At 49.3% G+C, this 50,701-nt stretch overlaps 2 protein-coding genes across 5 annotated transcripts; one reads left to right on the top strand and one right to left on the bottom strand.

Moving 5' to 3' along the window:
• Window positions 1-10,931: 10,931 nt before the first annotated feature.
• On the top strand, window positions 10,932-24,059 carry Clu (clusterin). Of its 4 annotated transcripts, none has more exons than XM_057786495.1 (9): window positions 10,932-11,085; window positions 13,926-14,055; window positions 15,872-16,020; window positions 17,476-17,646; window positions 18,224-18,638; window positions 19,430-19,534; window positions 22,335-22,564; window positions 23,368-23,543; window positions 23,826-24,059. In XM_057786495.1, exons 2-9 carry the CDS (start codon window positions 13,962-13,964, stop codon window positions 23,833-23,835), a joined length of 1,350 nt encoding a protein of 449 aa, XP_057642478.1. In that variant the 5' UTR covers window positions 10,932-11,085; window positions 13,926-13,961; the 3' UTR covers window positions 23,836-24,059. The 4 variants fall into 4 exon arrangements, with proteins under 4 accessions (XP_057642478.1, XP_057642481.1, XP_057642479.1 ...); XM_057786496.1 differs by having other exon boundaries at window positions 10,972-11,085; window positions 13,923-14,055; XM_057786497.1 differs by lacking the exon at window positions 10,932-11,085 and adding an exon at window positions 12,319-12,337.
• Window positions 24,060-30,099: 6,040 nt separating this feature from the next.
• On the bottom strand, window positions 30,100-50,428 carry LOC130885248 (L-gulonolactone oxidase). Its single transcript, XM_057786684.1, has 13 exons — window positions 50,339-50,428; window positions 48,897-49,037; window positions 45,414-45,515; window positions 44,242-44,367; window positions 42,635-42,729; window positions 41,192-41,282; window positions 38,654-38,839; window positions 36,852-36,959; window positions 34,405-34,481; window positions 32,746-32,895; window positions 32,425-32,589; window positions 30,668-30,758; window positions 30,100-30,228 (listed from the first exon to the last, which is right to left on the bottom strand). The coding sequence occupies exons 1-13, from the start codon at window positions 50,426-50,428 to the stop codon at window positions 30,100-30,102; spliced, it is 1,551 nt and encodes a 516-aa protein (XP_057642667.1).
• Window positions 50,429-50,701: the final 273 nt, after the last annotated feature.

Below are 50,701 nucleotides of genomic sequence, written 5' to 3'. Positions count from 1 at the left end.
TTTCAGATCTACACTCCTTGCTTCAAGCCTCTGCTTCCAGGTAGCCTCTCAGTCCTGATCAACTACAGTTGACACCTCTTGGTTGCTATGTCTCTCTGCCACTGTCAAGCTCAGTAATGTTGAACTCTGCATGGCCCCGAGCACTCCCAAATCCGGCTACATGTGGCGGGGGATCACTGATGCAAAGGGTACTAGAGAGGAAAAGCTATTTCAGATCCCGATTGACTCTTGTCATAAAGCCCCCTGGGTGTGTCATTTTGCATTAACTGGGCATGTTAACCACACATTTACCAGTCACCTACTAACTTCCAAAATTGCTCTAAGTTCTAGGAAAAGGTGGGGAACACATCACCTCTCAGCAAGGTATGAAGAGCCAGCAATTCAGCAACAGCGCAGAGATGTGGCGGATAGGATAGAAAGAGCAGGGGCTCCAGCGTGAGGACGACCTAACCTGATCTCTTCTCATGGCTGAAGAAGGGAGACTAGAGAAGGCAACATTGAGATTAATATATAAAGAAAGCCAACTGGTGAAGGAGAGCCCTTCACTCTGCCCCCCCTACCCCCCCCCCAGGCCTCTCTGACACAGACTTCAGAGAAATGGTGTTATGTAAATGACCTCCTGGCCCAGCCTTTCTTTCTTTCTTTCTTTCTTTCTTTCTTTCTTTCTTTCTTTCTTTCTTTCTTTCTTCCTTCCTTCCTTCCTTCCTTCCTTCCTTCCTTCCTTCCTTCCTTCCTTCCTTTCTCTCCTTTTTAAAGCTCTGTTTCTATTTCTAACATGTACCCTGGTCCAGTTCTTTACTGCCCTGAGACTCACAGCCACCCCTGTAACATTCTGACAGCTGTAGCTCTGATGTCCACTCCAGCCCCCACACATCTTCCTCATTTAAGGCTGGAGGAAAGCAGCGAAGGCCAGGGGTAGAGAGAGACACTGCTGCTCACCCGACAGCCTAGAGAGGGGCACAGCTCGGTCACCTGCACTCTGCTTGGCCTTGCCCTGGGAAGTCGACAGTTTGACTACACCAGCAGAAACTCAGGCTACCTGAAGTGTGGAGGCCAGGACACTAAGTCTGCCACGCCAGTCTGGGTTTCTGAGAATCACTACATCAGGGGACTTCTTCGGAAATGCCAAGTAGACAATCGTCTCCATCAAAAGAAACTTCATCTCAGGGGTGGCCTGTTCGTGAACTTGTTTGACCCTCTCTGTATTATTTGCTTTCCTTGTGGCTGTGATGAAATAGTGACAAAATGGACGAAGGAAAAAAAGAGTTTATTTGGGCTGCTGGGTTGAGCATGCGGTCTAGCCCAGACAGGAAAGTTGATGGCTTCTCCAGATGTGGTCACAGGAAGGTGAGGTGGCTGGTCACATTGTGTCCACAATCAAGAAGCTGGGAGAGCTGGGCGCTGTGTTTAGTTCACTTTCTATCTCTTTTCTTCCCTTTTTATTCAGTTTTTATACCCCCAGACAGGCTTTCTCTGTGTAGCCCTGGCTGTTCTGAAATTCCCTGTATAGACCAGGCTGGCCTCAAACTCAGAGATTCTCCTGCCTCTGCTTCCTGAATGCTGGGGTTAAAGGCGTGCACCACCACTGTCTGACTTTCTTCCCTTCTTAGTCCATCCAGGATTCCAGGCCCTGGGATGGTGCCACCCACATTCGGGGTGGCTCTTCTCATCTCAGTTAAACCTCTCTGGAGACACCTTCATCGACACCGACAGATGTTCGTTTCCTGGATGATTCTAGGTCCTGTCAAGTTGTCAAAATTAACCGTCTCTGCGGTCCTGTGAAGTAAACACCACCATTATCTCTGTTATTCAGATAAAGAGACTGAACATGGAAGGTAAAGCGGTCTATTGAGCTTGGCGGTCAGTGGGAATGGTGGGATTTGAACCTGGGCAGGTTAAATACCTGGTGAAGTACCATGAGCAGTGCTTAGAAATTTGTAGACAGAATGAGTTTTAAAAGGAGACCTCCATTTCATCCATGTTTTATGTAGCTGGTGGGGAAAGGGCCTCACCCTTGTGTGAAGGAATGGGACACCACTCCCAGCGCCTTTCTGGGTCTGAGAATATGCTCATTCTGGCCATTATTCTGATCATGCAAGAACATCAATCATCGGTCCTGAGAACTGTCACTTCTGGTTGCAGATGGAGCCTGGGTGAGCCCAGAAGAGCAAGGGTCAGCCCTGCGGATACAGAAGGTATTCAAAGGCCCCACAGGACTCTGGGGAGGAGTGAGGAGGAGCTAGCACACAGCAGGGGCTGAAGATCTGACTGGTTTAGGGTGAGAGGAGACCTAGTAGGAGCAGAACCTGGGCACAAAGTAGGAGGAGAGCCCACAAGGTCCAATAGAATCCACACCAGCCTTTGGGTGACCACTTTCCTCTGCAAGTTCAGGCACTTTCTACCCACAAGCAGAGGGGTGGGCCTGGGTCAGATTGAACATCTCTCACTGAAGGGCAAGGCTACAAGGCCTTGGGAGAGGGCAAAAGCTTGGAGGTCAGAGCAGAGGCCTGGGTAGCAGTATTTAGAGAGGGGTGAGGAGACCCTTCGGTATCATTCTCACCTCCAGTTGTGGTGGGCAGTGGACGACTGCACACACACAGGCCATACCTGGGTTGAAAGTCAAAGGAAATGGCTAAAGGCAGAGATCCTTTCCAGGAAGAAGTATGACCACTGATGGTTGACGCGCCAGGGATTGACGAAGACGGAGAGCCCAGTGTTCCTGAGAAGTGTTGCCAAAGCACCGTTTTCAAGTCCTCCAGGGCATTCCATGGACAGCACCAGTTCTCCTTGACTTGAGGCAAAAGTCCTTCCTCACTCCTCTTGCCAGCCTCGCTGTTCCTCCTCCGCCTCTGGTTCACCTACTTCCCCACTGCCTGCTGCTCTCTCGCACACCTCCTACCAAGGGATGAGGCCGCTGGCACAAAATCTCCACTTTTCCTGCTACCTTGCACAAAAGCCTCAGTGCTTAGAAGTCTCCCCCTCCTCCTGATTGCCAAACAGAGCAGTCTTTCCACACCTACAGCCTCTTCAGCCTTGGGCAGTGAGCACCATCAATGGCTGTTCCTCAGAGTTCTGCAGAGAATCGGAACCAGTAGGACACACATTTAGCTATCCCCCTTTCATGGGAATAGGTCCCCAGGCGCTCAGTAGACACCTGAAAGCATAGACAGCACAGACCATAGATAGATACACACTGTGTTTGTTCCTATACATAGACCTATGGTAAAGTTTAACTCATAAGGTAGACATAGTAAAAGACTAATAATAAGTACAATAAAAAGGGCCAATTATTAAAAATACTGTGTTTAAAGTTATGTGAGAGTTGTCAGTTTCTCTCAAGATACCTGATCGTGCGGTGTGTGAACTAACTGGTGTGTAAGATTCATACCACAGATGTATGAGGCTGTTGGGATCAATTAAGTCCTGGCCTTCAGCTGCTCTTCCTTGCTAGAGCCTTCTAATTGAAGTTACTAGAAGCTGTGCTTTGCCTAGAGGATCAGAGGATGGGATTTTCACCTGTTGGCCGTTGACTGCAGGGTATTTAAGCCTCCATGGTGCTATTAAAGAAGGGCTTTTGTACCAGCGATTGGAGGTCCGTGTGTTGGTCTGTCTCTGTGTATGTTTCCTCAACCTCCCAGCCCTTCGCCTGAAGCTCATGAACTGGGTTCTAGTGCATAGAGCGCAGACGGGGGGGCTGGGGGGGGGGAGCGCGGCATGAGGCAAAGGCCTAAGAGTGTAAAAATGTCATAATTATCACTAGTCTATCAACTAAAAGTAAATAATAACAATAGTAGTTTAAGTTTCTTGCAGACATATTCTGCACCTAAACAGAAAAAGAGAATATAAAAATGTGAATATCTCCAAAATAAAGTATAAATTGAAAGCAATTATCTCTTTTTTAGCTAGGAAACATCATTTTTAGATTCATGCAAATGATTTCAAATATGCAAAAACTGAAAAAGTTTTAAAGGAAAGCTCTACGTAATTAAAGCAATGTATTCCACACACATAAAGAACCCAATTAGATGAACAGACTAGGAAGTTTGATAAAGATCGCATGGATAGGGTCATGTGATGGTTCATCCCAGTTGTCAGCATGATGAGATCTAGAATCACTGGGGAGACAGGCATCTGGGTATGCTTGCAGGGAATTTTCTTAATTAGGTCACTTGAAGAGGGAAAACCTCCCCACTGTGGGTGGCATCATCCCCTAGGCAGGACTGAGCATTGGCTTTCATAGCTCTCTGCTTCATGACTTTGGAGACAATGTGACCAGTTGCTTTAAACTCCTGTGGCTGTGACTTCCCAGCCATAATATATGGCGCCCTCCGACTGTGAGCCAAAACAAGCCTTGCTCCCTTTAGCTGCTTTCATCAGAGTATTTTACCATAGCATGTGGAAAAGCAGCAAAGACAATTTCTCTGATAATAATGCTACATACTAGGTTACTAATCTAGAATAAAATGAAGCTAGACCACTACTTTGCCCTCCCCACACTCATACATACAGAGTCATTTGCACGCATTCCATTTTGTTTAGATATACAGATATAAAGATAACACAAGGGAAGCTAAATGAAAACAAGAAGGATAGTGGTCTATCTTTGAGCTGAAGGAAGAACTTCTCAAACAAGACAGGAAAACCAAAGACTAAAGAAAAAGATAAATTTACTCCACAATCAAAGGAAAAATACAAAGAAATGACAGCTTGTTAGAAAGAGGGGTTAAGAACCCTTGCTGTTCTTCCTGAGGATCCACGTTTGGGTCCTAGCATTCATGTCACTCCAGGGCATCTGACACCCTCTTCCACCTCTGTGGGTCCATGACGCATACACAAATACATTCAGACATGTCAATAAACATAAAAATAAATTTAAAAGAAAGGAAAGCTGGAACACACAAGGGATTACTTTCCTTTTTTCTTTGATTACTTAAAAACTATTATAATTGATTGAAAAACACAAACAATTTGTTAACATAAACATACAATATGGATAGCCAAGACACAGAAAAAGAAAGTTTTACTTCAAAACAAAGAGTTGAAATCCATAAATATACAAAGATATTGTGACAGATAATGCCTGCCTCTCTGTCTCTGCCTGTCTGTCATCTGTCTCCCTATCTCTGTCTCTGCATCTCTCTCTTTCTTTTCTGAGGCAGGGTCTCATTTAAAATCCCAAACTGGTCTGAACTTGCTGTGTATCCCAGGCAGGCTTCCCTCAAATTCATGATATTCAAGAGTAGGTATCACTACTTTTGGTGGAAGATGTTATCTTTCAACTTATCAAACTAGCACATTCAAAGGACAACATTTATCATGGTGATCATGTGAGAAGGGATATTCTTAGAGAAGCTAAGTCCCAGAAATCCTTGAGGGGAAGTCAACAGATCATGTATCTGAGCATTAAGAATGAACCCTCTCCAGTAGGTGAAGTGCTTGTTGTCCAAGCAAAAGGAGCAGAATTTGTATGCCCAGAAACCACATCAGGACATGTCAATGCCCATCTGAGACCTCAGTGCTCCTACATGCTGTGGGACAATAGTCTGTGCCCTGTCACTTGTATTTTAAATAAACACTGATTGGCCAGTAGCCAGGCAGGAAGTATAGGCGGGGCAACCAGGCAGGAAGTAGAGGTGGGGCAAAGAGAACAGGAGAATCCTGGGGAAGGAGTCAGTTGGCAGTTGTTGTCCAGACACAGAGGACGCAAGATGTGACTATCTTGCTGAAAAAGGTACCAAACCACGTGGCTAACAGATAAGAATTATGGGCTAATATAAGTTATGAGTTAATAAGAAGCCTGAGCTAATAGGCCAATCAGTTTATAATTAATGTAGGCCTCTGTGTGTTTATTTGGGACTAAATGGATGTGGTATCTGGTGGGACAGAAACCTCTGTCAACACCTATAGAGAGATGGGAGGGTGGCTAATCTGGTACACAGCAGGGAACAAGAGATTCTGCCTCAAACAGGTTGTTCTCTGATCTCCACACATGTGCCATGGAACATACAAAGCAACCCATATACATATACATGAACATGCACACCCTTCACATATAGAGATTTAAGAAAAAAAGAATAATCTGTCTGCTTCATCTATCAATATCTTAACCTTGTTGGGAGCAGTAAAGGCATCAATAAATTCAGAGGCATGTGGAAGGTCATGATTTATGACACGGCTTAGATAGGCAAGTCAGCTTAAGAGAATGATGGAATAAAACATATTTAGTTTTACTATGGGATGCTGTGAAGCTGCCCAGAAATATGGGTTAGATCTTCCCATGTATTGATTTAAAGTGCTGTCTATAATTTTCATTAGGTAGATGAGAGCAAGTTGCATATGATTTAATTAGTGGTTTTTTTTTTGTTTTGTTTTGTTTTGTTTTTTTCGAGACAGGGTTTCTCTGTGGTTTTGGAGCCTGTCCTGGAACTAGCTCTTGTAGACCAGGCTGGTCTCGAACTCACAGAAATCTGCCTGCCTCTGCCTCCTGAGTGCTGGGATTAAAGGCGTGTGCCACCGCCCGGCTTTAAAAGCTGTGTATGTATGTGTACCACATGTGTGCAGTACCTGAGGAGGCCAGAAGAGGGAGTGAGATCACCTGGAACTGGAGTTAGAGGCTGTTGTGAGGGCTGGAAACTGAACTTAGGTCCTCTGCAAGAGCAGCAAGAGTTTGCTGTTAACTGCTGAGCCATCGCCTCGGTGTCTTTAATATTAATTTTTTTTAAATTTATTTATTTATTATGTATATAATATTCCATCTGTGTGTATGCCCGCAGGCCAGAAGAGGGCACCAGACCTCATTACAGATGGTTGTGAGCCACCATGTGGTTGCTGGGAATTGAACTCAGGACCTTTGGAAGAGCAGACAATGCTCTTAACCTCTGAGCCATCTCTCCAGCCCTTTAATATTAATTTTTATAGGAAGATAAAAAAGACAGCAATCTATTTTTAGTTTTAGTTATTTTAGTTATGTATTTGCAAACACACACATGCACATGTGTGCATAAAAATAAACATCTACTACTTTAGAAACATGAAGTTCAAAGAGGAGTTAATAATAAGACAGATAAAGAAAGGGAGACTGGTTACTGACTGTGCATTCATCTTTTCCTTTAAATCTTTGAGGGGACGTGGAGCCAGCAGTGTCTGTATCTTTGTGTCCTCCAAGCTTGGCCCAAAAGTCAGTTTACATCAGTGTGAGAAGCACAGTATTATGTATTTTGTATATTATACAAAAGTGAACAGAGACGGGGCCGGGAAATCACGAAGAGAAAGTGTTTCCTGTGTTTAGTCTACAGCCACACATAAAGGCAATGGAGCATGATTGGGGCAGGGATGTAGAGGGTGAGGTGTTGAAGGGAACCTCGGGCAGGTCAGATACATTTTGGGTTTTCAGGTGTTTGACGAGTTGGCTTGTGGAAAAAAAGGACACGACCGCCTATTGTCTTAGAAATAAGCTGTAGGAGGCCACTGTGTGGAGGAAATTGCAGGGGCTTCAGCCAGAGCAAGCAGAGACCTGCTAGGGGTCCTCTGAGTCCTCTTCCGCATGCTGCTGTAAAGGGAATAACACCACACACTATCAAATGCAGCAAAGCAGAAGCCAACAGTTTGCAAACTGTGTTTCTAAACTGTGGCTGCTTTTACTTGGATGCCTACATATATCATATATGTATTAATATATTAATATAAAATTTTATATGTACTAATATGTTAACACAAATAGATTTCTGATTTTGTTACCCATAATGTCACCTTGCGCCTGTTAGTTATTGACTTAATGTACCCTTAAACTATTACTGCCCAGAGAGTGATTCTGGGTGTGGGTCACGGGACTCTGCTCTTGTCCATTTCTGCTTTGTTTTGTTGATAACTGAAGTCGTCCCGATGCACGCCCAGTTCACTGAGCTGGCTAATGGCAGGGTTGTGGGTGTGTAGGAAGGCACCAAGTAAAAACGTCACACGCAAAGACATTTGGGCAGCAGGAGATGCTGAGCAAAGCTGAAAGAGAAAGATCACCGCAAAGCTCTTTACTCACGCCAGCAATCTTCCGCCACAACCACAGAGAAAAGAAACAAATGCCTGGGTCACAGCCCACAATGCGAGCATAGTGGGGAACAGCAACCCCAGCCGACAGCCCATGAACTCGGTGAATCAGTCTGTGACTCAGCATCTAGCTCAAGGCCAATGAGAAATATTTAGAACAAGGAAGTGTGTGGTCCTTTTCTGCTCTGCATGGTCATGTCTGTTACTCCTGGCACCGGCAGGCCCAGAGCTGGGCTTCAAGAGTGGCAAGGTCAGAAGGTCAAAGCTTGGAAGGGTCTGCAAACGATGACAAGTACGGGGCCTCCCACTCCAGGCCTCTGAGGGAAGCAGACTGAGTTGCTTTCAACCATCAGATGGCCTTTGGGAAACATAAGTGGGATTTCTTTGTGTGGTTCTGAGGCCAGAACTGAGCTTAGGGTCAGCCCTTACAGGGGCCAATGGGCTTCAGCCAAGGTGCCCTAAGTATCAATGGCTTTCCTAAAGAACAAACTGTTTGTAAGGGAGGTAGCCTGTTCTGAGGTCGGAGACATCAAATAGAAGCATAGGGAGTGGGGTGGGGGAGAGGCACCTGGTCGGGATGCTGAATAGGAAGAGAAGCTTGTGTGAGGGTCGAACAAGTTGTCTTCTGCAATTTTCCTAGGATCCTGAAAATCCAGGTCTGGGGAGATGAAGGGACCCCCGGTCCTGTGTCAAAAGTAGCCAATACTCATAACCTCAGAGCTAGGGAGGTAGAGGCAGGAGGGTCCTAAGACTCCCTGGGCAGCTGCTGGCCTAGCCTACCTGGCGAGTTCCATGCCAGCGACAGATCCTGTCTAAAGCACAAACAACAGTTGGACGGCACCTGAGAAGGGACACCCGAGGTTGTCCCGTGGTCTCACGTATGCACATGTATGCATCTGCACACACGAGTATGTCCATAAACACACGGACACACCCACAAATCAAGTGGAGCATTCCAGATTTGGGCCAGTTTTCTCAAAGTTGAATTTCAAACCATGTGTACTTGGGAACTGGAGAAAAGCGACCACCCGCAATCATGACCGGAGGAATCCTTATCATCGCCCTCTCCGTGGGTCCCCTACGTCAGCTGATCAAGGCAGATCTTCCCGTCTGACCTCCAAAGAACACTCCTTACAGGCATAGGTATTGTAGTCTGTGCCAGCTACATCCAACAGAGAGGGGGTTGCAGAACAAAAAAGTTACAAGGTCACCAGTGTCCATGGAAAATGTAGCTAGTACTGATAATTCTTCTTTTTTTTTCTTTATAAGGAACACAAAGAGAAGTTTCTGGTGGAGAAAAAAATTCCCCAAGTTTCTGTTGGCTCTGTTCTTTGGATAGTTATCTTTTCAGACTTGGCATTGGGTCAGGTTAGACGAAAGGAAGCCTTAGAGAGGACCCATTTCAGGTTCATCCTTCCCAGACGGAAGAAAAGAAGACCTGAGGGCAATGTGGTTCATCCAAAGATACCAGGTGCCTCGAGGCACAATTGGGACCGTGGCCAGCCCTAGCCCCCACTTCTACCGAAACCTAGACAGTTCCTGTAGGCTGCCTTCTGGGAAAGGTTCAGAGAAGCATAGCCTCTGGCCTTGGGCAAATGGAAATCTGGCCTCCTGGCTGTTCTTTTACAGACATGAAAGGGACACGTAGGCCCTGACCACACACCTCTCCTTCAAGACCTTTCTCTTTTACACGGTTTTGAAGGCCTGTCTCCCAAACCGCGTGCCGCACTGGTTCCTCACTGACTTGAGAGGAATACCAGACTCTTGCCCCATCTGTTGACACACACATGTTCCAGGGCCCAGAGTGGGAAGCTTGGCTCCTCCTCCAAGAAGTAGCAACATGGTAGAGGTTTCTAGGCTGTTCCTACTTTCCAGAGATCCCTGTAACAGATGTTCTTGCTCTCAGCAGAAAACAGCTGGGGAACCTCTGGGCACCTCTGGATGCAGACCCAACTACTGAACCAGCAGGACCCAGTAGAGAAAGTCCATGGTAGATAGGGTCCTTCTTCAGAAACCAATGTGAACGACAAGCCATTTTTTATGAGTGCATATATTAATTATACATAGTAATAAGCTTAATAATGACACGTATTATAATGTAATGAATGCATTTTGACCTTAGTAACATCTTCTCATTTACTCTTTCTTGTTCTCTTTCCCCTCCCATAGTCTCTTCTCTTTTCTTCCTCTCCCTTGTGAGTTTCATTAGGGCTGCTGATAGGAGCATGGAGAAGAAAGCTATTCATAGAACCACGGGCACCTTGCCAGCGGCTGGACCACTGCAGAAAGTGGGATAGTGCACTTGAAAACAGGTATGGGGTTCATAGGCCCAGGGCCAGCGAAGACCACCCTGCTTGACTGGGTCCCATGGACGTGGGAACAATGCTGAAGTTCTAGGGATCCCAGAGACAGGGGAGGGCTTCTGGGTCCCTGGTGTATGATTTGCTCATTCTTCACCCATTTCTGTTTCTTCCGTCTGTCTACCAAGGGACCGGCAGCCCATTGGGAGGGCTTAGGGAGCCAAGTACCCTAAGTGTGTACTCTTCTCTAGCAAAAAGTCTGTGTCATCTTCAGTGTTTCTGATACTCTCCCATTTAAATGGGAGAAAAGAAAGAAAGGGCGGTTAATGGGTTAATGATGGACTGCAGTAGGGTGGGTGTCGGGTGGTGGAATCCTGCGCCTGTTTGGTGATGTAACTCCTCTTCCCCTAAAGCTCTTCTGTTAGGGCCTGGCTATGAGGCCTTCTGCAGCACGCAGGGAAGAGGGTAGTCACCAATCTAGGTGACTTCTGGCACTGGCAGGGCCATTTGTGATACCCATGCGCCCCCCGGTGCCACCCGCAGAGTGCTGCACCTCCCACCCCCACCGACAGACTTCCAGAAAGCTCCTGGTGCATTCCCCAGCATTCTCTGGGCGTGAGTCATGCAGGTTTGCAGCCAGCCCCGAAGGGGGTGTACTTGAGCCGAGCACTATAAATAGGACGCTTCCCTGGTTCTCACCACCAGCGTCACCAGGAGGAGCGCACCGGAGCGACGCCGCAGACCGGTGAGACGTCCCCACCTTTCCCATCCTAGGGCTGAAACCATACTGGGAGGGATGGGAGGATAGGGGCAACGTCCAGGTAGAGAGATGGCGCAGCCGTGGGGAAGTGGGAGGAGGCCAGAGTCCTATCACCAGACTGCCGAGCCTGGTCGAACTGTACGGGGACTGCTCGCCGGTTCAGACTCGGGAGTCCCGGTGTTCATAAGCCCGGATCACAATTTCAAGGTTCATTAGTCCGGATCACAATTTCAAGGCTGTTCAACAGGACGCATGCAAAGATCTTCCTTTTGCAAAGATGGGGAAACTGAGGGTTGAAGCCTGCGTTGCGTTGCGTTGCGCTGCGCTGCGCTATGGAAGGCGCAGGGGCGCAAGTGGCTGCGCGCTGCGTGCAGGTGCGGATCTTGGTGGTGTCTGATGCCTTACATGCATGAGTCACCGTGTTAGCACCTCCCTTGCAGCTCCCGGGACAGCGCATAATAAATAAGATGTGTATTTAAGGACACACTTCAGCCATCCAGTCCTGCTTAACACCGGGCTGAATGCACCCAGTACTTCAGAGAAACGCTCCACCAGGACCTGAGACGCCTGATCCCACCGGATCATTTTATAGATGGTAATCTGAGGCCTGGAGAGGATTAGAGGTTCAGCCTCCAACCTTATACTAATGATAACAGACGCCTGCTGGCTTTCCAGAATTTCTGGACCCAATTTTAAAAGCTGCTGCTGCTGCTGCTGCTACCGCTGTTTTAAAGGAAAGAGTTAGGAATTCGAGAGTCTATGCAGGGTCTGTAACAGGAAGCACATGACAGTACAATCTAGCTGCCCAACCTTGTGAAAATAATAAACGTTAGCCAGTGGAATATTAGACAACCACTTTAAAGAGCTTTTGAAAACAGGACCTATAAACGGATGGTTTATAAAAATGCATTGACATAAATGGAGAAAGCACGCCTCGAGGGAAGAGGCGGTGTTGTCCTCTTAGATAAGGAGATCCTTGGCCCTGGTGGGGCTCATCCACTCTGGGCAGCTGACAGTCAGGCAGCAGGCCAGCCTCCAAGTGATGAGAGGAAGTGAGTCAGTGTAGAGGGGGGGCCCCGGGCTGTGTGGCATTGTCCTTGGACCAACGGCACCGCAGTACCTGGACGCTTGTGAGACAAGCAGATTCTGACCCAGAGTCAGCATTGCCACCAGACCTCAGAGGAGTCTGTTGTTAGGAGATTCACAGAGCAGAGGATCCTTCAATTGCGTCTTTGAGGTCTGTATCAGCTCCATTTTATGGAGAAAGAAACCGAGGCAGGGAGATTTAAGACTTAGGATGCCAAGGAAAGAATACTAAAAGGGAGGTTCTGGAGAGCTGGGCTCCTATCCTGGGTGGCAGCTGACTTACAGTGTGTCTTGGGAACCTCACTAGTCTCTAGGCCTTGGCCCTCTTGTAGAAATGCAGAGGTTAAGTAGAAGAGTGACCCCCTCCCCCTTTCTTATCTGGGAGCTTGGTGGCTCTCCAGGCCCTGGGTCTCCTTTGGCAGGTCCCAGGCCCACTCTGGCTCATCTTGATCCTGCCTCACCTCCCATTCATTGGTCTTCCTTGGCTACCTTGCCCTGCTTCTGGGCACAGTACTATCCTCTGGTTAGAACCCATTTGAATGGAGTTTCCCAAAGTCACACTTGAGGTTTCTCTCATCTGCAGGCATTTCTGTGGTCTCGTCTCTGATGTGGCAAAGGGTCTGTCCCTGTCTGAGGCATTTCAGGCCTTGGGCAAGCATGTGGGAGGCCTATGGGATCAGCACTTTCCAAGTAGATCTGAAACCAGGCTGGTCCAGCTGCCCATCCACCACCACTGGGAAAGTGCCCGTCTCTTCTCCCATGCAGCTCCTCTGCCCATGTCCACAATTACACCTCAGGAGAGGCCTTCCCTATTAATGATTTACCCAGTGTGCCGATGGGCCTGTCCAGCTGAGAGCCTGTTTCAGAGTGAGCCATTTCAGCAAGAAAGATGGCTCCCCCTTCTCTGTTCCCGTGGTGATGGGAAGTTGGTGATCCCAGATAAGCCATTCTGGGAAGGGCTAGAGATGCAAAGCCTGTGTGTGTGTGCGTGCGTGTGTGTGTGTGTGTGTGTGTGTGTGTGTGTTTGCACATGCCTGCATGTGCGTTTGTGTTTGTGTCTTTTTATGCAACCAATCCAGCTTCTGGGAAAGGATCCATTGTGTAATACTGGGGCTTCAGCCGGTGTCCCCTGGCTCAGGGCAGCCAGCCCAGTGGTGGCAGGGACACTTTGGCAGAGCAGGCTGGTTCAGGCTTAGAGGGAACAAGCCTGTGAAAGGGATTTGCTGGAACCAACGTGTCTGTCCTCCTGAAGGGACTTTCGCAGGGGCTCATTGCTAATCCCCGGCTTTGTCTTCCCCTTCCCTAGCTCTGCTTTCTCAGCTTTCTAACCAGTCCTTCCCTCCTCAGTCTGCTTCTTTGCCCCTCCCCCCCAATTGGAATCCCTGTTCATCCTGGCAGGCACCTCACCCAGAGAGTCAAATGGATTGAATTTGCGGTGCTGACTGAAGGGGGTGAATGCTACCTCTGACTCTGGAAAAGCACACTTAGACAGCCCTGGGGGCTCTGATGGGGGAGCAGGGCTGGGCTGGGGGTAAGGGTGTGGTCCCATTGAAGGGGATAGGGAAAGGATGTGTTTTATCCCAGGTTGCTGGGGATAAATTGCAGTAACAGTAACGGTGGGACAGGGCCCCAGGTCCAATCCCACTCCCCCTCCTTTCTCTGGGAGCTGAAGCAGGTTGCAGGAAACCCCTAAGCTTCCTGCCTCTTACCATGTTGTTCTGTTCCTTCTTTCCAAGCAGACCTGCTAGGACTCCTGACCCAGAGGAGGCCCTGCCATGAAGATTCTCCTGCTGTGCGTGGCATTGCTGCTGACCTGGGACGATGGCGTGGTCCTGGGAGAGCAGGAGATCTCCGATAATGAACTCCAAGGCAAGTAGACTCGGGGGAGATGGCGGGGCCTAGGGCAGGACCAGCTCTCCAAGCTCAGTCCCCAAGTGCTGAGGGCTGATGTCATCCTGCACCCCGGGTCTGTACCTTTTCCTGTGCTCTGTTCTCTCTCAGTCTCTAAGCTCCTGCTTAGTGTTTTTGTGGTCAGGTGCCTTCCAGACATTGGCCTCTATGTCCCAAGCCACTCCTTCATTTCCTTCCTGGTCCCCTCACCTGACTTTCTTACTTTTCTCTCAAAGCTGTGCCCGGACCGTTTGAAACTCTGTCGGTCTCTACTTTGTGTGATTTCCAGAGTTCTTTCCCATGCGTCCCCAAACCTCTCCCCCTGGAAACCTGGTTCCATCCGTGTTCTTAACCAGGTACAATTCAACAAGAAATAGTCATCTGAGATTGCCCCTTTCTTTCCCACCTCCCAACCCCTCCTCCCCATCTTCCAAGGCTCCTCCAGAAACCTGCCCTTCCTCCTTCCTTCTCTCACGACCTCTTGCTCACCAGCTGGCCAGTTCTGTGGGGGTTTTCCATTAAAACAACAACAACAACAACCCCCAGATATTTGGATCAGACCTGGGCGTGAGTTTTCTCTATCTGCTCTAATTCCGTGGTTCTCAAACTTCCTGGTGCCGGGACCCATTAATACAATTCCGGTGTTATGCTGTGGTGCCCCCCCCAACCATAAAATTATTTTCACTACTACTTCATAACTGTAATTTTGCTACTGTTACGAATCGTCCTGGAAATATCTGACATGCAACCCCTGTGAAACAGGCATACGACCCCGACCCCCCAAAGGAGTTGTGGCTCAAGGTTGAGAACCACTGTTCTAACTGCAAACCTCAGGCTTGAGCGCATCGCTCTGCTCCTAAACTCCAGCTCTACTGAGACATGATTGGCACATCTAAACAATGTATTACAGAATACAGCCTGATGCTCTGATGTTGATACGCATGGCGAAATGACTGCCATTGTCAAACTATTAGGTCCCCATCATCTCACCTCACTGTTGGGGTTCAGACACTCTTAGAGTGCTACAAAGGGTAGGACACAGCATTATTAACCACGAGCACCGCTCGGACTGTTGATCTCTGGGCTCACTCACACTGCATGACTGAGACTCCCTGCCCTTGGCTCAACACCGCCCCCCCCTTCCCCTTCTCATTGGATGCATTTGACAGTGGCATCAGGAGTAGTGGGTAGGACCCATCTGAGGTGTAGGAAATGGTGCTTGACACAGGATAAGTATCCAGTAGGTGGTGTTGCTGTGTCATTGCCTGCGTCACCCGGTGCTGTGCCTTGGTTACAGTCTCCATGGTGAATGCAGCCCTTCATTTATCTTCCTGTCTCCATGCTGTCCCTTGCCATTTCATTCATCTTCCTGTCCCCATCACCTGTCACTGTGCATTGGAAAAAGAAGGACAAAGCCTGCGTTAACCTGAACTCCAGAAAGAGCGATATCTGAAAACAACAGACTTTTATTATATTTTGATGCTTAAGAGGTTAACTATCACTTTTTTTCTCTTTTCCTTGAAATATCCTCTTTAACCGTTGGCTCCCCAGGGTGACTGTGGTTTGTGTTTCTGAGCTGTGGGGTGACATCTACCATGAGTCCTGTGATGAGACATAGAGGCAGGACACAGACCATAGCAGCTGCCACTGGCTTGGGGCTTGGGGTGGTTGGTGGTGATGGTATTTTAGCCCTCACAGCATCAGATCAGGGCTTCTGCACAGTCCCACTGGCTCCTGGGATATTCCTCCAGTCATTGCTTCCTCTCAACCCATACTACCTTCTTGCCTCTCACAGAAATGTCCACTCAAGGGAGTAAGTACATTAATAAGGAAATTCAAAATGCCGTCCAGGGAGTAAAGGAGATAAAGACCCTCATAGAAAAAACCAATGCGGAGCGCAAGTCACTGCTCAGCAGTTTAGAGGAAGCCAAGAAGAAGAAGGAGGTAGGGACAAGCCTTGACCGGGCCCTGGCTCTCCCTGCTGGAGGGGAGGAAGGGGTGGTGGTGGGCAGATGTCTCGAGGGGTTGCCATGGTGTCATAGCACAGTCCCTGCAGGGTTTTGCTGAAGCTGGGCTAGACCTAGGAAACAGGGAAGGCACATTTGCTTGTGAAAGCTGAGGTCTTGGATCTGGTTTCCTTGCATGTCCGGCCCAGGGCCTGAAGCCCAGATTCATTTCAATAGATTTGTCTAATCCTTGCCTTGTTGAGGCTAGGGAACGGGCGCAGGCCTGGGTTGGGGTGAATCACAGCAGCGCCTGGCTACTCCCCGCTACTCTTTTCTTCTGTATTCAAAATTGCTTTTAACATGAGAGTGCCAATTGTAATATTTTAAAATTACTGTAAAGTCCTCCTAATTTATCCTTAGACATACATCCATTCCCACTTAGCCACAGGGGGAATCCTGAAGCCGTGGATAGAACTAGGCCCTCTAGATATGTCTTTGTGTACCTGTCCATGATAGTGCCAATTTATAAATTATAGCCAGTAAGATATGAACAGCAACCCCAAAATAGAACAATTATAATCTTACACTGCTGAGAAAGTTATGCATATATATATATATCTCATATATATCTCTCAAAATATCTTCATTCCTCATGGTCCTTGATACTATTTTTAGAATGTGGTTGACCCTGGGTAGATAAGACCACGGATGATAACTGGGGGCTGCTATGTTACCATTAGTTTAACTTGTCTTCTTCACTTGAGCATCTTGGTAGGCTCTGGTGCACACCCACACATATGGTAGAATTTGTACACACCTCCATCATCCACACACACTTATTTCCCACATCTGTATGTAGGTGTGCATCTGCTGTAAACTATCATCTCTTCAGGCACAGCATTTAAAATTTTTATTTTGGCAAGCCCTGGAGCCAATAACTGGGCCAGGGGCATGGTAATGAGTTTGATGGTTGAACCGACTTCTGTTTCCATGGCTTCGGTTTGCATGCCAGGGGCCGCTGCCATAACGGAAAGATGAGACAGGCGTCTTTGGGGAGCTGAGAGGAGGAAGTGAGGTGTAAGGGAGAGGTGGGGCCTGAGGAAGAGACTGTCAGGGCGGTGAGTCAGAGAGGTCGAGGAAAGCCTAGGGAGCAGCTGGGGCTTGAAGGATGAGAGGCTGCTGAGAGCATGACAGGTGGGCCAGAGAGAAGATGGGGCTACAGGGCCAGAGAGAAGAGGAGGGCTGCAGGGCCAGAGAGAAGAGGAGGGCACCAGGGCCAGAGAGAAGAGGAGGGTACCAGGGCCAGAGAGAAGAGGAGGGCACCAGGGCCAGAGAGAAGAGGAGGGTACCAGGGCCAGAGAGAAGAGGAGGGCTGCAGTAGCACATTGAACATAGCCCAGGGAGACCTGCTGGGTTTCCGTGTGGCTCACCTGGCCTTGTTCTCTCCCTGAAGGATGCTCTAGATGAGACCAGGGATTCTGAAATGAAGCTGAAGGCCTTCCCGGAAGTGTGCAACGAGACCATGATGGCCCTCTGGGAAGAGTGTAAGCCCTGCCTGAAGCAGACCTGCATGAAGTTCTATGCACGTGTCTGCAGAAGCGGCTCTGGTCTTGTCGGCCGCCAGGTGAGAAGACGTGGGCCTAGCCTGGGTTCTGAATGGGGCATGTGGGGAATCCCTGAAACAGGCCTCATTCCATGTGCTCGGTACAGGTGATTAGCATTGCATGATGACTGCCTCGCTAGTATCATGGTTGATTGGTGATGTCTGACATGAATGCAGATGTTAAAAAAAAATCATAGGTGTGGTTGCCAGGTACCGTCTCCCAGGAGACCTTTAACGAGCTGGGTAAAATGGCCTTATAGTATGGCAGAATCCTGTGTTCAACTAGGAAGAAGGAATTAAGAATATTTAGTATATTCGGGTTGATTCTATCCCTACCTGTGAACTTCACAAGGTTGGGACCTTGTAAAATGCACCGTTTCCTGAAGTTTGACCAGCTAAGTGGGAGGGGCTGTCCTCTAGGGTCAAAGATGACAGGGGCTCAGGGTGAGCCTCTGAGTGTCTCAGTGAGAGGGAGATGCAGTAACTCTAGTTGTCAGGATATCCAGGAGCCAGAAACGTGGGGAGCTGGGTCACCTGCTGCGTGATCAGAACGCAGGCTGGAGGCCACACCCCCTTACTGGGCTTCTCTGGGTCCCAGCTGGAGGAGTTTCTGAACCAGAGCTCACCCTTCTACTTCTGGATGAACGGCGACCGCATTGACTCCCTCATGGAGAGTGACCGACAGCAGAGCCAAGCCCTAGACGCCATGCAGGACAGATTTACTCGGGCGTCTGGCATCATGGACACGCTTTTCCAGGACCGCTTCTTCACCCACGAGTCCCAGGACAGCCACTACCTCTCACCCTTCGGCTTCCCCTCACACAGGAGACCTCATTTCTTATACCCCAAGTCCCGCTTAGTCCGTAGCCTCCTGCCTCTGTCCCACTTTGGGCCCCTGAGCTTCCACGACATGTTCCAGCCTTTCTTCGATATGATCCACCAGGCTCAACAGGCCATGGACATCCAGTTCCACAGCCCAGCCTTCCAGTTCCCAGACATGGATCTCTTAAGAGGTCAGAAAATGCTCGCTTGCTTTCCCAGCAGGAATGGGAACCTTCCAGATGTTAAGGCTCTTCCAGGGCTTGGCATGTGCCATGTTTATGTTCCTAGAAGCCCCCTAGGCTGGCATTCTCTTCATTTACAGGGCAAAGGAGCTAGGACGGGGGTAAAGGAATGGAGACGACATAGTGGCGTCCAGTTCAATTTAGCACTGCAGAGGTTGGAGCCTGTGTTCTTTGTAGCCAACTCAGGGTGTGACCTGGGCCGTGCCTCCTGCGGGGCCTCAGCTTCTCTCTTAGGAGCACTTGAGGTGTGGTGTGGGAAGCCTGCCCTTCCATGCAATGAACTGTATCACAGCCTTGATCACCCTTAAAGAAGAGGCTCATGGCTGTGGCCTTAGCATGCAATGTCTGTAAGGATTAAATGTAACGTGGACACAAGAAGCCAGTGTCTGAGGAGCAATATTCTCCATCAGGGCTCTGTGTCCTGACACCATTGTGTGGTTTGCACTGTGGGGCTTGATGGCCGGTTAGGGAGAACCACCAGCCAAGGAGGATACAGAACAGAGTGGTCTGTGATGCTGAAGGCACACAGCTAAGGGAACGTGGCAGGAGAGATGGAGACAGTGGGAGCACAAGCTGTACCCGCTGAGGAGCCGTGGGGATATCCTCAGGGAGCCACAGGGAAGTCCACATGCTTAGGCAAACAATCACCTGCATCTTTCCCGACCACAGGGCTGAGCTGAGCTCCCTTCCAAAGTGCTGTGTGCCTCAGCTTGCCTCTTTCTCCCCTCATGTATGTCCAGAAGGTGAAGATGACCGTGCAGTGTGCAAGGAGATCCGCCATAACTCCACAGGATGCCTGAAGATGAAGGGCCAGTGCGAGAAATGCCAGGAGATCTTGTCCGTGGGTGAGTGGGCGACCCGTCTCTGATTTGGCGCTGTGGTCATCTGACTTTGGGTCACTAGTGACTGACTCACTGGTGCTGGCCTTCTTCAGAGACTAGCTCTCTGTGAGCTCGTCTGTGAGCAGCAGTCCCGGGAAGGGTCCTCACCCTGGCGCACAGCCCGCTGTCCTCATGTCGAGAGTTAGGTTCGTTATTTGGAAGCTGGCATAGAACCCAGTGCTTCATGCGTGAAAGGCAAGTGCTCTACCGCCAAGCCACACCCACCGTACTTCGAATCAAGTTCAGATGCAGATTGTTCTAACATAGATGAGGTACATCTGAGGCGCTCACTGCCTTGGCGGCCCATGGTAAACCTGTAGTCCACGGTGGGTGTTGCCGTGGAATTTGACTATAGCTATCAGCAATCCACAGCCCATTCTCCTGGTTGCTTTGTCCGCAGTGCCAAGCCTAGTAGACCTTGTTTCTTTTTTCACTTCATATTGTGAAATCTTAGATGACATGCAGTTTTGTTTAACGAGCACTGTTGTAAACACTTCGCAGATGCTTGTTCACCCTTGAGAGTGACCTTATGAGCTCTTTCTATCTTGCAGAATGGCTAAGTGACTTGCCTAAGATTAGGAGACACAAGACATCTCCCTTAGGCTGTGCTTGTGAACCTAACCCTGGGGTTTCTCCCTGGGGACCCTGAGCTATCTGGCAGTGGTCCTTGGAATCCTCGTCGTGTTCTTTTTGGCGGATTAGCCCCTCAGAAGAGGAAATATGTTCCTAAAGTAGTTCCCCAGGCAACCTGGGTTTGGCAACCTGGGTATGGCGGTACCTCTCCGCCCAGTAATTCCAGCACTGAGGAGGCTGAGGTAGGACAGTGGTGAGTTCAAGGCCACTCTTGGTTACGTAGTGAGATTCTGTCTCAAACAAAACAAAACGAAACATAAGCAAAAACAAAACTGTTTCTCGCAGTTTTGTCAGGTCTGGCTGTCGATCACATGCCCCTGCTCTGAGCCCACTCTTTTCAGTGGTCCCCTGTCTTTGCAGCACACCCTGCTCAGATCGCAAAGGGTTAATCTTCCTTATCAACCCCATCTTTTTCCCATTACTTCATACCTGTGGTTGACCAGGCCAGCCTTCGAGTCTGGTTAAATATTCCTAGCCTCTCTCCTGCGATGTCAGGAGCCCATGCAAACAAACATTAGAGTTTTTCAAAGGTTGTGGTGTGAAACTTTAGATAGATATCTGGCCCATCCTTGCAGACTTTCCCCAGTAAACCGTCAGGATGGTTGAATGGCAGAGAGCCTGACCACAAAAAAGCCAGTCACCTAATAGACTAGCTCTCTGACATCAGACTTAGCGATCCTAGACCACACTCGGCCACCCCTTAGCCTATTCATGGTGCTTACAATTGAATGGGTAGGCTCTACCGGGACCTGTAGCCTGGCACGTCTTGATTCAGCCCTGTGGGGCGGACCTTTGCAATGCTGAGCATTTAACAGCATCTTTGGCTTCCACCTGCCAGATGCTAGCAGCCACCCTCCCTCTGCTGCGACAATCAGAAATATCTTCAGAACTTCCAGAATGCCCCCTGGTCAGTAGCATGGCGCCAGGTTGAGAGCCGCCATTCGACACTGTCCAGCCCCTTGAGGACTTTTTCTTGTTTGGGATATTTAGTAGTCAGAACATTTGGGTTATTCCTCGAAACTGTCTTCTCAACCTGGCTTCCTGTCTCTAATCCTGTTTCTTGCCCCACACAACATTCTATCTTATTTCAGCATGATGATTGCAGCTGCACACGGGGCCCAAGAGGCTTTCTTCTCTCTCTGTTTTCATATGGCCACTCCTAGATGTTTTAAAAATAGTGAAGGGGTGGGGGGAAAACTGGTTTTCAGATGACACGGGCACTTTCTAGGTCCTAGAAGCCTGACATCTGCAGGGCACTCAAGGACCAGAAAGGAAGATGGAAATTTTTCTCTTCTCTGCAGGAGCCCCCTGGCCAGCTATGGGTGGACAAAGGCAGGCAAGGATCAACCCCCCAGGCACCAAACATCTGTGTTTTGTAGCTTATGGGTCTGACTGACTCTTATAAAGCTTGGGAACCGGACTTTCTAAATCTCTCAAAAATGCTCAAAAATAAGCTTGGCAAATGTTCTTGAACTGTAGTCTGAGAGGAGGAAGAGCCTGGGTTGAGGAGTTGAAGATGTGCGCTCAGTCCTACTTCCACGAATTGTTTCTCCTAAAGATTCGGGCCGGTTTTTAACTTCTGGAAGCCTGTTTCGTTACCGGTAAAACCAGAATTTGGATGCTTAGGCCACACCAAGCGTCCTTTGAGAGAAAAGGGCACTTGGAGCACCTGATGTGTGTCTGGCAACAGCAGGCGCACTCTGTGAAGTGTCCAGTGCACAGCAGCTTCCTCTTGTTTGGAAATGACTCCTGGGAGAACCTAAGGCAGCCAGGGTAGCTCCAGGTCTGAAAATACAGAGCAGCGGACATTGGTGCTACCCAGAGCATGGTCAGGAGCTCAGGGACAAATCACCAAGACTGGTCATGTCTGCCACCCAGAGAGGACTCGGTTATGCTGCTCCAACACGGCTTAGCACAGCCGCCCCTGCTTCCCAAAGCACGAAGGGAACAGGGCCTTGATGCCCATTTGGGGGAGCGGTTTTGTGGGAGTCTTAAGAACTGGTTTGTGGCCCCTCTGCTCGGCAGGAGCTCTGCCTGCTTCAGGTTCCAGCTGCAGCAGCCGGTTCCCAGTGGCATTTTCATGGCCCTTTGACTTTCGCTTCACGCTTCTGTTCCTTTCTCCTCCGGACAGACTGTTCGGCCAACAACCCCGCGCAGGCTCACCTGCGCCAGGAGCTGAACGACTCCCTTCAGCTGGCCGAGAGGTTAACCCAGCGGTACAACGAGCTGCTTCATTCGCTCCAGACCAAGATGCTCAACACCTCGTCCCTGCTGGAGCAGCTGAACGAGCAGTTCAACTGGGTGTCCCAGCTGGCTAACCTCACACAGGGCGAAGACGAGTACTACCTCCGCGTCTCCACAGTGAGTTGGGTTCCAGTCACGTGCGCAGGCTAGGGCCCACATGTGGTCTAGAGATGACGTGTGCCTCTTAGAGGTGGAATGGGACAAAGGTACCATACAAGAGTACCTCTGATTTCCACTGGCAAGGACTAGGGAAATCCTAGGCATACTTTAACACTGAAATGCCTTCACTCTCTGAGGGCAAAATATCCAAGTCCGATTTCCAAGAAAAGGAAAGTGAGGTTCCGTGGCTTACTAAAAATGGGGAACTTTGGACAACTTCCCCGGGTCACTGACCCATCAGCTTGACTGTAGAGCGGCTTCCTTACCCTGGGCTGTGTTAAGTAGCACATGAATTGGTTCATTGTCAGCCAGTAAGAATAACTTCCTTTAGTGCTAGGAGACCCCGTCTCCCCCTTTTGACCACAGACTGGCTAACATTTGTACAAGCAAATGTTGGGGCCATGCATGCTGTCAGCCAGCATTGAGGAAACTGAGCTAGAAGGGTGGCGAGCCTCAGGACAGGCTGGACTATGGAGTGAGACCCCATCTCAAAGCAAAAATAAGAAAAAAGACAAGATAACAAGAAAACATTTTGAAAATCAAGTTTCTGGAGTGCCTGCTCAGTTGGTTGTTTTCAAATGGCATCTGACCTTTCAGGTTGGGCTATTTTTGCTCTGAATTGCCTAGACATCTTGACTAGGGACAGACAGCAGAAGACCCGTGTTTGGTTGAAGGGGCAAAGAGAAGATCCGTATCCTTCGGCAAAGAAGGGCACACGCTAGCCATCTTGTCAAATGTCTCACTTGTCTTCTCCTGCCTAGGTGACAACCCACTCCTCTGACTCAGACGTCCCCTCCCGTGTCACTGAGGTGGTGGTGAAGCTCTTTGACTCTGACCCCATCACGGTGGTGTTGCCAGAAGAAGTCTCTAGGGATAACCCTAAGTTTATGGACACAGTGGCAGAGAAAGCACTGCAGGAATACCGCAAGAAAAGCCGGTAAGTAGGTGGCCTTTCTGTGACCCCAGGGGCTGATAGACAAATGTCTCTGAGACCCTGGGAGGCTGGAAAGTCCTCAGGAGTCCAGACAAGGAGCAGAATGTACATTTTGGGCACAGCGCCTATCCCTGTGGCTGGAGCCCATGGGTAAGCTAGGAAAACCCTGGGGATTTTCCTCTCTTTGCTCTGGGAAATGTTTTGCCTTGGAGGTAAGACTGTGGGTGCTGGTCGCTGTTTCTTAGAGGGGAGATTAATTCCCTTCTTCCCTCCTTTTTCTTCCAGAGTGGAATGAGACAGAAGCATTGCTTTCCCATATGTGGGGGCCTCTAGAAGTGAAGCCCCCTCAACTCTCTGAGGTTGCCACAGACCCCTCGCGAGCTCCGCATGTCTCCACATGAGTCGGCCTCAACCCCAGCAGCCTTCCTCTGGGTTCTGCACTCTAATGCCTACACTTGCTGCTCCTGGGAAGAAACTCCCCCACGCAACTAATCCAATAAAGCCGCCTTGTGATCTGTTGCCCAGCCTGTTTCCGTACTTGATTTTCCTGCCGGCTGCGCGCCTTGGTTGGGTACGGGGAAGGAACAAAGAAACAGATGGGTCAGTTGGTAAAGTTCTCACACAGACATGAGTTTGGCAAAGTCTGGCATGGTCATGGTGGCACACACTTGTAGCCTCAGCATGGTCAAGAGGGCCTGGAACTTGCCGGTGGGCCAGTTTCCCCTGCTCAGTGAGTGGCAGGTCCCAGTGAAAGATCTTGTCTCAAACACATGGGTAGGAAGAGACCGGAGGAGCAACACCCAAGATTGTAAAGGACCCACCAGACAGCGGAGGGTAAAGAATACTCATCACGACATTTGGGGATGGGGGACTTCTGGCTTTGAACGGGAGAGGCATGTTCCAATGAGCCACTGAGGCGAATTCCTGAAGCCGGAAACTTTGTTCCCATTCCAGCACTGTCTCTGTGTCCTGCCTGACAGGGCCAGGGCAGTCTCCCAGACGGAAATGCACTGAAAATCAAGGCAAAAAGAGCTGCCCATAGGACACACGGGTGCTTTAAGGTGTGGCTGTGGAGGCCAAACGAAGAGGCAGTTTTCTTTTTATTTGTAAGAACTTGGAACTCTGGGACACCTTCTGGACCATGGTGTCTCTGATCACTGCCTCTCCATACAATCTTTGCCTCTTTATTGGGTGTTTCTCTGCTCCTGTGGTTTTAAGTTTATTCCTCCGCAGTTTGGGCTGAGTTGTAGGTCAGCTGCAGTACCAGGTGGCGCCAGCAGGTGATGCTGACCAGCTATTGTCTGCGTGTCCATTGCGCACATCCAGTCTGGTTTCTCAGGCCGTTGGGAGTGGCACTGTAGAAGCGACAGGGGCCATTGGTTTGCAGTCCTGAAGCTAGGAAATAGGTTCGGAGACCAAGGGGCTTCACTGTGGTCTTGTGGACGCCAAGGCTTCTAGCTCAGGGTCCTGTGCAGACCTAGCCTGGCTAGGTATTTTCTGGAAGAACTTGTCAATCCAGGATGCACAAAGATGAAGAGAAGGTGCAGAAAGGGGTCGGATCATCAGAGTTCAGCACTGACCCTGCTGGTGAGACAGCAAATGGCACACCGTGCCGCGCAGTCTCACAAGGTTCACAATGAACGTTTGCCTCTGAGCTTTCCCCACTCTAATTCAGTTTCACCTCTGACCCCAATATCCCGGCTCTATCCCTCGCTGACTGACATGGCTTCATGATGGCTGGGCAGCGTGAGTGCCTGTATAACTCTTCCTGCCCCAGTTCAGTGACTTACGGTCCACCTCTGGTCCAGCTGTAAGTGGATGAGGGTTCATCAGGCTTGGGATGGGACTGTCACAGGTTGAGATACCATGATCAGCCTGCCCTCGCTTGTACCGGCACCCAGGGGAGTAACAACCATGTCTTGAGTTGGCACCAGAGCCACTCTGGGACCTCATCTTTGCCTCAGTCTCTCTAGGTATCCTAAGGTCCATCACGGGATGGGGGTGACTGGAGGGTCACTTTTCCTATCTTTGCCAATGATGACATTGGCAAGTGTGACATCTTTGCCAATGATGTTGTATGTGTAAGGCCACACATACATGCTGACACCGTCCCAGGAAGGGGTGGGTTTCTCACATCAGCAGATAAAAGGACCTAAAGACAGGAGCTAGTTCTTTGAAACTGGCCAGTGATGACCTTGACGGCTGTGTGAAGACATCCTGTGTCTAGAAACACATGTCAAGAACACGAAACCGACAAACATAGGTGACTCCCTTTCGGAATTTTCTGGAAATGTCTGGGCTTCTCTTGACCTCTGAAAGGTCCTGTCTCGTGGAGCTGACATCAAGACAAGGCTAATATCAACAGCTCGGATGTTTAGTGACCTTTGCTCCACATTTGTCTGGTGATGTTGCCTCTCTTTGTAGATTCCCATGCCAAAGTCTCCTTGGCCTGTGTGGTTAGGCTCTTTAGAAGGATTTTTCTGGCTTCCACTCTACTATTCTTGTAATAGAATCCTTCTTGGAAAAGACCTCAGGCAGGGCCCTTACTTACGGAAACCAGGAAACCTCACTTCTAAATCTGAAGCCAGCTATGATTTGCAGAGCTTGGTGTCCGTTCCTTTCGGAGACATCAAGGTTAGGGCCATGGCAGGCACACACGTTAGGTTTAGATTTTCTCCTGGGGACAGTCACTGGGATAGCTTCAGACTCAGTTCAGAGACCTACAAGAGGCTACCATGGAATGACCAGAGACGTCCCTTCATGAGCTGTGTGTTCTCTCGGTTGGTGAGCTTTGACGGCCCTCCCCAGCCAGCGCTACCAGTCTGCTTTCCTGCCAGGTCACCACGTCTTATCCAAGATTCCAAGGTGACAGAGTTGATCCATTCTCTAGTATTACTTTCTATTGCTGTGAGGAAAAATACCCCAACAGCAGGAACCCGAGAAAGAACTGCCAGTCCAGACAGCCCAGTGAAGCTTCATCTCCGAACAGTTCCAAAACCATCTCCAAATATCCTCACCAGCTGGAGACCAAGTGCTCTGACATGGGAGCCTGTGGGGGCATTGGACATTTGGGTCACCATGTTGGTGGCCTGGCCGACTTGTCTAAGTTTGTCTTATCCTGAGTCAGAGACCCAAGGGCATAAGGGCCTTTAAGTATATTGGGGTTTGACAAGAACCTCAGAATAATGAACTGGTGGCTGCATTCCATGGGAGCCCCAGAGCTCAACAGGGCCCCTCTTTTTCTCACCCTCATACCACAGGAGTGTGGAGACAAGTGGAGAGGTGGGTGTTCACCTCCCCCCAGATTCAGCTTGGAGAGCTGCCGCTGTGCTGTGATCCTAATTCCTGCTCCCACCCTGGGAGAGCACTGGTCCTCATCGTCCAACTTGATTTTAATTTCTTGCATGCTCTAGTGATTACTGCCCACTTGTTAGAGTCCAGGCTCAGCAGACAGGAACGGGCCCACACCTCAGTACCCATGAGTTCCCACATCCAGAGAGGTTAGCCTTTGTCCCCAGGGGCATGGATGAGGTGCTTCCTGATTGGGGTTCAGCTGATGGGGAGGCAGCTGCAGACAAGACTCAGTCAATGGGAACTTGGCCCAGAAGAAACAGAAGAAAGATGGAAGGAGGGAGGAAAGGGGGGGGTCTAGATCAGCAATGCCCTTGGGAGCCCAGCATCCTTCAGTATCAAAAGGGTGATGCCATGTCCGTCTTCTGAATGGATACCCTGCAGGAGTCGGAAGACACGAGCTCAATGAAAGAAGAGATTACATTGATCAGAGGCCAAAGCCCCTAAGGATACACAGGTGTTCCGGCTACAAGAACGTGTATTTACAGAACACTGGGTTGACTGAGCAAGCTGGGAATTGAAGAATTAAGGAACTTGGAGGTTTCAGGTCTAAGTCACTGGACTGAGTCCTTCCCTCGCTGCCTCTGTGTCTGGAATAGAGTTTAAGGGTTGAATGTAAACTTTCTAAAGTACACACTGTGAAGTGTGCTCCTGTCTCCAGCAGCAGGGGATGCTCGGCTCAGGCTGCTACTTGGGTGCAGCCTCTTCTGGGGAATAAATTATTTTTAAGGATGAGTCAGCATGGAGCGAAGTTGGAGTCAAGTCAGTAAAGGAAAGTTCTGGACCTGTTAAGACGACAATGAAGGCTTTAAGTGTGGGCATGGACACACACATAGACAGACACACTTAAGGGCAGGACATTTGAGGAAGTGAGGGCTTCTCAAGGGTTTGGAGTCATTGGGATTTTGGATAGCCCCCTTTATGAGCAAACTGAATGGAAGGGTGATTATTTATGAATTGAAGTGGGGTAGGTGGGGGATTCTATGTGTGGATTTTCCCGGAATGGGGTTTACTGTTTTTGGTCCGTTATGGGGTTTTCCAGATGTGTTATGACATCAGATAAATAATGGGGGAGACAATCTTGCCAGGCCAGCGAGGGCAAGCTGCCATTATAGCGGAGCCAAGGACAGTCAGTGAGCGTGTTGCTCAGTCATGCTGACCCAGCTGGGTCTGGGTTGTCTTCATTGATCGAGTGATACAGGATGTTTCACTATCAGACAGTTTTTTTTTTCTTTAAGCAACAAGCGGTTGGCCTTTTCAACCATGCCTATGCAGCCTGACCAATTCCCTGTCACTTTAGCTGAAGAGTTTAAAGACATTGTCTTTTGCAGCTTGCTCTGAGATACTGATGTTTCTTCTCTTCCCTGAGCCTCCTCTTTTGTGGAGGGCAGGGTAGGGGTGATTTAGGCCTGGTTATTTCCAATGCCTCAGAGCTTAGTTTGATAATTTATATAAAAAAAAATTTTTACTTGTATGTATACACGTGTGAGTTTGCACACATGAGTGCAGTTACACACAGCGTCCAGAAGAGGGAGCTAGAGCTATTGATGCTCATAAGTCTCTTGACCATGTGCTGGGGATTAAACTAGGGTCTGCTATAAGATCAGTGTATGCTGTTAAATTCTTGAGTCATCTCTCCAGCCCCACATTTACTCTCATTGGTCCCTCCAATCCTTTCTAGAGGCCTCGAGAGAAAAACAACCAGTGGATATCTCAATAGCAATGTTGGACTTAGGTGCAGGTGATCTCAGTCGTCAAGGCCACTCTGAGGGCTGAAAACTCTGGCTGGAGTTAGGGTGGACTCTACGGCCCCCAAGTTTTCCCTAATAGGCCTGTTTAACCTTTTGGCTGGTCAACTTGGCACTATCATCTACGAAGCTCACACACGAGAAATAGGCAATCAAGTTAAAAAATCGAAGCTTGGACTAGCTGAGGGGCCCCTGGCAGTAGGAACAGGATCTGTCCCTGGTGCAGGAACTAGCTTGTTGTGGTGGGAGGCCATGCTCAGCCTTAATGCAGCGGGGAGGGGCTTGGTCCTGCCCCGACTTAATGTGCCAGGCTTTGTTGACTCCCCATCAGAGCCCTTACCTGTCCTGAGGAGTAGATGGAGGGTGGACTGGGAGGGAAGTGGGGGGGCGGGGAGGGAGGTGGGGGGGCAGGGAGGGAGGAGGAGTGGGGAAAGCTGTGGTTGAAATGTAAAATGGAATTTAAAAAATAAATTAAAAAATAATTTAAAAACTATAGTATTTTAAGCAAGCTTCTGCATTAAACTATGTGTTATTGTTGATACTAAGAGTGCCAGGCCACGGCCTCCATTTGCACTTTCCTGCGACAGGAATGCTGAACGACTTTTTACACATTCAGTGGCCTGTGTGCATTCGCAGCAGAGAAACATCTACCCGAGTCCTTTGCCCCTTTGCTGATCTGGCGGTTCTGTTGGTAAGTACGTTTTGCACTTTAGCTCTTTACGAGATAAAGAATTAATATAAATTTCTCAAGGCAGAACAATATCTTCAGAGTCTTTTAATTTTTACAAAGCAGCTGGAGAATCTTGGTTCTCCAAGGAACACTCTAGAAAGGTCACAGAGCAAACTGAAATCACTCTTGTGGATGGGAAGGTGAGAACGGTACCCGGGAAAAAACATGGTGAGACCCCTGCTTTTGAGATCTGTTCTCTGAGACAAAGGGAGAGAAACACACAGAAGAGGCCAGGAACACTGAAAGAGACACTGTGAGGGCCAGGCATGGCAGGCCAGCCGGACCCGTCTGGAAGATGGCTTGCCCAGGACCAGACAGTCTCTGGGCATCCAGAAGAGCTTTTAAAGATAAAAGAATGCAGAGTATGCTCCATGCCAGCCCTGTGCTAAAACTCTCGCCAAGGGATTCCTTCTGAAGAGGGCTGGGGAACTTCAGGCCTCAGGAAACTCACTGCAGCTGGCTGACAGAGCCTAGGAATGACCAGCCTGGAAGATTGTAATGCTTGTGGGATTCACGGGTATGCAAACAGGAACTTGAGTGAAAGGCTGCCTCTTGCCTGGGGTGCTCTGAAGACGATGGAGAAAGGAGCAGAGAGGCCCTACCCCAAGCCCAGCCCTTCTGTGTGGTCAGGGGAGGAGGTCTGCCCCCACTGTGCCTGTGGGACCCTGTTCCATCCCCCACAAAGGCTGCAGGACCGTGAGGGGTGGGGGTGGCTTCTGCTACTCCTGTTTTAGTAGAACACCTTCTCCAGGTACGGATTCAAGAACATTCCAGTGGGGTCCAGCTTCTCGCGGATGTCACAGAACTTTCGAAAGGCGGGGTACATTTTCTCAAAGTCCTTCCTGGTGCAATTGTGGGCCTGTAGAAGCAAGCAGATGCAGTAGACTTCGTCTTAACAGAGCTGGCAGGCTACGCTACAGGCCAGGACCCAACGTCTCCGAGCCTTATGACGCTGCTCCCCCACCTTCTACACACAGTACAGACTTCCAGACAGAAAGAAAGGGGTCTGGAAAGTAAAGCTGAAGGAATTTAGAATTCACCACTGGTCCCTTCATCTCATAACACCATGGAGGTCCTGGCTCTGGTCCCACCACCGCACAGGCCTTCTCTTTCCTATCTGTTAAATGGACACACAGATCCTTATCCCGCTCACAAGCGCCACAGGAAAATCCTATAAAGTGAAGGAAGTTTCTATGAAAATCCCCAAGAGCCCTTTTACTAGCTCAGAGTAATGGAGAGGAGCGGCGCCCTCTGGTGGAAGCAAAGCGCATAGCAGCAGCCTCGTGGCGACGAGTTACCTTTGCCCAGTGGGGCCTGCCTCCAAACTTCTTCATGATGGTCTCATAAGCCTGCCAGTAGTCCAGCCGAGGCACATCCTTGCCATAGGGCCTAGGGCAGAGAAAAGGTGGTTAGCTGGCCTTCCCTGTCTCATGATGTGCCCCTCCTGCCTCGGGTGCATTCCCAGCAGCCTGCCCGAATCCGGCAGGCGACTGGAGATCCGACTGGCCCTCCCTGCAGGACAGCACTGCCAGGACAAGTACCTGAGGGCTTCTGCTCATGGCGCATCCCCAAGGGATCCCCCAAACTTTGTCCCCTTTGTGTATTCATCAATTGGTACCTGGATATGACTGTGAGTTTAATCTTGGCTGGAGACCCTAAGGTAATGGAGCTGAAAAATTCCCCGTGTCCTGCCTGGCCTTTGCTTTACACAGGTTAGCTATCATAGTATGAAACAGAGACAGTGCAATGCACAGGCAGAGAGTCTGACAACAGCAGCGGTGTGCAGAAGGGCATGCCAGCTAGGTTTGCACGGGGTGACAAAGTTGCTAATGATGTCGCACACATATAGTATTCACACCTATAACACACACAATACTTAAACACACATAGTAGTCACACAGCTAGTATTCACATGTAATATACATATATATATATACATAATTCACATGATCTTTGTGCAGCACCCATACACACTAGTCATATACAATACCCATACACACACACACACACACACACAGCTAGTGCTTTGGAATCCCTGGACGACCTCATTCATGTCTGGAAAGCATGGCCATGTAACCTAATGAATGTCTCCTGCCCAGTTGGTCCTCCTGCCCAGCAACACAGCCTCAAAGTGACTGGTCCCCAAAGCTGACTTCAGTGCTAGCATCGAACACGCACCTTCAGATGCATCCCTGGCAACTCTCACTTCTGCGTTTGAAATCAAGGAGCGAGGAAAGGAGACATACAGACAGCAAGAGCACCACCCCATGAGCATCACCATCGCTATGTCCTCTCTGAACTAGACTACTGTTCCTTCAGTGTGTCATTCAGAAGCTCTTGTGGCTCCCTAAGAACTGGGATGTCAGTTGTCCCTGGCTTTGCAATGATTAGGGGCCTTCTACATGGGGAAGGAACACCCTAGAAAGATCAGGTAGCCACTCTTTGGCAAAGCCAGCGAAGGCCTGTGAAAGCATGAAGCAGGACGGGAGGCGGGGTGGGTGGCGGATGAGGAATACATCTTAGCAAGGAACCAGAAGGACAAACTCCTTCCCATGTCTCCTGTTGGCTGAAAAGAGAAGTCAGCCGTGGGCTTGGGTTTAGTCACTGCGATTGACAGATACATCCCGACATCAGGTTAATGTCTCCCCTGCTGACTGAACCTAAACCAGCTTCAGAACTGATGTCAGTATAGCACGACTTCCAGGCCAGCAGAAAGCTTACCGACTTGGGCACCTGAGCTGGGATGGATTGCTCTTTTCCCTTATATAGTCCTCATAAATGGTCAGTGTTCCTCATTAATATTAACTCACTGTTGGTGCTAGAATACAGGGATGAAGCACAGGCTGGAAGTGGTACATGACCCAAGAGTCTACAGGGAGGGAATAGTATAAGAACTCGAAGTAGTGAGACGTCACTTCCTGCGACTAAAATCACTGCAATCTCCTGGTAGAGAAGGTGGCCTCAGCAACGGGCGTGAGAAGACTGAGGGAGGAGAGGAATCCCTTTACATGAGGGGACAGCTCCCTCTACCCCACGCCCTGCAGGGCACTGTCACCTGTACATGATGATGTTCATGTAGCAGCTGTCTCTCTGGAAGCAGGGGCTCAGCAGGATCTCATCACCTCGGGTGAAGCGCACCTCCACGGGGAAGTGGGCTACCACATGGGGGTGGGCCTCCAGCATGGCCTTCAGCTCCAGCAGGGCCTCCTTGGTCTTCTCCCTGCCCAGGAGAGACCCCAGAGTAAGAAGGCACTCTCTGCCCCAGTCCCCCTCCATGGCTCCATACAGGGCTCCCAGGGAACTTCAGCCCAAGCAATAGGGACTCCCAGCTCTAGAGGGTCCTGCTTTTCATAGTAGGCCTGGGGGCGTGCACTACCTGGGGATGGCCCAGTCTTGGACGTGCTGCTTGAAGCGACACTCGTAGGTGAAGATCTTGTGGCTGAGGTTGCTGCTCTTCTTCTTGTGGCTGAACAGCAGCCAGAAGAAGAAACGGTTGATCCAACCCACGAGGAATGGCCAATAGGTGCTGGAGGGGACAGGGCAGAGAGGTGGAGTATGTGTGTGTGTGTGTGCAATTACTGTGTGTCAGCTGTGAGCTGAGTTCTTTCCACACCAGTCCCTCACTCCTCACTTCTACTCTCCTAGTGGCCTTGCTGTATACAGGTTGGACCAGTGCAGGATCTTGTCTCTTCCTACCACGCAATAACAGATGTCCGTGTCTCAAAGCCTTATGGGATAGTCAGGTCAAGGCGGAGTGTGGTTTTAATTTCGGCAGGTGCCTGACAGGTTTAGTACCATAAAGAATGTGTTGTTCGCTCTCCATCTACAACCTGGGAACAGTGATTCAATACTGCCAAGAGAAAGCAGCTAAAGGGGGCCAGTGTCTTGGGAGAAGGTCTTAGGCTAGACTCTTGTTCCTAGACACAATGCTGGGAGTTCCCTGGGGGACTATAGAAAGAGTGCTCAGTGCTTCCTGGGCCAAGACACAGCTGCCTCTCAGCTTTTGGCTCTAGAAAGTTCACCATGCCATTATTTTCAAGATCTACACACACTCACACCACTCACACCCCCACACACACATACACAAACAGGATTGCTCTTTGGCTGGTGCTGTGTTCACGAAGTAATTAGATCACGAGGTGGGTGCTGCCTTCTTAGTGAGTTGACACACCATCAGAGAATTCTCTGTTGTGTAGACTATCAGGAGATAGGGCTCGGGTGGGAGGAATTAGGTCACTAGGAGTGTGCTTCTGAATGTGTATCTACCCACAGACCTTTCCTTTCTCTGCTTCCTGCCTGCTGTGAGGTGGTGAGTTCTCACCATGAGTCTCTGCCTCAGCCCCACAGCAGGGACATCAATGACCATGGACTGGGACCTCTGAACTCATGAGCCTAAATAAGCCTTTCTTCCTTTAAGATGACATTCTCAGGTGTGTTGTCATAGCAACAAAACACTGATGCTCAGAATCCACTCACCCACCAGACGACCCATCCATCCATCCAAATTATCCATCCATCCATCCACCAAATTATCCATCCATCCATCCACCCACCAAACCATCTGTCCATCCATCCATCCATCCATCCATCCACCCACCCACCAAACCATCTGTCCATCCATCCATTAATCCATCCAAACTACCCATCCATCTATCCACCAGACCACCCATCCACCAAACCACGCATTCACCCATCCATCCACCCACCAACTTTTCCTCTACTCCTGCTGACTTGTTACAGACACTGCTCATATGGACTCATCCTCTCCTCCAGGCCCATATTTCCTTTGCCTTTCCCAGTCCACAGGCTGCCAGCTCCCAGGGTGCCTTACTCTCTTTCAAATCCTCATGACTTTTGTTGTCCTTAGAATGCACCCAAGCTCTCCATGTGATTCCAGTGTGTGGCCAGGGCTGAAACCATGGCCCTAGACCCAGGAGGCAGACCCAGTTTGCAGGTGTAAAGGCAGGGGCTCTTCTCATGGCCTGTATCCTCCACGCATACAAAAGATGGGATAGAAGTCCCATGGCATTCCTACCTGATCCAGAGCAAGAATTCCAATAGGTAGAGTCCGATGGCACAGTCCCAAAACCAGCTAGATGCAGAGGAGGGGGGCTGGAAGGATAAGTATTAGAGCTAGGCATCAGGGCTCAACTTCTGACTTGTTTCTCATGATGTCCCATTAGAAGACTGTTGTGAAATATTATTTTAAGATGTGTTACATTCGTTTATGCTGTGGAATATTTGTTCAGTGATGCAAAGATATCTTGCAATCTTTTATGTTACATTTGTTTAATTCTGTGAAGCTGTGTTACATTGCCTGTCTAAAACACCTTATCGGTCTAATAAAGAGTTGAACAGCCAATACGTAGGGAAGACAAAGGATTGGTGGGGATGGCAGGCAGAGAGAATAAATAGGAGGAGAAATTTGGGATGAAAAGATAAAGGAACAAGGAAAAGAAGGAGAAGCCAGGCAGTGCACGCCTTTAATGCTAGCACTTGGGAGGTAGAGGCAGGCAGACTTCAGTGAGTTCACAGTCAGCCTGGTATACAAAGTGAGTTCCGGCACAGCCAGGAAACTTACAGAGAGAAACCCTGTCACCAAAAACCAAAAAGAGAGAAAGAAAGAAAGAAAGAAAGAAAGAAAGAAAGAAAGAAAGAAAGAAAGAAAGAGGAGAGGGGACACCAGGGGCCAGCGGCCCAGCCAGACATGGAGTAAGAGTGAGAGTAAGATTTACAGAAGAAAAGGAAAAGGCCCAGTCAAGAGGTAGATGGGATAATTTAAATTAAGAAAAGCTGGTTAGAAACAAGCCAAGCTTAGGCCGGGCATTCATAAGAAAGAATTAGCCTCCTTGTGATTTATTTGGGAGCTGGGTGGCAGCCCCCTATAAGAGCAAAGAGTAAGAAGAGTGAAAAACAACCAACTGTAGAAAACATGTCTCAGGAAGAGGAGGAGGGAGGAAAGTGAGATGACCAGGACCACTGGAAGCCTTATTTCTCCATAGCAAAGTTAATTTCCACCATGTGGATCCCAGGAATTGAACTCAGGTCATCAGGTCAGGCTTAACAGTCACTGTCTTTTCTGCAGCTCCTGTGATCTAGGTGTTCAGCAGTCACCTTCACAAACCCTGTACTGTCCCCTACACACAGGAGGATTTGGACATCACTGGCATTCATTTTTAAATTATGGCATTTTAAAGGTTCATTTTGTGTGTGCTTATATGTGTACCTGTGCACCTGTGCAGGCTGGAAGCCAATACTGAGCATCTTCTTTAGTCTCCTCATCTTAATTTTTTGAGACAGTCTTACATTGAACCTGGAGCTTACCCAGTAGCTAGACTGACTGGCCACTGAGCCCCAGGATTCTTCCTGTCTCTACTTCCCCAGTAGAGATACAGGTGTGTGCTACCACCCAAAGCCTCTTTATATTTATTTATTTATTTTTGAATTCTGGGGATCAGACATGGGTCCTCATGCTTGCATGGCAAGCACTTTATCAACTGAGCCAACAACACCTCAGCTGGTAAGTGATGGCTTTGTTTGTTGTGGAATAGAATATTACTTTAACTAGGTAAAGATGTGTTATATTTGTTTATGATACAGACTATTTAACTATGTAAAGCTGTATTTCATTTGTTTATGCTGCATCTGTTTATTTGTGTAAAGATGTGTTTCTGTTTTACCTTGCCTGCCTAAGGCACCTGATTGGTCTAATATAAAGCTGAACAGCCAATAGCTAGGCAGTAGAGGGATAGGTGGGGCTGGCAGGCAGAGGGAAAAAGTAGGAGGAGGAAGCTAGACTCCAGTGGAGGAGGAGAACAGGAAGACAAAGAAGGAGAAGCCTGGGGTTAGTCAGTCACGGAGTAGGACATACAGAATGAAGGGAAAGTAAAAGCCGAGGCAAAATGTAGAAGGGGAGAAACAGGTTAGTTTCAGTTTTTAATAAGAGCTGGTGGGACAAGCATAAGATGTGAACATTCATAATGAATAATAAGTCTCCGAGTCATGATTTGGGAGATGGTTGGTGGCCCTACAGGAAGCCTGCTACTCTTCTTTCCTTCTGCTAAGAAGCCCCTTATCTGCAAGGCTGTGACTAAAGGAGACAAAATACGAATTTTCTTCAACTGAAGTGGAAGAGCGGAAGTGTTAGAGAAGGAAGGATCCTGTGGGCCAGGCCAGCTGTCTCACACTCATCCATCCTGTCTGCTCCTCCATGTACTTCAGTTCTCTCTGTCTGTCTCCCACATCTAGGTTTTGACATGCCGGACCCCATCTTAGCCACTTTCCTTCCCACCTTCGCCCGTCTCTTCCTCTCTTCATGTTCAATGACAAGCCCATTTCCCTAGGCATCAGGACAACAAATGTCAGCTACCCTGGGATAGGGAGGGTGTGCAGGATGCGGTGAGGATGGACAGTGAGTATGCTAGTAACCAGCAGCCCCCTGCTCCGGGATGCTGGGCCAGATTGGGCCCGCACTGCGCTTACCTTATTGGTGTGGTCTTGGTAGATGATGCTGACATTCTCACTGTGGGGAAACCAGAGGAAGCGGAAGTATTCTGACTTCTTCAGGTGGCTGTCTAGGTTGTCCAGGACCTGGCACAAGAGGGAAGTAGGGGAGATGATCTTGACTGTCAACTTGATTTGATTGAGAAACACCTGGATTAGTGAAGCCCCCCGAGGTGAGTGTCTCCAGAGATGATTAGATCATGCAGACTCTGACCAAATCAATGAGTCAGGCTCTTTTCTGTTTTTTAGTTTTTTGAGACAGGGTTTCTCTGTGTTAATAATGCTGGCTGTTCTATAATTTGCCTTGTAGACCAGGCTGGCCTCAAACTCAGAGATCTGCCTGCTTCTGCCTCCTGAGTGCTGGGATTAAAGGTGTGAGCTGCTGCCACCACCACCACCTGCCCAAGCCAAGCTATTAATGGATTCATAATATGAAGATATTATCAGAAGGTCAGAGCTAAGGCATAACTGGTCCCTGCCTGTACCCCACATAATTGGTCCTTGCCTGTACCCCACTTCCTCTGCTTCCTGCTGTCTACTGTGTTCTCCCTGCTGTGGTGGGCAGAACGCCCTGAAACTGTAAGCTCAAAGGAACCCTTCCTCCTTTAACATGTGCCTATCACACATTGGTGACCACCATACAAAAGAAACTGGTACAGTCACAGAGAGAAGTCAATAAACCCAAGTCCAGGCCTGGGCATGTTTTGGTTTATTTTAAATTGAAGAAAATACTGAAGTTGTCTTAATATTACCAAATAGGAGCTGGGTGTGGTAGCACATGTGTTTAATCCCAGCACTCAGGAGGCAGAAGCAGGTGGATTTCTTTGAGTTTGAGGCCAACCTGGTGTACAGAGTGAGTTCCAGGACAGCTAAAGGTGGACAGACAAACCCTGTCTGTTGGTCAAAAGCTCCAGATTAAGCATCAGTACATTCTAGCTGGACTTGGAAGCAGGACAAAAGATTTAACAATGTAGCATGCAAGATTACAACCTCTTTCTGCTGGAACATGTCCTAGCTACATACACATCCCTTCCTAGCCTGCGATGGTCCTTTTCTCCTTCACCTGTAGGAGCCCCTCTGCAGCTGTTCTCATGGAGGTCAGTGATGGCCTCCTGGGATTGATCTACTTCCTGCAGCATGCTGTGGACACCCATTCCCTGCTGTTTTGGGAACCCCACCTCGCCCCGCCACCTCCATTCCTGCCTAGCTAACCTCTCTGGGCTCTCTTGTCAGTCAAATGTGCTGCCTTCAAAGCCTCCTCTTTCACAAAAGCCCCCTTTTGCGAGGTGATGGACCCTCTCATTGATCAGTTTCCCAGGGGTTGACGTTCTCTGCCACTGCCTGACCTGTGTCTACTAGATTCCTGCGCTGACTCCCTAACTGACGTCCGCTCCTTAGGATGTGACCATGTTTAGAGATTGGGCCCAGATCTCAGCCTGTGGTGCCTTCCATGGTAAGGGAGTCTTGGCATGTCCCCCATAGGACAGGTGCCAGTCAGTGCCTAAGAACAGCTCGTCTTCATGTTTTCCTGGGGCAGATCTCTACTCAAACCCCTTCCATACCTACAGGTCAGTAAGCCCTGAGGCTCTTCTGGGGTCTTAAGGTTCACCATGTTTCTGATCAGTCTCTCGTGGGCCAAGAAAGAAAGGGTGTGTGTATGAAATGAAAACCCCTCTCCCTCAGGACACCAGAGGTCCACGGGAACTGTCTGAGGGCGAGGACCCCTGGTTGGGCCCTCCATTTGTTTTCTGAGGCGATAGCGGAGAGCAGAAGGCTAGTACCTCCTTGAGGGTTGAAGGGAAGGAGATCTCCTGTAGGTGGAACTGTGGCACACACTGCAGAGTCACGGTGAGGATGATGCCCAGACAGCCCAGGTGCACCCGGGCAGCCTGGAACACATCCACGTTGCTTGACTCGGAGCATTCCAGAACTGTCCCGTCAGCTGTCATCAGGGTCAAGGCCACCACCTGGCAGAGGGAGAGGTGTCACACTTAATAGCCTGCTCAGAACCACCCAGCTTTCAGACTTGGACAACAGAGACCAGGTAGCACTTACTCCCAGGGGCCACCATGGCCAGCCATACAACTTCCTAGCTAGGTGTATTATACTACCTGAGAGGGCATTCTGGGAACCAGGGGAGAAGTGGGCGAGAGGAAAGCTGAACCTGGCATCAGCGCTCAACTCTCAGGAGTGTGGAGTACATTGTCATGCGACGTCACACGGGACCCCGCTGGCTTGGCCTCTCCTCCATCATTCTGTGACCTCACAGGCAAGAAGCCGCTAACCTCCACTGCCTGGTGATACTCTGCTGCCTGGAGACACAGATCCCCAGGACAGGTGCTTCACAAGGCCGAGTGAGCACACGTGTACCCTCAGATGAGACAGCGAATCGAGATCCCAACAGCCTTACCCGGCCGTGTAGAATCTTCCTCATCAACACAGGACTCCTCTCACCCCAGGAAATGCATTCTCCTGCTTAGCCTCATCTGACTAGAAAGTTTGGGTTTCTGTGACTGAGGCCTTTGGTTGCAAACTGAGGGAGGTCCCCGGGGTCCCCACTTGCAGAAGGACTTTCTTTCATGCCCATTGAGGTCCTTCTCTGTAATCTGCTACCTGCTCATTTGGATGGAAATCGCTTCTGACACGCGCAGTTGGCGGTTGGTTGCTCAGGGAGAGAGGACAGCTACAGCTGAACTAATCTGATTAACAGTGACCCAAGAGCAGAGCGGAGGAACTGACAGAAATGGGACACCATGGCTAGCTGTGGGGACAGGGTGGTATCTCGGTATTTGTTGCACCGTTGGAGATTCAGAGCCTTGAGAGCAGGCCTGTGAGAGATGCTTCACGTGCATCTGAAGACCTTGTGCAGGGTGGGGCTCTGAATTAGCCACTCCTGTGACCTCAACAGGTGACAGCCGTCACTACCTAGGAAGGTAGGAGGATCAAGTGTGAACCTGGGACTAACCTCCACCGTAAGCTGATGTAATACGAGAGCTGGCCACCCTTTTACCTTGAATCTGAAATGTCCCCCACAGGTGCATGTGTTAAAGTCTTGGTTGCCAGTTGATGGGTCTGGGGAAAGCCATTAAATCATGATAGATTTGACCTCAGTGATCCACGGGTTGACTATTAGTTTGATGGAGGTTGTGAAAAAGTCAAGAGTTGGGTCTAACTGGAAGAAATATACTACTGGGGGTGTGCCCTGGAAGGACCTCTCCTGCCTTCAGTCCCTTCTTTTGCTGTCCCTGGTTCCTAGCTGCTGTGTAGCAAACAGCTTTCCTGGGTCTTACCGGTCCTCTAAACCCACTGAGCAAAAATATACCTTTCCTTCTTGAAGCTAATTTTCCTCAGACACTTTGTTACAGTATCAAAAAGAGACCAATATCGTCGTCATCTGCATGACTGTAACACAGAACAAGCCCCACCTCTTTGGTTCCCGGCCTGCTCAGTGGGGCTTCCAAAGAAAGTAACCAATAAATCCTATGTGTGTTTTAATGAGTGACCCCCTTAAGTTAGTTTTACACCCTGATGACCAGTGCGGAGCAACTGACATGACCATCTTGACATCGGTCCTAGACAGTAATGCACTGGGCTCATCTCTTGGGAGTGCTGCCCACTGGGCCCCTGGGGCAGTAAGCCCGGCTTTGAGAAGGCCATGGCCATGAAGGACTCCAGGTTGACAGTGTGGGAAGCTGAAAGTGTTTGGTTTCAGAAAGGCCATTCCTGAGGCAGGTAGCTCTGAACAGCCATTTGGCCAGACACCGTTCAACGAGTGCTAACTCATGACTTTCACACTGTGTCCTCTCCCTGTGGGTTGGGCTATCTTCATTTTGACTGAGGATTTTGACAGCAATGTACCCAGAAGCTAGGGACCCTACCAGTGTACACAGACCCAGGGAGAGATGGATTAAAATAATTTTTAAATGAAGGACAGACAGACTCTGCCACAGGTTACCCCTATGCTTTCCCAGGCCCTACCTCCACTGTACCCTGAGTAGTCCCATCCCCCACCTGGCTCCTGGTTATAACTTCCAGTGGAATTGGTGCCCCTTGCCCTGTGCTGCCTATGAGGATATGCAGGGATGGGTATGAGAGTGTCCTGTACTTCCTATGAGGATGTGAGGGGTGGGGATGAGAGTGTCCCTTAGGACGGCTAAGGCCGTAACAAACCTAGGGTTCCTTCAGGCCTGGTAAGGTTTAGAGTAGGAAGCGGCGTTTCTGGGGGCACTTTCAAGTGTCTCAGGCCCATGCGGAGATGGATCTAACCTGTCATGGACCTAGGGGACTCACCTGGGTAGCCGTGGACACGGGAGACTCACCTGGGTGGCCAGGATGCCATGTTTGACCCCCGTGTTATGAGTGCCAGACCCAATGACGCCGGCAACCGTCACATCGGACACTGCTCCTAGACTGGGCTCAGCAGGTGGAGCAAGGGAGACAGAGAGCAGTCAGACTTCTCAGGGAGCCCCAGATGCATCCACGCTTTCTGGGACAGAACCCTCTTTCTCCCTGAGAATCCCCTCTTCCCCTTCGACGGCCTAGCTTGTGGTCAGCCCATCTCTTCAGACCTCGGCTCCCTGACCTCCATGACCAGCAGATGAGCAGGTTGGGGCATGGGCCCGTTTGCAGGGAGGCTTGACTATTAGCCTTTGAGGTCTCTGTAGCCCAACAGGTCCCTTTCCCTGCCTACCAAAGGCATCTTCTCTAAGCAGAGCCACATGTTCTGCTGAGACTCCTCTGCTCCCAAGGCACCAAGGCTCGGGTACCTCCCTGGTTCTAAACACACAGCTATCCCAGCAGGTCTGGGTAGGTGAGCCTCCCACCTGTCCTCCTTGGAACCCACACAACTTCCCCAGGGCTCTAGGAGAAAGCTAAGCTCCTTTCGACTGGGGGTCCAGGCTCAGAATGAGTCCTGCTGAATTTAGGGTCCCCTGAAGTCTTTCGGTCCCCTCAACACTGCTGTTGAACCTCCTTCCTGTATGGTACTGGTTAGTATCTGTATCTACCTGCCCCTTGCTGGAGCTCCTGTTACATGTGTCTGGGTTTCCTTTGTCTTTACTTCTCCATAGCCTAAACATGGTCTATACATGGCAATCACCCTATAAATACCCTAGCTATCCTGACCTTGGGAGAGGGGTGGGGACAATGGTTTCCATAGTGTAGAACTGTGGGACCTGTGCTAGGAAGGTGAGGTGAGCTGACCCCAACACCTGAAGATCAACCCCAGATTTCCACAGAGTTAATTCCAGTTGCAGTGAGGTTTCTACACCAATGTTCAGACATCTGGTGGTACTTTCTCGGAGTTACCCTGTCAGCTGCATTTGACTGCTGAGCTGATGGTAACTCTAGGACTAAGGTGAGCAATGACAAATGCAATTAGGAAGAAGGACCAGAAGGCCATGGCATGAAGGGCCACCTTGTTTTTCTGTCCCTCCCAGGGCTGGTTTTACCTGTCTTTGTGTATTGGGCTCTGTAGCTGTAAATCGCCAATTTTGGGAAAGATTCAATCCTCAGTTGCCTCATCCTGGTTCAAGACCATTGACCATTGCTCAAAACTCTGCTCAACTTGGACCTTTTCCCCCCTCTTAACCCATGGGGCATGATGAGTAAAGCCACCCCAAGTGGGAAGGGCAGAGCTCTGAGGAAGGGGTACACCCCAAAAAGTGTGACTGTCTCACTGCCAGATCCTTGAGTGTGGGGGCCCAGAGCAAGGAGGGGAGAGGCAGCTCTGGCCCAGTGGGGGCCAGAGGAGGGGCTCTTACTTGGACATGGCCAAGCCATGCTTGTCCAGCTGTAGATGCAGGTCAGCCAGGAGGATACCAGCTTCTACCTTCACCTGCTTCTTCTTCGTGTCCACCTGCCAGAGACAGCACAGGCTGGGAGGAGCTAGGCCACATTTGGGCCCTTGGTCCCCAGTCAGACCCCCCTGGAATGTGAGTATGGCTATCTGAGCGTGCGGTCAGCTTGAGCCACTTTTCAATCTGAATGAGGGTACTGAGCCCAAGAACGCTGGGACACTGCGGAAAAGTTTGTCTTCGAAACAGAATCTTATTATGGAGCCCCGGTTGGCCTCAAAGGTGCAATCCTCTTGTAGCAGCCTTCCAAGCAGAGGGATTACAGATGCACACCTCAGTTCCTTGGTTCTGGTCTCACAAAGTCAGCTCTTTATTTAGTTTTGTAAGTGGAACCCTGGGCCTTTGCACATGCTGGGCAAACACTCTTGACTGAGCCTCCCTTTACGCCTTCAAGGATGTCTGTGCAACTGCTCTTTTTACAGGCAAAGGGAAGGAGAGCCAGAGAAGCGAAGAGCTTTGTCCTGGGACTCTTGGGCTAGGATGGGGGCTGGGCCACACCCAAGATCCTCACCTTGTCCACACTGGGAAGGTATGGACAGGGTCTGTTGCCACAGGGCCTGGTCATGCTATTTGGAGGACAAAGTCTCAGGTTGCTCTCACCCCAAAGACCTGGGCAATGGCTAACTGTGGGATCCTGAGATCTGACCGCAGCCGGGGGCTATACTAAGATCCAAGGTCATGCAAACAGAAAAGTTGGTGGCAGAGCTGGGACGAGAATCCACACCAGCCCAACCACCAAGCGCTTGCTCATCCAGCCACTCAGGGCCCAGAGCTTGGAAAATCAATTGCTGAAGTCCAGTTCTCACTAATTAGCAATCAGAGTTAATTACTGCCATGACTGATGTTCGCTAAGAGACAGAGCCTGCCAGTCTGAGCAAATACGGGTACAGTATAGAAACCTAGGTCATCGCTAGCTGGCTGCAGAGAAGGGAGAGAATTCCGTGGAATTCAGCTCAGGGGAGCTGGCCCTGGCAGGTGAGGACCGAAGTCCTATGCACATGTTTCTGTGATCCCATGTCCCTAGTAGGCAAGCTGCATGGACAATATTGCAATAGGAAGCTAGTGGCAGTTCTGAGTCTGGGTCCAGCTTTGCTGCTGTTTGCTGTGTGACCACAGGCAAGTCACTGCCTGTCTCTGATCTTCATGTCTCTTTGTAAGCCTAGTTCAATGTCGCTTTGGGTTCTTGTGGAGTAGTCACTGTGATTCCACTCTTTGAGAGTCTGTTTCTCCACGCCTCTTTGAAAGAGGTAGAATGGAAGCTATAGCAAGAGAAGGGATGGGCATCTTTTCTGTGACCAGGCCAGGCAGACCTGACAAATAGCCCGAGCAAGCCCAGGGAGGGCTCAGGTGACAGTGGCTCAGGGGACGGCCAGGGATCAGGGTGTCACTCTGGGGACCCAGAGCAGGAAGAAGCTGAGGACTAAGTAAAGACTGAGACACGCATAGAGTCTGGGACACAGGCTGAAGCTATCAGCTTAGGAACAGCTGGGGAAGAGAGCCACGGGCCCCAGTACCTGCAGAACCCGGTTCATCTTGCCCATGTGGATCATGAAGCCATCAGTGCAGGCGATGTCTGAAGGGGAGTGGCCACCACCCACCACCTTCACTCTCTTGTTCTGCTGCCGAGCCAGGGCCAGCACCTGCCAAGACAAGGTCAGTCAGGACCTGCTCAGAGAGGAAGCCAGGGGCCCCTCGGGGCCAGCTGTAGTCTGCAGCGGGTGGGGAGAAGTTGAAGAGCGAGCCTTTGGCATTAGTGGACTCAGCCTGGTTCCAGAGAGCCAGAGAGATGGGCTTGGAGGTAAGCTGGGATTGATACATCTCAGAAACCGTCGTCTTAGGTAGCTATGCCAAAAGCACACTCCTGGTTCCCTCCCTCATCCCTTAATTACCACCAAAGTCAGTTTGCTTTCCAGCTTCTTACCCATTCCTGATGCTTCTTTCTTGTCTCCTAGGGTACAGCCCTCAATTCCTTCACTAATGTCCTTCCCTGGCAACCCTGATTCTTCTCAGAAAGTCATCTCAGATGTGAGTGTAAGTGCGTATCTATGCATGTATGCTTATGTATGTGCACAAGCACTCGTGCATATATGTATAGGTGTGCAAACCCATGTATATATGTGTGTGTGCATGTCTATAGATGTGCATATGTATGCACAGGCCTAAATGCATATATATGCATAAATGTGCATTTGTAACAGGTATCCATGCACAGGTCTGTTTGTGTGTCTGTGTATAGATGTATGTATGTGTGTGTGCATTTGTACAGTTGCATGCACATAGGCCTGTGTGTGCATATGCATATGAATGTATACATGCATATGCATATACATAGGTCTGCATGCATATGCATCTATCTGCACAAGCATGCATGAATATGTGCACGTGTGTGCGCATGCCCGTGCACAAGGGTTTGCATGGAGTTCATTGCAGAAGTCTGAGATGGGAGTACAGACATGGCTGCTTTTGGCACATCACTGTGCACACCTTGCGGTAGGCATGGAAATTACAGCGGGCTGCTGGGCAGACCTGAAGCTGGGGGAAGCAGGAAGAGGAGCTTAGTGTTTACCTAAGCGGGACAGCAGTTAGGGACTGTGGTGAGCTTAGACCAGGAAGCCCCCCACTGACCTCTGTTCCAGGGCCAGGACTGTGGCTGCAGACTGGGCAGCCCATGTGGTGTTGGACCCACCTCTCTGACCTCCTCCACTGATGTGGGCTGGTAATACATCTCTGGACAGCAGCCATAGGTCTTTGCCCAGTTTTGGAACTGGAACCCTTTGCATCCATGGACCTGTACCAGGAAGAAAGCCAGGTCTCAGCTGGTGAGCAGCCACTCTGCCCTAATTGTAGGCTGTTCACATCACCAACCCCACATCCCACACACAAAGAGGGGAGGACGCGGCCATAGCACAGAGCCCCAGCTCCCTTTGGTTGCCAAGGTTCTTAGGTCAGGGCCACTTAGGAAGATCAAACAGGCGGCGGCTGCTCTGAAGCTGGCGTCCCACACAGGGCTTCCTGGTGTTAGCTTGTGATTCCCTCCTGATCAGACAGAAGGGAATTTGGCCCATTCTGAGGCCAAGGGGATGGCTCGGGTCAAACAACGATGGAATCTGATAAACCAGACATCAGATCAATCCCTACTCCAGGCGTGTTGACAGCTCAGCAGATAAGAGTGCTGGAGGCCAGGGGCTGCAGGGAAAGAGCTGGAAGAGGTGGCCCCGGAGACAAGGGCTGGGAGGTGGCTTCTCTAGCAGGGTGTGTCTCAGGGGCTAAATGGCAATATCATCTTCTTGACCTCCAGCTTGGGAATTGGAATCCTGTTGCACACCTCTGTATAGCCAGTCAGACACTGTATAGCTAGGTCTTCTATATGTCATCTCTTATTAGATCTTATAATAATGTCACCAAATAGAGGATATTAGTCCTCTTTCAGCTGCCAAAAAAAATCAAGGCTCAGAGAGGTGGAAGGGTCTTCCCCAGGTTTGCAGAGACCCAATTGAAGGCGTTAAGAGTCCAACCTAGGCTTTCTACCTCTTTTTAATGCTGCAACAGTTCCCCCAAGAGCACTTGGAGGATCCCCATGGCCCCTCCCATGACTCCAGCCTCGGCCTGACTTTGCCACCCTGCACCTGTCTCACAGGTGCACACTCCCACCCCTGACTCACACAGGTGCTGCCACAGCTGGCTCATACAGGTGCCACCTGGACACAGCTGAGCTGATCTACTCATGGGTCCCCGCCATTCCTACCATGGTTCCAGTGGTCTGTGGTGTCAGACGACTTGAAGTGTTCCCAAGGAAAGTCGAACAAAGCCCTAGGCAGTAGGGGCAGCGGTCAGGCAACCTCAGCTCTGGGTTACCTCAGGCAGAATGGGACCGGTGGTTTGGTCACCAAGGTGTTTGGGCCACGGCAGGTAAATAGTGCTGAGCGGGCTCCTCCCCCTGCAAAATCCAGACAATCCCTGTAAATAGTATCCAGGCCCTGCCCCCTGCCTGGATGCTCCTAAGAAGGCTGAAAGATAGACATTCAACAGCAGCTGCTGTGCTCCTAAAACCCACGGCCTGAGTGCTGAACCCAGCCTTGGGGGTTCAGAGCCAAAGACACCAATCCCCGCTCCCAGGCTCAGAACAATACTGACTGCTGAGGTATCTGGCTTTGACACAGCCTGTCTAGAACGGGCCCTTCAAAGCCAGGTCCCTATGCAGCCCTGGTACTGAGCCCCCCGAAACTGCTCCCTGCTTCCATGCTGACCTATGATGGTTGTGGGAGGAGATTGCTTAGTCTAGGGTATATGGAGTCTAACTGGCATCCTACTGAAGCAGACCCTTAAAGGCTGTTTGGGTTAAAACTCACAGATCCCTCACTTGGACCCACAAGGTAACTAAAGGCAGGATGGGAGCCTGACTCCTCTGCCCTTGTTGTGTCTCCTTTCCCTAAGACGTGGAGATAAGTCATTGTCCTTACAGCCAACGTGGATTCTTTTCATTTACTTTGGTTGTTTTTGGAGACAGGATTTCTCTGTGTGGTCTTGACTGTCCCGGAAGTCACTCTGTAGACCAAGCTGGCCTTGAACTCAGAGATCTGCCTGCCTCAGCCTCAGGTGCTGGGAATAAAGGCTTGCGCCACCACGCGCAGCACACCTTGGATTCTAAGAACAGCACCACCTCATAGCACAGACCACCCTCCAAATTAGGGCCCTTATCCATGAAGGTGAGGTTGTGCCCTGGAGCCCAAAGGCTCATCTCTGGAGAACTAAATGTCTGGTGTGGAGGGCAAAAATGCCTCGTGCACACAGATAAGTACTGGAGGAGCCAGGAAAGTCAAACCCACAGTTTGCCTCTGCAAGGGAATGACGGGCGGGCTTTGCTGTTCTTTCTGGGGTGCCGGAAATGGCATAGTTTACAACCCGGGATCCTTTGCTGTCCAATGAGACAGGCTCTGCTGAATCTCCCAGAATTTATGGTTTTACTTATCCCTGACCCTTTCCCCCCTAAATATTTTTAAATTATTTATTATTTTTATTTTATATGCCTTGGTGTTTCGCCTGCTTGTACGTCTGCATGAGGGTGTCGGATCCCCTGGAACTGCAGTTACAGTTGTGAGCTACCATGTGGGTGCTGGGAATTGAACCCAGGTCCTCTAGAAGAGCAACCAAAGCTCTTAACCACTGAGCCATCTCGCTGGCCCATCCCCCTAAATCTAGAGCATTGCTTTTAGACAATAAAACCCACTCTTATGAGTGATGTCACTTGTGCTACAACAGCCCCGGGGACTTCTGTGTTATCTTAGGGCCAGGCTAATCCTGACACCACGGGTGTTATGTCTATTTCAGTCAGGCTCCCTAGACCCTTACCCTGAGCATTCTTTCTCAGTCCACAAGAACCCATCATACAGATGAAGACACATGTACTTTGCAAAGAGCTTTAATGTAAACATGTCCTCAAGCAGGACGGTGGTGCACACCTTTAATCCCAACATTCTGGAGTCAAAGGCAGGCAAATCTCTGTAAATTCGAGGCCAGCCTGATCTACAGAATGAGTAGCTACACAGAGAAATCCTGTCTGGAAAAACAAACAAACCAAAACAAACAAACCAAAAAACCCAAAACAAAAACAAACATGTCTTCAATAGTTGTGTTCTTGGGACTGAGTTAATTGTTATCTGAATACTGCTTTTCCAAAATTTTGCTTTGGTAAAGGCTAAAGTAAAATCTGGGCCAGACGGGCTGAGTCAAGTTTCTTACCTAACCCTCATTGTCTTTTCCCTGCCTGCTGTAAAGCCTGCAGGGGAATCACCACAGTGGGCATCTCAACACGGGGACACATGACCCTGGGAGAAGGTAAGAAAAATTTCCTTCAAATAGAAATGAGGTTTAGGATTTGGTCCTTTCACCCAAGGGGTCGAGACCGTAAGCGAGAGAAGTGGAAACTGATGTGGTTCTGCTCAGTCCTTTGAGACAAAGTCCATTGTGCAGTTATTGAGATATTCATTAAGATCCAAAGGAGCAAAATATTCAGCGCTATAGCTCCACAATGTTATAAGGATAGCCCATCCAAGGGAAGATAAAATTCCTTGTAATTATTTTACAAACTGGAGTACAGTAATGTTTTGCTTGGAACCTCTCAGGAAGCACAAAAGAGAAGAAAAAGGAGAGAGAAAATTTTCTGCCATACATCTTGGCAGGTCTTGGCAGGATGGGCCAAATGGTGGCCAGCCTTGTCAGTGGTCACAGAGCCACAGTAGGGCTGTCGCCCTTCTGGGTGAACTGGCGGGAACTCGCTGGCCTCTTGCAGCCTTATTTTGGCCTCTGAGGTCTGGAGGAGCAGAGTGAATTCCAGGGAATGGCCCGTGGGACTTAAGCATCAAAACACAAGCTAGCTTGGTTACCTCAGAACTTAGAGTTTGTATTTGTTTGCTTAATTTTTGCTTAAATGTTTTTGGTTTTTGCCCATAGCAGGAATAACTCAATATGGTCCCTTCATGGGAAAAACCTGAAAACAAGCTCAACTCCTAGAACAGAAAGCAATCATGAGAGGCAGGTGAATCTCTGTGAGTTCGAGGCCAGCCTGGTCTACAAGAGCTAGTTCCAGGACAGGCTCTAAAGCTACAGAGAAACCCTGTCTCGAAAAACAAACAAACAAAAAACAACAAAAAAAGACAAAAAAGGAAAGCAATCACGATCAGGCATAACACAGTCAGCCAACAGTGTTTAAATTTCTGGAGGTATTAGCCATCATTATATGGAAGATATTCTTTTCTCCTGCTTATCTAATCAATGCTTAAAGGCTTAACTTCCACAGTAAGAGCAAAATCTAAAATTTTAGATCACCATTGGGTGCGTTCTTATCTGCTTATCACTCCTAAGGAGTTGGCTCTGCTCTTTAAGTTGCTTTCTGGAAATTCTCAGTTAAATTCTGCAACAAATGTAACATCTAAAGTGGAGTGGGTTATTAATCTATTAAATAATGCAGTTGCTAAAACAATAACTCATAGAAATAATCCCTTACTGGTAAAGACCAATATTGGTTTCACACTGATAATTAATTGGCAGGTTGTATTTTCAAACTACTTGGGATTTACAGATAATTATCCAAAATACTTCCCGTATTAATCAGGGTTCTCTAGATTCACAGACCTTACAGAATGGATCTCTCTCTCTCTTTCTCTCTCTCTCTCTCTCTCTCTCTCTCTCTCTCTCTCTTTCTATATATATATATATATATATATATATATATATATATATATATATATATATATATATATATGTATATATATATGAAAGGGGAATTCCTGGGAATGACTTACTAATCCAACAATGGCTGGCTGTGAATAGAAAGTCTTAGCAGTTGCTCAGTCCCGTGGGGCTGGGTGTCTTCTCTGTATGCTGGAATCCGCAATGCCAGTGATGGCTGGATGTACTGACACGGCAAGGGCAGGCAGGTGAAGAATGAACCCTTCCTTCTCCCACTGTCCTTATGCAGACTTTCAGCAGAAGGTGTGGCCTTCCAGCCTCAAGGTCTGGATTAAAGGGGTGTGTCTCCCCGTGACAAGATCCAGACCAAAGGTGTGTTCCCCCAGCCTCAAGATCCAGACCAAAGGCCTGTTGTCTTCTCACCTCAAGATCGGGATCCCAGGTGGGCCCTCCATTTCTGAATTGTAGCTCATTTCGGATATAGTCAAGTTGACAACCAAGAACAGCCACCATGTTCTCTCTTAAAATTTCTAAAGATAGCCAGGCGGTGGTGGCACACGCCTTTAATCCCAGCACTCAGGAGGCAGAGGCTGGTGGATCTCTGTGACTTCAAGGCCAGCGTGGTCTACAGAGCAAGTTCCAGTATAGGTTCCATAGCTACAGAGAAACCCTGTCTTGAAAAACAAACAAACAAAAACAAAAAAAGAAAAGAAAAAAAGATTTTTAAAAAGAAATCTAAGATTATTGCCTAAAATTACATCTAAAAATACTAGTTTTAGGATTTTC

This window comes from Chionomys nivalis, chromosome 12, assembly GCF_950005125.1.
Source record: "Chionomys nivalis chromosome 12, mChiNiv1.1, whole genome shotgun sequence".
NCBI lineage: Eukaryota > Metazoa > Chordata > Mammalia > Rodentia > Cricetidae > Chionomys > Chionomys nivalis.
Note: the sequence above shows the minus strand (reverse complement) of the source record. Positions and strands in the feature narration are given on the sequence as shown.

Excerpts from the sequence above, each read along its gene's own strand:
- Clu (XM_057786495.1), top strand. The coding sequence starts at position 13,962 with ATGAAGATTCTCCTGCTGTGCGTGGCATTGCTGCTGACCTGGGACGAT. Across the intron at positions 17,647-18,223 it reads CTGGTCTTGTCGGCCGCCAG|CTGGAGGAGTTTCTGAACCA; the intron begins GTGAGAAGACGT and ends TCTGGGTCCCAG. Across the intron at positions 18,639-19,429 it reads AGACATGGATCTCTTAAGAG|AAGGTGAAGATGACCGTGCA; the intron begins GTCAGAAAATGC and ends ATGTATGTCCAG.
- LOC130885248 (XM_057786684.1), bottom strand. The coding sequence starts at position 50,428 with ATGGTGGCTGTTCTTGGTTGTCAACTTGACTATATCCGAAATGAGCTA. Across the intron at positions 36,960-38,653 it reads TCCCTTCAACCCTCAAGGAG|GTCCTGGACAACCTAGACAG; the intron begins GTACTAGCCTTC and ends CTCTTGTGCCAG. Across the intron at positions 32,896-34,404 it reads GAATTCTTGCTCTGGATCAG|CACCTATTGGCCATTCCTCG; the intron begins GTAGGAATGCCA and ends TGTCCCCTCCAG.